The following is a 72,089-nucleotide window of genomic DNA, read 5'->3' on the forward strand; positions in this document are numbered from 1 at the left end:
GAGGGGGGGTCTGGTTGCCATCTACAAAATCACCAGGGGAATAAGCAGGGATTAAGAGATGCCCTGTTCCCCTGGGAATCACATGGGGTAACTAGGAATAACAGCCACAAGTTGATAGAGAGTAGGTTCAGGCTAGACATCGGGAGGCATTACTTTACAGTTAGGGTGGCTAGGACCTGGTACCAACTTCCAAGGGAAGTGGTGCTCATTCCTACCTTGGGAGTCTTTAAGAGGAGGCTGGATACACTCCTGACTGGGGTCATATGACCCCAGCATCCATTCCTGCCCAAGGCAGGGGGTCGGACTTGATGAACTGTTTACGTCATTCTGACACTAGTTACTATAATACCATGATACCTAAAGTCCTATACATTGGAGCTAGGAATGAACCAAAAAGACATTTGCCATTTAATGGAGGGGGCTCAGTGCTTGCCTGCACACTGGCGTTCCCACATCAGCAGCACCTAGGGGGCGAGGGGGAGAACAGAACCCCCTTCTGCAAGGGACTCCCACAACTTGCTGGTTGGGGTCTTGGGAACTGCAGCATGGGACTGCCCAGCCTGGCTTTGTGCCTCTCTGGGAATTGGGGCCAGGGGCAAGGAAGGGAAACCTCCTGCTATACAGACCCAGCCCAGCCCCTCACTCCACCCCAAGACCCCAGCCAACAAGCTCTAAGAGGGCCCTTCATAGCAGAGGGAGGTCCTTCCCCCCCATCACCCCCATCCCCAGTTCCTGGCATGACGAAAGCCAGGCCAAGCAGCTCTGCATTGCAGCCCCTGGCTGCAGCTGTCAAGAGGCTGGGGTGGGCAGGAAAGGAGACCCCTGCCATACAGACCCAGCCTATCCTCCCCAAGACCCCAATTGGGGAATTGGAGGCCTTCATATCTGGTAGGCTCCCTACCCCCCACAACTGAGCCTCCTGACAATGGCACCAAGAAGGTGCAGCACAGGGTTACCCACACTGGGAACTGCTCTGAGAACTAGGCTGGGGGTGGGAAATGGAGCCTCTCTGCTACATGGACCCAGTCCAGCTCCTGCCAAGACCTCATCCCACAAGCTTGGGTGTGGTCCACATGGCAAAGAGGCTCCATTTCCCCATCTCCCCACCTGGCTATGCAGGGAAGAAACAGAACCTTTTCTATCTCCTCTCTGTGACAGACCAGGGACAGGGCTGGGCTACTGCTTGCACAGAGCAGATAAGCACTGGCCAAGGCTAGCAAGACACCCAGCAAGGAGCCCCCAGGATGGCAGCAGAATGCGAATTGCATTGAAGCAGGATGGATGTGGTACAGACATTCAAAAAATTGCTGTAACCTAAAGTGCTCTAATTTAATACCACAACCATTGAGGGTTAACTTATAGTGGGATCTGCCATTCCTAAAGTTCTTTAAGTGCCATGAATATGTGTTCTATTATGGTTTTAAAGTGGAGATTTCTCAGGAGAGTATGACACAAGTCTTGGGTCACAGTGGATGTTATAGAAAGTGTAATACATGGCTAACTCACATTAAAGTAGTACTCAGTTCCAAAGGGGCCTAACCATCATTGACTAAAACTAATTACATCAACATACCACAGTCAGGACAAGCTGCTGCTCAAATCATGCAGTAGCCTTGCCATAGAACTTGAAATTCAGTACTTGCCTCAAAGCAAGTAAACAAAAGGTACTTTGTGACAACTGTTCCAATACTTAGAAACCAATCTATTTTGCCAGTGCTGCAACCCTGATAGGAAAGAATGGGTAAGTTTGTACTACAAATGTCACTGTAGATTCATGTTGTTATATTTAGTAGTAGTTAGACTGTCACAGAAAGAGATGGATTTTGGTTTTGAGTGCAGCAATAGTGTACAATAAATCCTATTCCCCTCTAGATACAACTCTTCTTAGTTGGAAAAATAAAATGCACACAAAAGGAATTGGAACAGCAAAACTTATGCACATTAGGTCTGTGCAAGGCTCCAGACAGAGTTTTGGATCTGGAGAAGCTTTGGACGTTTCAGCATCCGAAGAAGCATGTCCGGATCAAAACACTGGCTTTGTTAGGCTTTCCAAAGTAGTTCAGAGCTTCTGAAGAGCTTCAGAAAAGCTTCGGAGCCACTTCAGAGATCCAGCCGTAGGGTATGCAGGTATTGTAGTCTCTGCTAAAAGCATGAAGCCTGCCAAGTTTCAAGAAGATCGGTGCTGGGGTTCGGGGGGAATTGCACCCCAGATTCTTGAAAGCAAAACTGATGTCACATATATGTGTTACATCACGGGGGGGGGGGGTTGAAAACTGCTGGGGTGGTGGCTCCTGGTTAGGCTATAAAGCCTGCCAAGTTTGAAGGAGGTAGATGTAGGGGTTTGGGGGGAACTGCACGTCAAGCTGTGGACAAGCAAAACTCGTGACATGGGTGTGTGTATTAAGGCTCAGCAGTATGAAAGCTGCAGGGATGGTAGCCCCTGATGCGGCCATGAAGCCTGCCAGCTGTCAAGGAGATTGGTGCAGGGGTTCTGGTTTCTGGGGCCCTGCACCCCTAGCTGCTGACAGACAAAACTCATGACATGGGTCCTTGTGCAATTGACTACTCTCTGCCTTGGGGCATGGGAGACACTACTGCAGGCCTGGCTGCTAAGCTACTGTGTTACCAGCTACCAATCAATCATGATTCACTCAGGGAGCAGCTTGATACACAGTACCTAGCTAAGGTAGCCAGTTAATTACCAACAATTAACGCTTACAAAAGCAGAGACTAAGGAGAGGAAATAATTAACGCAGACCATAATATATTGTATATGCATGCTAGGAAGTAGCCAGCTCTGAGCTGGTGGACATTCTCCAACCAGGAGGTGGGGGGATGGGGGGACCTGGGGAGTGTGCCCTCTGCCTGCCAGTGCTATGGGGCACCGAAGACATTTTCCTGTTGTGGAAACCAGCTAGACCTCTTCAGCCTCCAATTGCTACCCAACTGCATCCCCACTCCACATGAAGATGCTGTAGCAGCAGCAGGTGGGCTGGGGGTTCAGATGCCAGCCACCAGTGCCATGCAGGCCTGGGCCAGCTATCCAGGCTGAGGTCCACGGGGTGCCAGACATGGGCTGCATGGTCTGGTGGCTCAGAACCCATTGCTCAGCCTTCCCACCATTTCTTGACAGTGGCCCAAACTAGCTGCTGATAAGCAGCAGTAGGTGGGCTAGAGGTTAGGGTGCTGACCCCACACCACATAGGCCAGTGCCTGGCTACCTGTGCTGGAGCCCATGGGGTTGGTGGAGGGGTGGATGCCAGACTGGGGCTGCATGGCCTTGGGGCTCAGAAAACATCCCCAATCCTGACACTTCTTGATAGTGGCACAAGCTGGCTGCTGCTAAGTAGCAGTGGGCAGGCAGAGGTTGGGATGGCAGCTTGAGCTGGTTACCTGGGCTGGGGTATGGGAGGTGCCAGACTGGGGGACAGACTGGGGACTCAGAATCCATCACCCAGCCTTCCTGGTGTTTTTTTGACAGCTCAGAGATGCTGTAGTGGAGGTAGGAGTGAGGATGACCAGTGATCAGGGGGGCTGGCGGGGACAGCCACTGCCTTCCAGGAGGAAAATGTCTCCAGGATCCCATGGCACTGGCAGGGAGGGGCACACTCCCCACTGCCCCCTAGATGGGGAAGGTCCTCTAGCTCAGAGAGTCAGCTGTTTCCCGGTGGGTGGAGAAGCACATGTGCTTCCAGCCTGCCCACTGATGCCACAATGTCTCTGGGCAGGGGCAGGGATGGAGCTGAGCAGCAATCAGGGGTTGGGGTCCTGGTTGGCCTCCCCCAGCAGAAAAATATACCCAGTGCCCCAGTGGCACTGGCGGGGAAGGGGGGTAAACTCCTTCATTTTCCCCCACTGCCCTCCAGATGGGGAATGTCCACTGGCTCAGACAACTGGCTGTTTTCTGGTGGCCAGAGGAACACATGCACTGAATCCCACCCTGGATAGCTACACAGGAAGGAGATTCTCTGTTTCCTCCCTGTGTCAGGCCAGGGACATTATATGTATCCCTCACAAGGAACTTTTATATAAATCTCCAAGGGTGCTCTAAAGCAGAGCACCTGAATCTGTTTGGTTCTATTTAAACAAGCTTAATAAGAAACTAACTCTTTCACTTTAATTTCTTTTTTCTTAAAAATATAATCTACTATGACACATCTTTAATCTACTTAGCTATTTAAAGTACTTTGAAAAGAAAAATAAGCAAAACAAAATAGAAGAAAACAGAATAGAATTAAAAAAGGTGTACTTTGTTTAAAGCCTGTTCTGTTTGTATACCTTCCTGCATAAATTATATTTTTGAAAATAGAGCTGTCCTTATAAGTAGGGCTTAGTTTAAATCATGGGTCTAGCTTGCAGCATGGTTGTTCCTTTATTGTTGATGTTACCCCCATGACCTACTGACCACTGATTGACTGAGGGGACCATTGGCCCCATTGCTTGCCACTCACTCCTGATGGCTGGGAGGTGAAAATCCTGGTTTTAAATGTGCTGTGGTTTTTTGCATCCCACCACTTACTGAGCAGATGGACACAAAAACCAAGACATATTTAAATTGCAGTTTTTGGCTCCTGACCATGAGGAGCAAGTATCAAGCAGCAGGGCCCCTCTGCCCATTAATGGCAGGGGGGTGCATGGGGGATCTCCAAAATTAAATGCACTATCATGCCACCAGCTGGGCCCACAATTTAAACCAGGCCCTAATTATAAGAAACTAGGCCTAAGTTATTAAAACTCCTAATTGTGGCAAAACTATGCATTGTCATGCCAAAAATTTAGCCCATGTATATCCACAGGCATAACTGAAATTCATAGACCATTTTGGGTATCTGTGCCTTGAATAAAAAATACCTAATAACATTTTGGCTATAATGGACATAAATTTACATCTCCTTGAATTGGGCATGTCTATTGACCCCACAGACAATTTACATTCTCTGAACTGTTTGTATAGGCTGAAGGATCATGTTGATCAAGCCGTACAGCATGATTTTTCTTTAACAAAGGGTGCATCTACACATGGCCATACAGCGCCTTTGTTTAGTACTTCCTTTTGGAAACATGCTGGCCACACATGGTTATTTTTAACAGCTACATCACCATAGCAGCACACTATAACAAGGGAGTGCATTACTATAGCAATGGAGCTGCAGCATCATGGTTTGTGACAGTCATTGCTACATCACCGTAGTGCATTGCTATGGCAACATAGTGTCATGTATAGACATGCCCAAGGAATCGTATTGATTTTATTTTTAAGTTATAAAAAATATTCAGAATTCAGGAAATTCTTTTCACAAAACACACCGAATCATAAAGGATCAATTAATAGTTATGATATCGTGCCTACAGCCCCAGAAACTGACATAAGAAGCAAAGGAAAGTTTCCATTTTTATATAGAAAATCAAAGGGGTTAGGGTCACAAGCCATCGGGCCAAAGGGAGGGAACAGGTAAAAGATAAAGAAACATCAACACTGTAGTAGAATACACCCAGCACCCCAAACAAACCTTTAGTCCCTACAGCTCTCAAATAACAGTCTGCAGCTGTTGGCACTTGCTTTACAAACCAGTTCTGATACCTTGATGTGGGTGAGCACAACCTTTCTGAGTGAGATTGACCACAACACCTCAATTCAATAATAGGAGAATTTTAGTGATACACAGTGGGCGCATCCACACAAGATGGTAAATGTGCAGTAGCCTAATACTACTGAGCAGTAGTGTGTCACATCAAAAACAGTGCTAATATGCTACTGCGCAATAGCATTAGGCTACTACACAGTAGCATCATCAAAAAGGTGTGCACAGGTGCTAACGCTCAGCAACTCCAGCTACTGCACATTGATTTAGTACTTGGTTATACAAGTAGTATACTCAATATGCCATAACAGCAGAGCATTAATAAGCATGTAGATGCATCCAGTGGGCATATCCACAGCAGCTCAAATAGAATTGGTGCAAATTTGAGCCGGGGCTTTTTGCCTCAGTGCACGTGCTCAGACATGCACTTTGGTGTGGAACACCCAGATATGTAGCCAGGGGGAGCTAGAGCCCAGGGCCAGCACCTGTGCTGTCCCCAGCAATATAAAAAGCTGCCCTGACCAGGCCCCATACATACAAAAAGCTGCACCGGCAAGCAGCTCAGGGCTACTTGCTGTCTGGAGCTTCTGGGGCCCAGCCAATTGATACCTTGGGACACTACCCCTTGTGCCAGCTGGACTGCTGCAGCAGCATCCCAAATCCATTTGTTTAAATATCCCAAAATCCATGTTCTTCCACATTTAAAACAAAAAACACTCTATATACACACACACACACACACACACACACACACACACACACACACACACACACACACATCTAGAGAGAGAGAGAGAGAGAGAGCGAGACAGTGATAAGTTGAATAATGCTTTATTGGTATATTTATGATGTTAAAGCAATTTGGAAGCCTACCAGTATCTCTATTATCAGGAACAAATACATTCTAAAAACCTATATGTGTTGATCTGTGCTTTTGGTTTTATTTGCACATGATGGGTGTGTGATGGGGGGATGTGGTGTTTGTTGAAAGGGAGTGATAAGGGTTGTGGGGGAAGGTGGGTAGGTGAATGTGGAGGGAAGTGGGTAGGAGTGGTCTGTGGGTAAGAGTGGGGCAATTGCTGGGGGCACTGTGGGTGTGGGGAACCTTGTGTGGGGGCTGCTTAGGAGGGGTGGGTCCCCTGACCCCCACTGGTTTCAGCCCCCCCTACACGCAACACATGGAATGCCCCTGCCCCCCCAGGGTCCCAGCTCTTCCCTGGAGGGTCACAGCCCCTATCCCCCCACAAGGTCCCAGCCCCTCTGCCCAGGGTTTCAGGCACCCTGAGGCCCCTCCACCCAGGGTCCCAGCTCCTTCCTGGAGGGCCACAGCCCCTATCCCCCACAGGGCCCCAGCCCCACTGCCCAGGGTCCATAACTAACCTTTAACAACAGCAGCGGGGGGACCATGCGCCAAGCCCAGCCTGGTTCTGCCAGCCCTGGGGCTGCTCTTGCAACCCAGCTGGGCTGTTCTTGTGGCATCAGGACCCAGTGCAGCATGCGCGGACCATGTGCCAGGCCCAGCCAGATCCTGGACCCCCTTTGCAGCCCAGCCAGGCTGGGCTCATGGTGACAGGACACAGTGTGGCATGCAGGGACCATGTGTCAGGCCCAGCCAGGTCATGGGGCCTCTCTACAGCCCAGCTGGGCTGGGCCTGGATACTTGAGGCTTGTTAGTTCGCGTTTGCACCAGAGCGGGTCGCATGGCTATGGGAGGCACATACAGGAGCCATGCCTCCAGCAACCCTGTGACCTGCTCCAGTGCAAGGCTAAATTAGCGAGCCACATGTGGCTGGGCTAGGTCCTCACCCCCCCTCCCCCCGCAGGCACAGGGGTAGAGGCAGGAGCTGGCCCTGGGGCCTGGCCCACGCTGACAGGAGCCTGGAGGTGTGTAACTTTGTCCCCATGCTGCAAGTTTGCAGCATGGGGAACATTTTTTTGTTCCCACACGTGCCTGTTGCCCCGCCTTCAAAGGTTTCAGGCAGGACAACAGGCACATGTGTGCTCGCCTGGATGCATCCAGTGATAGCGAATAAGACTTGTGCAAGCAAAGTGAACAAAGTGACTACACCGTCCTACATATTTACCAGTACTAGGGCCAATACATGAACACAACCTCATGGTTTTTGCTTGAATCAATCTCTTGGGTTTTCCAACAAGGCAGTCTTAGAGGTTGAGGCTAGTGCAAAATCATTTCCTGGCGATCCCTTCTTTTATATACTCTTTTTTCTGATGTCTTTTCATTTTCAGGAACTGTTGATTGGTTTTCCTATGGTCATCATGCTGTTCATAGTCTGCCCTGTCAGCATAATCCTGTTTTTCAAATACACCATGTGAACATGTCTTAATTTGATCATTTCCTAGTACCTTAATTTGGTCATTCCCAGGCTTCTAACTTGGTAATTTCCCCAAGACTGAGGATACCAGGGGCTTTTCTCCAGATTACACTTGGTCATTGTGACCTGATGCTGATTCTGCATGTTCCTATCTTGTTTTGTGTCTTAAGGGAATGTTGTGGTTGTTTTACTGTTGCATATTTCCAATTTCCCATGTATGTACCTATTTGTATGATAAAATGCTGAGAAAATGAATCTCTTTCCTGTTTCCCCTGACTGTTGCCACAAATTAACTTTAGAAACCAATTAGCCCTTGCCATTACACTGGACCATTGTTCTAATCGAATGCCATATTTACTCTTCCTACAAGTCAATTTCTAAAAGCAAATTTCTAAATATCATTTTCTATCCATCAACAGCTACTCCCAACTCTGAGTCCAGCTCCTTCAGTCCACAGTCTTGGCTGACCAAGCCAGTGAGATCTCCAGCTCCACTGTGCACTCCTCTGCTGACCAGGACTGACCAGGTTCCAAATGCACGCTGCTCTCTCTTCCCCTTCCTCCAGTCTCCAGCTTCCTCTTCCTTTTTCCCTTCTCCCCCCACACTCTGCCCCTGGGGTTTCTGCCATATTAACAGTCAGCACAACTCTGCAGACTGTCCCCTGCTTCTTCCTCCTGTTACACACATTACATTCACATTACAATATATTCTTGTTAGTAATAGTCCTTTCAAATCAATTAAATATAAATTCATCTGGGAAATCTCACAAGGTTTTTATTCACTAGTGGTATGAATTGTCTTCTTAGAGGGAGTTTATTTAGAGTCCCAAAAATAAAAGAATCATCCTTATGTTAACCATTAAGTGAATGTTGCCCAGAAACGGTATGCTATTTGCTTTGCTTTGAAATACACTTTTTGGCAGATATGCCAGTTAAAAATGAGACAACCTGCAAAAGTTCAAAATCTCTAGGTGATTCACTAAGCTTCTTGGAAATAATGAGCTCCATAAGAAGACTGGTTCCAAAAAGGAAATTACTTTTTGGGTCACCCAGCTCATTTACTAAAGGCTGTTGGAAAGGATGCAGTTAAAGTTGTTAGAGGTATAGTAGCATTTTTATCAAACTGGTCATCTAAAAGAGACATTGAAATATTCTAGGATTCTGAGTTTTTGAGATTGTCTTCTGGATATAGTAAAGCTTATGGTACAGTTGGGTGTAATTTGTTAGAGTAACTTCTTCACTGTGAGTGTGTGTATATGTATGTGTGTGTATGTGTATATATATATATATATATATATATAAAAAAGCATTATTTATCATAATTCGTTATTGAGTGTCCTATACATTTTTAATATGTACAGTAAATTCATGTAACAGTGCAAAATTTTATATTGTTTAGTAGTGAACTACAAGTGGTGCATTGAGAGCGTCAGATACATAAAAAGCCTGGTTTCAATACAGTTCATCATGGCCAGGGTACATAGCTGCCTGGGATTTGAGGAGGTACTGTTTATTTGCATCCACAGTATTTTAATCCTTGGCAGTGGGAGTTGTGATTTCCCAATGCAATATGTTAATGTTTTTTGCATTAGTGTTAATAGCAGGGCTGTAGATCTAAGAGCTCTCAGGTAACTATCTTACTTCACTTTCTATTGATCTGGGATTTAGGATGATGGAACTCTGTGTGCTACAAAATGATGCAGGAGAATATTACATAGACATTAACATTCAAGACAGGTTCAGATTCTAGTGTGTGTTACCAGATTTGCCCATTACTTTGGGGTGTGCTCATTTATTAGGGATAGTTTCTAGGGTCTTGGTAATTCTGTCAGTGTGCTGCTTGTGTTACTATACGGAGCTGTATCTCTCCCTTCTGCAAGCCCTCACCCCCAATGGAGCTATCTTGCAGGACTCAATCTCAATGGGACGGGGTTCCTCCAGTCACCAAATCAGTTATACACACAAACACACACAGATTAACATGACACGCCTGACCCGGCCGGGTTGACCAGCATGGACAGGCTGACACCCTCATATGCCAAGAATCAGTTCATCAGAGCAACAATAAAATTGCAGTCAGACACAAACACACAGGTGAACAGAATCCCTTTGAATCCGGCTGGGTGTCCAGCTGACACCATCATGGGCCAGCATTCAGTTCATAAGGGCACGTCTGAGTCAAACTGGGTCAATCAGCCTGTACAAGCTGATCCCCTTACGTGTTTCAAACTCAGCACGTCCCAATCTTTGGCCTCTTGATGAGCAGACCCCACAGTATTTTTGGGCTTCACAGGGATCTTTAGCTTAGGTAAAAGAAGCGTTGTTGCAGAACACAGAAGGAAAGAGAAGCAGAGAAGGAAAAATATACCCAATTACTACCAGTTTGACTTTAAAAGTTATTTATTGCTAAGCATATGAAATATATAATGGTACTAGTAGTAATAGACATGCAAAGGAAAAACAAACACAAGCAATTACAATACTACCCTGGTTTCACTAAGTATTTGGGGAAACTTAGCTCAAGCTTAACTAATACAGTTCAGGTTCAGAAATTTATGCCTAGAGTGAAAAGAGAGAGAGAACGCTGGGATCTCACCAGTCCAAGGTACTCAGGCTGCAAAGCTGACAGGCACAGTCCTTGAAGGGAGATGATCTGTTCTTCCAGCGTCCCAAGAACAACAGGGGATGGTGTCAGCACAGGAGTTTTTCTTCTTTCTTTCTTTTTCTTTCTTTCTCTCTGAAGCACCCACACTTTTTACAGATTTTTATACCCTCAGTTCAGCTGCTTCGAAGCATCCTCAATTGTGTAAATCATTGTCTTTTCTATTGACAAGGGGCTATCTGGTTTGGAACATAAACACATAATGTTAGGGAGTTACCAGATACTTGGGAGCCAGCTTGAAATTCCTATGGATAGCAGATATACTGATGGGATATCTCATGGTTTCTTCAGGAACAATAGATAGCTTGCAGCATCAGGATTTTGGATTTTTACTTGTTGTGCACAAGCCTCAGCTTAGCATGACTTTTCCAGATCTTACTATAGTCTTTTAACAGACTTACGATAATTATTGGGGTGCTCATAACCTTTTGTGGAGAGGACTTCCACCAGTTGTCTTGGGAAAGGTATGACAACACCTGTGATTAGGGCTCCAATGGGCTGGACGCTGTGATGAACCCTTAACCATTGTTCAAATGTTGCCCATACCCCCTCTGACTCAGTCTCTTGCCTCAGCATTCCCTAACCCAGCAACCGAGTTTTAGTCAATCAAGTTTAAATAGGCCTCCCATAGTGGGACCAGGGAATGTACGGCCCGAGATGCCTATTAAACTTAGAGGTGTGTGTGTGTTTGTGGGGGGGAAGTCCTTAGTAAATCCAGATTAGAACTGGTCTGATAAATGCTGAGCTGGGTGTGTGTGAACATGGGTTGATTAACATTTGGAGCACAGATTCCCCATCATGCAGTGCTCCCCTGCTTCTATGGTCCCAGAATTCACTGCAGTCTCTGCTTCAGGCTTTCTGTTCTCCGTGTCTCATGTAAATGAATGGTCATCTGGTTCCATCTCGGATGCAAATGAGACCTAGGGCAGTTGTTTCACTCTTGCCACCATTATCTTGAGGGTCTTAGGTGTGTCTCTCACTGCATCTTAATAAGTTTCATTTATGTAGAGAAGGGGAGGGGGGGGGTGACTCAGACAGACTGCATCCTGTGCCTGGGTTCCCAAGAACACACAGAGCTGAGACGTAACAAGTGCTTTCTTCACTGCAAATGAAATTCAATCCTGCCTTAAAGGGCAAGTCTGAGACCTGCTCTACCACAGTAGACTCAAGAAGAGCTTATTTAGACTAAGACATTGCATTGTGTTACAACACAAACTTAATGAGTTCATGCAACTTGCATGATGTTAACCATGCCTAGGCACCTGTAATTACATGATGACAATGGTAGAACTGGCAGGCCAAGCCTACCATGAGAGCAACATCTTGAGCTAGTTATAAATAAATATAAATTATTCTATTTCCGGGAAAATGCATTTACAATTTTGTTAATGACCAGGAATCCTCAAGGTCAAATTCTAACACAATTATAGTTCCCCAGCATAAATGAAGCATTATGGCCACATCTATACACCGTAGAACTGATCTTCATACCAGCCTACACTTGCTTTCTCATCCTGGCAAGTAACTTTCTCTCTCTGTGCCTTGGTTATGCTAGCAGTAGAAAAGACATAATGCTTCACCCACACTAACCCAAGAGGAACATAATCTTTTTAGTTTTTTTTTTTTCCTTGTCAGAGCCTGCCTGCCTGCCTGCCTGAGCTACACAGGGACCCCTGAGCTGCACTTCCCTCTTTGGCTGGGGGGGAGCTGGTGCTTCCCTCCATGGCTGTGGCATCCCCCAGAACCTGCCAGCAGGTGGGTGCCAAATGGGAGAGCACTGCCACTGCAGAGGGAAGCACCAGACCCCCCACAGTTCAGGGACCATTTGGTCTGCTGGCAGCTTGCCCCCCACCCACCACAGAAGAGTCAGGTAAGCTCTGAGGATCAGGCCCCCACCCTCGTGTATACACCACAGGGGCTTAGTTCGGTTTAGTTCTCCCTAAATTGAAACAGCGGAAACAGTGGGTTTTTAAAAACCCACAATTTCAATTTAGGGAGAACTAAATCAAATTAAACCCCCATCGCATATACAAGTACCCTTTGGGATCAGTTAATAAAGAATAGTACTAGGTAAGTATAAAACCTTTTCAGTATTATTTATCATTGGTTTGTGGCCCAAGTTCCACTTACTCTGTATATAAAATCAAAGATGTTTTAAAATGCAGATATACTAAAGCAGAAACAGGAATAAGTTTGCAGAAACAGAAATAAGTTTCTTCAATTCAGCAAATAATGCATCATATTCTGGCACCCACTGAAAAACCTCTCAACAATTTTCTGTGCCTGTTTAGAATGGTTGTGCTGTGCTGGTGGTCCCAGACATTAACCTTCTCTATATGAAAGAGAGTTTTGAAAGCAGCCAGTTCTCTACTACCTCAGTTTCCTTTGTCATATGAAATTCCTGTCTTACTGATTGTCCAATTGAGGTATGTTTTCTCTTTCTGAAATAGTTCACATTACTTTGGGTTCCATTTGAAACTGACATTTTAAAGTGGATTAGAGCCCATCTGTTAAAGGCATCATCTTTGACTCAAAAGATTTAGCTTATACCACAATACCATCCACATATAAAAGACAAGCTGAAAGAGGCATGCTATGCAGTGTCCTCTCCATAAACTTTTCAAAGGTCACTGGTATATAGTATGATACAAAAGATATTCAATTATCATGTTCATTGTTCTGCTTTAAAAGCAGTTTTCCTCCTGTCTTTTCTTTTAGATCCACATCCACATACCAATAGCTGCTTCAAGTACCAGTGAGCAACACCAGATTTGCTCAGCTATACCTTCCAGCCTATTCTCCCTTCTCTACAAAGGTAAAAATCCTTTAACACATTTAATTGGTTTTCAATAAATGATCTAGAATCTACTACAGGAATCTTTTTTCTCTTAAACAGAAATATGTAGAAAATTGATCAAAGACACAAATAGTATTTTCTGAATAATTTCTTTAATGGACTCTTATGTCTCTTTGAAACCAGTAACTTTCTGTTGTGCTTGCACTTACTAATTTATACTTAAATTATAACCACTGTACCTGAAATAGGAATTTGTACGCAGGGTACAATGAAGACACTTATTTCAAAGCAGAGAGAAGAGATCTCAGCTGGTAATAGTTAAGATAGTGTTTCATATACCTTTTCTCCAATCTGGGAGCAGTTTACTTGTGAATAAACTACTCATGAGTAAACGTTGGCACTGGTGCTGGCCTCACTGTTGCAGACCTGGAGCTGGAAATAAGGATTTCCCAGCCCCTGCTCCCTGATCACAATCTTGGAGGCGGGAGCTTGGAGCTCCCTGATGCCAGGGCAGGGGTACATAGTCCCTGCCTGGGCTTGGGTCGCAGAGCCCACCCCTGCAGCAGGAAGCTTCCAGGGGCAGGGAGCAATCTCCCTTCCCCATGTGGCTTGCTGACCAGGAACATATTTTCTTCCAGTCAGGTATCTACATGAGAGCTACTGCACAGTAAGTAATCACTAGTAAATCTGCTACTTGCGTTTGCAGGCAGCAAACTTACAATTAGTGAGGTTTACTACCCAATAACCCTGTGCATGTGTAGACATGCATGCTTATCACATGGTAAGCTATGCTCCTAAACAGTAAAATGTTTTGTGTAGACTCACCTTCAGTGTGAGAAACTACAGTAACATGCTATACATGGGCCTGGGCTCTAATTACACTTTGATGATTTAGTATTGGGAGTAGTGTACAACTGGATGATCAGATCCTATTGGATGCAAATAGTGTGGGTAGGAGTACGTGGGGTAATAGAACAGGCAGCCATTGTAGCCACTCAGCTTTTCTGGATAAGGTGTGATGTAAATGCTCATAACTATGAGATTCCTTCTTCAACTGCAATTTTTCTCCCTATTCCTACCTGGAAGGATCTTGGTGGCTGAGCTGATTGGCATCAGTATTACTAAAGGGTGGGGGGGAAGGGGAGGGACAACTGGGAATAGATTTGGGGGAGGGAGTGCAATAATAAGTCACTGCCACTGGCACCAGGAGCTTCCAATGCCCTGTGTACTGCATCTGCCCAGATTTTCCCTATTATGCTTCTGAATGACAATGCTGTCTGTGATCTAAAGGAATTTTTTTCTCTCTGTCTGACTCCTGTGTGACTTGTCTTCAACTTGTTTCATTCAAGTGTTAGAAGGTTTAAAATAAAATTAGAATAATAGAAAAAATATACCCTGAAGCTGTCTAGTTCATGCATGTCAAAAATATGTTCTGTGGGCCAGATCCAGCATATTTCATACAGCTTTTCAAACTACTGGGAGGCTACTGGCAGCTGAGGAGCATAACCAGGGAGGATCAAAGCCTGCCACAGAATCCAGAGCAACTGGGTCCTGGCCAACATGACCCTAAGTAGCAGGGGAGTGAGCACAGGCTGTTCTCTTAGAACCTTTCTTGCCATGCAACCACTTGCCCTTCTGCTGCTAGCCTTACCAGCCCTGCCAGAGCTACTGCCAACCTTGCCAGGCCTGCCAAAACCACAAACAACCTGAATAGCCTGACCAGTCCTGCTGCAGCTGCCACTGATACTGATACTGCTGGTCCTGATGCTAATCCTGCCAGTCCTGCCACAGATACTCTCTGGATTCATCCAGGGGCGCAGGGAGAGTTTGGCACTCGTAATCTAGTCAACCCCCCTGATCCAGACAGGATCAACCTTGTTTAAACTCTCCAAGAAAATGTTTGTCTAACCTGCACTTAAAAACTTAACTGATCACAACCTCTTTAGATCATTTGTTCCAAAATGTTAAAAGTCAGTGAAAATATTTCCATCAACTTCAGAGGGCATTGCACTGGATGAGGCTACATGTGCAATTAATGCAATGTGATAAATTCTGGAGCAGTTTGAGCTAGATAAAACAGCTCCTAGGCACAGAGTCTGCCTGTGTGCCTGGGACAGCAGCACTTTGGGTAAAGCAGGGTAAAGCAGCCTCAGGCTGGAAGAGTCCACAGGGTGTTTGCCCTGGGCTCCAGGTGGTGGCTTCAGGTGATGGAGGTGCTGGCTGGGGCATGAGGTTGCCAATATTATGGAGCTGTGTGGGTAGGTGGCAGGCACCATTTGTACTCTAGCACCCTTGTGCCCCCTCTAGTCTCTGTCACTGTCTGCGTGTGCTTTTCAGCACACATAATGACTCCATCATAAGATAGTATATGGCAGAGTGAATTAATTTACTATACCCTAATACCAGCGCATGTGCAGATGATGACACTTTCCTGCAGAGCTTATTAGTCAAATCCTCAGTAAAGCACATGTGTAAATGCACCCACTGAGTCATATTCCATCAATCTGTCACTCATTTATATCATAGAATCATATGACTGGAAGGGACCCCAAAGGATCATCGGGTCCAGCCCCCTGCATCAGCAGCAAAGACATCTGGGGTCAGATGACCCCAGCCAGGTGACCATCCAGTCTTCTCTTGAAGGCCTCTAGGGTAGATGATTGCTTCACGTCTGGGGGGAGTTTGCTCCATAGTCTGGACACCCTATTTGTAAAGAAGTTTTCCCTAATGTTCAGCCTCAAACTATCTTCCAGGAGTTTGTTGCCATTGTTTCTCATTTTCCTCCAAGGTGCCCTGGTGAACAGTAGTTCACCGAGTCCCTGATGTATGCCTCTGATATAGTGGTAAGCTGCAATCAGTTCCCTTCTTGGCCTTCTTTGCTTTAGGCTGAAGAGTCCAAGATCCCTCAGCCTCTCCTCATATGTAAGTCCCTGATCAAGTGGGTGGCCCTTCTCTGGACAATCTTGAACTTTAGCATGTCCTTGTTGAAGTGTGGTGCCCAGAACTGGATGCAGCACTCCAGCTGTGGCTGCACCAATGTTGAGTAAAGCAGGAGAATCACTTCTTTGGATTTATTGGAGATGCATCGATTGATGCATGCCAGAGTTTTATTGGCCCTAGCGGCTACTGCATTTAATTGCCAGCTTATATTCATGCTGGGGTCTATTGTTACCCCCAGATTCCTTTCATTTGTAGTGCTGGTCAGGTTAGTGATGCCCAGCCTGTAGGTGTGCTGGGGGTCCTTCCTTCCCAGATTCAGCACTTTGTATTTCTCTATGTTGAACCTCATCTGGTTCCGTTCTGCCCAACATGCCAGCCTGTCTAGGTCTGCTTATATCTGCAGCCTATTTGCAGGTGTGTCCACACAACCCCATATCTTGGTGTCATCCACGAACGTTGTCAATGAGCTTTTCACCCCCTCATCCAGGTCGTTGATGAAGATATTGAACAGCACTGGGCCAAGTACTGACCCTGGGGTATGCTGCTGCCCACATCTCACCAGAACAACACCAATCCATTCATTTGGACGCTCTGTGTCCTACCCCACAGCCAGTTTCGCACCCACTGACGGTCCTGCAGTTGAGCCCAATGTCTTCCAGTTTTCTGATCAGTGGGATACCAGGTCAAAGGCTTTCTGGCAGTTGAGGTATATAATGTCTACCACTTTTCTCTCATTCAAGTGACAGGTCACCTGAACATAGAAAGAAATGAGGTTGGTCAGACAAGACCTGCCTATGATGAAAAGCCATGCTGGTTGTCGTTCAGTATTGTGCCTTCTGTAAGTTTGTCGCATATAGCCTCTGATGAATGTTTCTAGGATTTTCCCTGCAATAGAAGTTAAGCTAATTGGCCTGTAGTTTTCTGGGTTTTCATGCCTCCTTTTCTTGAAGGTGGGCACAATATTGGCTCTCTTCCAGTCTTTTGGATTTCTCCAGAGACCCATGATTTTTGAAAGACCTTTGCCAGGGGCTCTGCAATTACTTTGGCCAACTCTTGCAGCACTTTTGGGTGGAGTTCATCTGGTCCTGCTGATTTATATATGTCTAATTTCTTTAATTGGTTGTACACCAGTTATATGGCAATGGCAGGAATGGTGCTAATCCTACCCTGCTCATTCTGTGCCCTACCTGGCATGTTGTTCCCCTTGGTCTTGTAAATACCAAGGCAAAATAGTCATTTAGGAGTTCTGTTTTTTCCTGAGTGGTAGTAAGCAGGTATCCTGAGGCACTGAGCAGGAGCCGTCACTCCCTCCAGTTTTCCTTTTACTCTCCATGTAGCTAAAGAAGGACATTTTATTGTTCTTGATTCCTGTAGCTAGTTTTGGTTCAGTTTCTGCCTTAGCTTGCCTAATCTGTCTTCTACAATTGCGGGCCATTGTCAGGAAGTTTTCCTTAGAGGCTGTCCCAAGCTTCCATTGTCTCTTGCTTTTTTCTATAGGAGGGCTGCAACTTCCTTGCTTAGCCAAGAGGGTTTTTTGATCCTCCTGCTACTTTTTCTCCATAAGGGAATGGATTTTCTCTGAGCCTTAAGGATTATATCATTAAGGAATGACCATTCTTCTCGTGCTCCCTTTACCTGTGGTCCTTGGTCTTTCAGGGGATTCTCTACTACTGACCTGAGCTTATTAAAATGTGTGTTTTTGAAGTCTAAGACTTTGAGCTTGGTATCTGTTTTGTCAGTCTTGTGATGGACTGTGAATGTAATGATTTCATGGTCACCATCACCTAGGCTGCCCTCTATGTTTAAGTTGGTCACCAGATCATCCCCTTTGGCCAGGACCAGGTCAAGAACTGCATTGCCTCTAGTTGGCCTGTGCACCTCCTGAGTCAAAAAAAGCTCTTTGATGCTGCTCAGGAAGGACCATGATCGATCCAAGCTGGCTGAGCACTTGTCCCAGAAGATGTCTGGGTAGTTGGTTGTCATGGGTGACTTCATGTCCTGTGCATGTGCAGCCTCCATTAGTTCACGGACAAACACTAGATCAAGTTCCTCCCCTTGGTTAGGCAGCCTGTAGTATACACCTACAGTTAGGTCTCTCTCACCATGCCTCCCCCAGAGCTTGACCCAGAGGGTTTCAAGGTGTTCTTCTCCAACATTGGCCTGTAGGGAGGTGTACTGCTCCTTCACAGAGAGGGCAACACCCTCCCACCTCTGTTCCCTACCCTATCCTTTCTGTGAAGGACATAGCCCATTATGGCTGCGCTACAGTCATGACAGGAGTCCCACCAGGTCTCCAGGATCCGTACTAGATCATAGTGCGCAGTGGAAAGCAGAAGGACTAGTTCCTCCTGCTTGTTCCCCATGCTTCTGGCATTGGTTTACAGGCACCTAAGTTCTTCTACTGAGGTCACTGGCTGCCTGTTCCATTGAAGGGGAGCTGTTTTCTCCCTAACAGTGGCTTCCTTGGTTTCATCATCGATGGAGCTTTCTTGTATATTGGTCCCTGGTTAGACTGAAGTGGGGACCTCCACACACGCAAGCACGTGCACTTATAGCAGGTCAAATAGAAGCAGTGCAAATTTGAGCCGGGGCTTTTTGCCTCAGTGCACATGCTCGGACATGCACTTTGGTGTGGAACAAATTGTGCCACTAGAGGCAAAATAACCCTGCCTGGCTCCTCCCAGATCTGTAGTCAGGGGGAGCTAGAGCCTGGGACCAGCACCTGTGCTGTCCCCAGCACTATAAAAAGCTGCCCTGTCCTGGCCCCAGCAGTATAAAAAGCCACCCTGGCAAGTAGCTCAGGGCTACTAGCTCTCAGGAGCTTCTGGGGCCCAGCCAATTGGTACCTGGGGACACTACCCCTTGTGCCAGCTGGACTGCTGAAGCAGCCCTGAGAGTTCCCTGCACCCCTTACCCACTGCAGCAGTCTGGCAGTGGGGGGCTGCTGCCTGGCTGTGACCTGCTGTGGACCTGTCAGGCTCAGGTGGGGACTGCAGAGCCAGTAGAGACATTTGCCCCTCTGGGACAGCTGCCAGTGGACTGAGGTTGCAGGCTTGGCCTTTGTGTGACACTACTACCATTTGTGCCTCCTGCCCGGCCATCTGGGCAGCTATCACCTGGAAGATGTTCCGGGTGTGGTGGTCTGCTTTGAACTGTCAAAGCACGTTCTCCTAGCCCCATTTAGCCAGGAGGTCAGCCACAGCCACATAGGTCCAAGTTGCCAGCACTGAGCAGGTAGGGTTCTGCCACTGGCCTCCCTAGCAGGAATTCTGGTGTTCCCTATTGGAAAACTGAAAAATCCTTGATTAAAAAAAATCCCAAAATCACTCTCTAAAATACCCCCAAATCCCTGTTCCTCCACAAGTAAAACAACAGACCACTAACGAGAGAGAGAGAGAGAGACAGAGACAGCGATCAGTTGGACACTGTTTTATTGATATATCTGCAGTGTTAAAGCAAGTATCTTATCATAATAATAAAGTGAACTCTAAATACAGGTTTCATGAATTCTGGAATACATATTTTGCTGCCCTCCCACAGGGTGATGGCCCCCACACAAGGGCTACGGCCCCCAAGCATGGGGTTCAGCCCCCACACAAGGGTTACACCCCCCAACAGGGGGTTCATCCCCCACACAAAGTGTTCAGCCCCCCAAAAGGGGTTCAGCCCCCCAAAAGGGGGATCGGCATGCTCACAAGGGGTATGGCCCCCCAACAGGGATTTATCCCCCACACAAGGGGTATGTGCCCCCAACAGGGGCCAAAAGGCCACTGCAGGGGCAATTACCCCCTTGCAAGGCCCACATGCCTAACCCAGCTTCCCAATTGTTGCCCCACATGGCCCCTTCCCCCAACAGCTGCTGCAGTCCCCCAAGAGCTGCCACACCCAGACCCACACCCCCACTCTGCCAGACCCCCCCAATGGCTTCCCCACCCAACCCCACCCCACAACATGCATCTTCAGGCCCCCAAGGCTACCCCCACAACCCCAGGCACCATAACTTAAAATCACTGATTTGGGGCCCTGGCATTGCTGGGAGTGAGAGCAGCAGTGGAGGGTGCAGCAACAGAGGCTACACCCAGAACTACCATTAGGAAGGTTGCAAGGCAACAGAGCAACCAGAGGACAAGATGTTGGGTAATTGTAGTAGGTGACTCCCTGCTGAGAGGAATGGAGGGACATATCTGCCACCCAGATCCCACAGCATGGGAGGTCTGCTGTCTCCCTGGGGCACGAATCCATGATGTCACAGAGAGGATCCCCAGGCTTCTCCAGCACACAGATTACTACCCCATGCTCCTTATCCATATGGGACCAAATGACATGGCCAGGAGCAATCCAGACTGAATCATGAGTAACTACAAGGCTCTGAGAGCTAGACTTAAAGGATCGGGGGCTCAGGTACTTTTTCCACTGTGCTTCTTATAGATTCATAGATGTTAGGGTCGGAAGGGACCTCAATAGATCATCGAGTCTGACCCCCTGCATAGGCAGGAAAGAGTGCTGGGTCTAGATGACCCCAGCTAGATGCTTATCTAACCTCCTCTTGAAGACCCCCAGGGTAGGGGACAGCACCAACTCCCTTGGGAGCCCATTCCAGACCTTGGCCACTCTAACTAATGTCCAATCTAAATTTGCTCTCTGCTAGCTTGTGGCCATTATTTCTTGTAACCCCCGGGGGCGCCTTGGTGAATAAAACCTCACCAATTCCCTTCTGTGCCCCCGTGGTGAACTTATAGGCAGCCACAAGGTCGCCTCAACCTTCTCTTGCGGAGACTGAAAAGGTCCAGGTTCTCTAGTCTCTCCTCGTAGGGCTTGGTCTGCAAGCCCTTAACCATACGAGTGGCCCTTCTCTGGACTCTCTCCAGGTTATCCACATCCCTCTTGAAGTGCGGCACCCAGAATTGCACGCAACACTCCAACTGTGGTCTGACCAGTGCCCGATAGAGGGGAAGTATCACTTCCTTGGATCTATTCGTCATGCATCTGCTGATGCACGATAAAGTGCCATTGGCTTTTCTGATGGCTTCGTCACACTGCCAACTCATGTTCATCTTGGAGTCCACTAGGATTCCAAGATCCCTTTCCACTTCCGTGCCACCCAGCAGGTCATTTCCTAGGCTGTAGGTGTGCTGGACATTTTTCCTCCCTAGGTGCAACACTTTGCATTTCTCCTTGTTGAACTGCATTCTGTTGTTTTCTGCCCACTTGTCCAACCTGTCCAGGTCTGCTTGCAGCTGTTCCCTGCACTCCGGTGTGACTACTTGTCCCCATAGCCTTGTGTCATCCGCAAACTTGGACAGAGTACATTTCACTCCCTCGTCCAAGTCGCTGATGAAGACATTAAAGAGTATCGGTCCAAGGACCGAGCCCTGCGGGACTCCACTGCCCACACCCTTCCAGGTCGAAACCGACCCATCCACCATGACTCTCTGGGTGCGATCCTTTAGCCAATTCGTCACCCACCGGACTGTGTAGTCATCCAAGTCACAGCCTCTTAACTTGTTCACCAGTATGGGGTGGAATACCGTATCAAAGGCCTTCCTGAAGTCTAAGTATATGACATCCACCCCTCCTCCTGTGTCCAGGCATTTCATAACCTGGTCATAAAAAGAGACTAGATTAGTCAGGCATGATCTGCCTGCTACGAACCCGTGCTGGTTTCCCCTCAGCATAATTTGTCCTGCCAGGCTCTCGCAAATGTGAGCCTTGATAATTTTTTCAAAGATTTTGCCAAGGATGGAGGTGAGACTGACTGGCCTATAGTTGCCCGGGTCCTCCTTCCTCCCATTCTTGAAAATGGGGACCACATTGGCCCTTTTCCAGTTCTCCGGGACATGACCCGTGCGCCACAAGCATTCAAATATTCCAGCCAGTGGCTCTGCAACGATGTTGGCCAGTGCCTTCAGCACCCTCGGATGGAGTTCATCCGGGCCTGCCGACTTAAAGGCATCTAGTTCTTCCAAGTGACTCTGCACCATCTCAGGGTCTATGCATGGTAGTCTGGCACCTTGCTGCTGCCTCTCTACAACCCCAGTGAGAGACTTGTTGCACCCCACGCTTAGGAACACTGAGGCAAAGAACTCATTGAGGAGTTCAGCCTTGTCCCCCTTGTCCGTCACCAATTGCTTCTGCCCATTTATCAGGGGTCCTATTCCTTCCTGGGCCTTCCTTTTACTCCCTATATATCTAAAAAACAATTTCTTGTTGTCCTTTACTTGGGATGCCATCCTCACCTCCATGGTAGCTTTGGCCCGTCTAACTGCCTCCCTACAAGCACGAGCAGAGGAGGTATATTCGTCTTTGGTGATCTCTCCCTGTTTCCACTTTTTATGTGCTCCCCTTTTGGCCCTTAGGCTGCCCTGGATTTCTCTGGTCAGCCAAGGAAGCCTCCTGGCCCCTTTCCCTCTTTTTCCTCGCATTGGTATCGTCTCCCTTTGTTCCCGTAGGATCATTTCCTTAAGGCACAGCCACCCTTCTTTGGCTCCCATCACTTCAAAACTCCTACTCTGCAGTGCGTCCTTGACTAATCGTCTGAGTTCATTGAAATCAGCTTTCCTAAAGTCTAGCACTTTACTAGCACCCTACTAGTTACCTTACCCACTCAACGTCTTATGAAGAATTCTATTATTAGGTGATCACTGTCTCCCAGATGGCTACAGAACTGTAGGTCCCCTACCATGTCATCCCCCGTTGCCAATACCAGATCCAGTAAAGTATTCCCCCTAGTTGGACCGTGTGCCTCCTGTGTCAGGTGGAGGTCCTGTACACAGGTTAGAAACCTGCGTGAACGGTGGGACTTTGCCGTCTGTGTCTCCCAGCAGATGTCTGGGTAGTTTAGATCCCCCATGACTACCGCCTCTTTAGCTTTTATGGTCTCTGAGAGCTGCCTCAGGAGCCCCTAATCTATTTCTTCCCCTTGGTGTGGGGGTCTGTGGCAGACCCCTACCACCAAATCCCTTTCTCTTTGCCCCCCATGTAGCCTAACCCACAATCCTTCTACTTCCTCATCCTTTGATTCCGTCTTGATGAGGGTTGATGTATATTGCTCATTGACATAGAGCGCAACTCCTCCCCCTTTTTTCCCCACCCTGTCCTTTCTGTACAATCTATAACCCTCAATATGTACCGCCCAGTCGTGGGACAAATCCCACCAGGTTCCGTGGCCTTGTTGTAGGCCATGTTCCAAGGAAGCAAGAATGCATAGATGAGGTGAACCAGAGTCTCCAATGGTGGTGCCACCAAGAAGCCTTCGGCTTCTATGACCATGGCACCCACTTGAAGAGCAGAGGACTCCTGGGGAGAGATGACATCCACTTCATGCAGAAAGGTAAGTCCCTTTTCTCAGCCAAGATGGCCAATCTCTTAGATAGGACTTTAAACTAAGATCTCAGGGGATGGGGAAACATTAACTGGGCACGTCCACATGAGCGCACACGTGCCTCTTGCCCCACCTCAAACCCCTTTGAGGCAGGGCAACAGGCACGTGCGGGAACAAAAAAAAATTTTTCCCTGCACTGCAAACTTGCAGTGAGGGGAGAAAATTAGACCTGTGGATATCCAGGGGTCTAAAAAAAGTGAAGTATAAAAAAGTGGGGCAACCGGAAGTTGGGGCCTCCAGAGATGTGCTCTGGCAGAGCGTCTCTATGGTTGCTCCTACCCTGGTGCTGAAACGTATGGCCGGCCAGGCCTCATGCTTCAGCACCAGGGCTCTGGTGCAGGTGAGTAAGAGTTTGAGGGGACTGGAGGAGGGGGGAAGGGACTGTGGGGGGGACCCCCAACAGTCCTGCCCACTCCCCAGACCCCCGACGCCCACCAGACCCCCTGACCCCTGGCAGGGATGGCTCCTCCTGCTGCCACGATTGGCCCCTCCCGCTGCCAGCCCCCCCTCTCCCCTCTCCCCCTGCTGGGGCTGGCCCCTCCCCCCACCAGTCCCCGCAAGGCCCTGGCCCCTGCCCTGTCTAGCCCCATCCCTGCCCCCCACACCCCATACTTAAAAAACAAAAAACAAACCAAAAAAAACCTGGCACTTACCAGCAGTTAGAGGTGCCCTCTGGAGGCCTGGGGCCCCGCCTGCACAGTGTTGGGTAGGCTGACAGCCCCAGTGGCCCCAGCCTAAGCCCTCCTGCCCCTGCACTGTCCTGTGCTGCTCCGGGGGCTCTGACAGGAGCCCCCAGAGCCCCACCACCCCTGCTCCTCAGGTAAGCAGAGGCTTTTGTTTTCCATTTTTTCTTTTTTTGGGGGGGGTTAAGTGATGGTGCCTGGGATTGTGGGGGTAGCCTTGGGGGCCTGGGGATGCATGTTGGGGGGTGGGGCTGGGTGGGGAAGACATTGGGGGGGTCTAAGGGAGTGGGGCTGGGTGTGGCAGCCCTTGGTGGGGCTGCAGCAGCTGGTGGGGGAAGGGGCCATGTGAGGCAGCAATTGGGAGGCTGGGGTGGGGCATGTAACATTGTTCCCCAGCTGCACTGGAGGAGTTGTTCTAGCCATGCAGGGTCTAATTCTGTGTCATCTAGAACTAGAGGTGACTGTCTTCCATCTGCTCATGTTGCCATTCCACCATTTGTGTGATCCTACAAAGAGTGAAAGTATCCGTCAATCTCATCCTGAATGGCTCTGATCTCACGCAGCCTGCTAACCTCTGCCTGGAGTTCCCTCATCTACCCCTCCAGGGCCTCAATCTGGGCACATGTGGGACAGCTGAGGGGACTCCCAGCCATCCTGCTGCCCCTGGGTCCCTGGGCACCCACTAAGCACCCCCTGCAGGCACGGGGCCCAGATAGCACCAGCCCACACAAAGACTCCATCTGGGTGCAGGCCTCAGAGAAGCCCTGGGTGGGAGGCAGCATCAGGACATAGTAGAGTCACCATCCCCATTAACACTCCGTCCTGTGCACTCACCTAAAGACTCTGGAGACTCTGTCTGAAGCCACCAACTCCAACGCCTGAAGTCTCAGGCCTCTCCTGCTTTCCCCGCTGCGCAAGCTCCTATGCAAACTCTGGCATGTCCTTAATGAGCGTTCCTGTTTATGGGGCCTGTTCACACACCTTCTGCCCAGCATGGCTAGATAGGGGTGGGAGGGGAGGAAAACCCCTTCCTGATTCCCTACAACTGGCCAGGCTGGCCCAGCTCCTCCTCCCTCTTTTGCCCTGCCTTTTCGAGTTTACCTTGATTCAGCTGTTGGCTCCTTGCTTGCTGCTGCACTTGGTGTGGTCAGGGGTAGCCAAGGACTCACACACGTGACTTCTTTGGCGTCCAAGCCCGACTGGTGGGGATAAGACAATTAAAATATTCTTCAACTGTGAAAAAATGAATGTGAAGCTTTTTTTTCATATTCAGCTCTTCACTCCTAAAGATTATTTTAATTGTTCTGCAGCCAGATAGATTATACTTATAGTTGTATACAAGTACAGTGTCAAGTGGTTCTAGTCTTAGCAAATAGCTGAGGAGCCTGTTTCCCACCCAGCTCCATGCTCACAGAGCTGAGCAGGAAATTAGCTTCCCAGTCTCTTCCCCACCCTGCTCCACAACCATAGAGCTGAGCAGGGAACAGGCTCTTCAGTTCTTGCCTTGAGATTGTATAGCGGGGGCTGGGAACTGCCCCAGTCACGGGCAGATCCCAACTCCATACCCCAATCAGGCAATCGAGTTTCAGGGCTTGGAAAGAGCTGGAGGGGGGCGGGGGTCTAAGCTCCCTGCCCTGATCCACCAGTGGAACAGCTGGTAGTGAGCCCATGACTGAGGGGGGAAACCCTGCCCCCACTGTCCCCTGCAGCTCTTTCCAAGTTCCCTTCCCCTGATCAGGGAGCTGAGGCTGGGATCTCCCTGCTGCCAGGGCAGGGGGACATTGTTCTCACCTTGACAGTAGGCATCCCTAGGGTGCAGGGAGCTGGTCCCTGCCCTGGTCAGGAGACAGCTGTTTCCTGGACTGGTGCTCCCTGCCAACCCCTGCCAACCTAGAGATCTCCCTGATGGTGGCAGGGGCCCATTGCAGGGCCCCAGGAAGAAAGAACTGTTTGCTGCCATTAGCAGCAAATTAGGTCCCACTTCCCTACATCTGTAGACCCCTGCCCAGGTGCATTTACTCGAGTAGTTTATCCATGACTAAACTGCTCCCAGATCTAATGCACTTATAGGTACACTGGGGTATCTATACTGGGGTATTATTAACAATATTCTAAAACACTGGATATGCATGTGACAATAACATGAATGTTGATGAGTTCCTGATCTTTGTTGCTTTATGAATTCTATTTCAACCTCTGTCCAAAGTTTAAACTTCTGAAAATCTTTCTGTACTCCTTCATTTGTATTAAGTTTAATCTAATAGTTAATTAGCAGTAGCATAAGTGGGGGTAAACAAGAAGGGCACAAGCCCTCGATGCCAATTTACAAGGTGTACCAGAATCATTTTCAACCCACATGGAGTCTGTGCTCCAGTAAGAGTAGCCCCAAAGCATCAGAGGCATAACAAGTAAAGTTTGATCCCTGGGCAAACCCTGCAAGATGGCTTTTGGACCAGTTCCAGGAGTTGAGGGGAGGCACACATGAGTTCTGGGAGATGGGAGAAGGGAGACAGGACTCTTACCTATGCAGGGAACTCCAAAAGAGTCTCTGGCTGTGCTGCCGCTACCATTGGTGCATGATCTCCTGCACTGGCTCTTGCTGTTAAAGCTCCAGTAATAGGGTATACATGAACCAGCTGCTGCTGTTGCAAGAGTGATGCTGTTGCTGCTGGGGTGTTGACTCCACAGAGATGGGGCATGTCACCTAAGTTAGCAACCAGGACTGGCATCCCTCTCATCCACTCCTAGTTATACTACTGCATGGCATTGCTCTTGAGTAACAGCCGCTTGTGAATGGATATGCTCCTACTGCTGATTTCAGACCAAAAGGCAGGGTGGGCAGAGAATGTGGTAGTGGCAGCAGCAGAAGCACTGAAACTGGGGACTGATTTGGAGTTCCAGCCTTGAGTAAGACTTCTGCACCCTGTCCTCCCTGCTCTCCCCCATTCCCCACACTCTTCTGCATGGTTTGCCCACTATACAAACCTGGCTTGTTACACCTCTGTGTCCTCATCTACATGAGTGGTGAGCTACACAGTTGTTACTACATAGTCATTTAGTACTTAGTAGATTTAGTAGCATCCCCACACAGTTTTCTTCTGATGCTACTGCGCAGTAGTGTGTCACATCACGGTTAGTGCCCCCCAATGCTACTGCAGAGTAGCAATGACCTACTTGTGCAGTAGCGTGTTGCTACCACACAGTAGTGTCTCCTGTAGATGTGGCCTGTGAGAGTTAGTTCTGCCTGTTTATCTTTGAGTACTGAGATTATACAGGCTCAGCACTCAAAAGGTACAAAAAATGACTTCAGAAACTTTCCCTGAGATCTTATCATTAAAAGTGATTTTATTTGAGTAGATCACTTAGTGTTATCAAAATTCTGCTAACCCATATCTGGGATAACTTTTTTTTTTTAATTCTGATATTTTTGGATTGATACAACCAAATCACCACCCTTCCATAAATAGTGATATGGGAGGAAGACTCCACAATTCACCACTTGTCAGTTTCTTGAGTTAATATTTTGGCATACAACATTGCCTATATGGGTACATTATTCTATTATGTGCCACAGTTTTTTGTTGAGCCCACTCCATTATCTCATCTTGTACTTTCTTCTGTTGTGGTTTAATCTAGACTATACAGTCTTTAAGGCAAATGAATTATTTTAAAAGACATAAAAAAAAATGTACATCTAGACTGATTCAGATAGTTTTCCTGATTATTATATGCTCCTGGGCTTTCCTGGTTCCCACATGGGGTCAGAAAGGACCTTTTTCTCCTCTTGCTGTGATATATGTCAAGGTTTTGAGGAGGCATTTTTTGTATTTCTGAGAAGCTTTAGGTGTTGTCTGAAGCCAAGGCTGAAGATTTTGACTTGGGTATGCCAATACTTCAGCTGGGACTAAACCCAAGAGGTTCCTGGTTAATGCATCTTACTTCTGCACTCACAGTCAGACTGATTGCCATATTTAGGATCATGAAGGAATTAAGCAATCTCCACAGTCAGATTGGCATGGATTATGAGGGCTTTTGCCTTCCTCTGTAGCAGGGAGCATGGCCCTCTCCCTTCCATCTCCCTTTCATAGAATCATAAAATCTTATGATTCAAAGAGACCTCAGGAGGTCATCTAGTCCAACCCCCAACTCAAAGCAGGACCATCCCCAACTAGATCATCCCAGCCAGGACTTTGTTGAGCTGGACCTTGCAAGATCATCAGGTTCAGCTGCCTTGCACCAGGTAGGAAAGACAACTAGGGTCACATGATCCCAGCAAGGTGACCATCCAGTCTGCTCTTGAAGATTTCCAGGGTAGGTGATTGCACCGCCTCTGGAGGGAGTTTATTCCACAGTCTGGACACCCTAACAGTGAATAAGTTTTTCCTAGTGTTAAACCTGAAAGGGTCTTCCAGGAGTTTGTGGCCATTACTCCTGGTTTTCCCAAAGAGTGCCCTGGTGAACAGTTGTTTGCTGAACCCTTGATGTATTCCCCTGATGTAGCAGTAACCTGCTACCAAGTCCCCTCTCAGCCTTCTCTTTTTTAGGCTGAGGTATAGCAAAACCGCCAGTTTTTCTTTTTTTTATTTATTTAAAAATGCATTCCCTCCCCTTCCCCAACCATTTCTGACTTTTTCTCTCCCTCTCTAGTTCCTATAGATAAGTATAAGTGAGATCAGACTTAGAATAAGCTTTACCATTTTTATTTTGGTAGCAAGTTTTTGGTTTTGGATATACAATATAAAACAGTGGATTATTATTAGGTTTGTATTGATTCTTACTCTTGTATAGTGTATTATTATCATTTTCATTTTTTTTGTATTGTTTCATATGGATATTGTATGGTTTAGGCCTGTGTTTGTAAGTGAACCAAAGTCATGTCAAGTTTCCATTTTATATGTCAAGCCTCCATCTTGTGTCCTCTGCCTGGGCATCCCATGTTGTAACTATATGAGTCACGTACCCCTCCCATGTAAATTGGTTCCTGGATGAATGAGAATGATTGGGAATGATTGAAATACAATGGTAGCAGGCCTCTACTGAATGGCCTGTAATGACTGGGCCATCACCTCACACTGATTTATCCAGGAACCACAGACCTCACCCAGGAACAGTGACAAGAACCTAGCATTTGAAAGACAAAAGACCCTGCAGAACCAGCAACTCTACCTTTGTACCCCACCATTACAGACACCTGAAACTGCACATCCCTGCATGGAGCACACATGCTCTGTACACCAGGGGCTGACCCTTGCCTGGGCATGCCTCCTGTCACTAGGGTCACACAAGGTCTGCCCCTATAAAAAGGGACAGTGAAGACAGACCCAGTGGGATGCCCTATCCATCTGGACCAGAACCATGCCACACCACCTATCCACCCAGAGGCCCTGCCAGCGACCCCCCTCTGGACAACACCTACTGGACAAAGACCCCTTTCCAGCCTGGATAGGTAGATATTATCTACACACCTCCTCCTACAATTTGGACTTGCTCTCTCTCTCTCTCTCTCTCTCTCTCCTCCTGGACTTCAATGGACTTCAGCCCCTGCACCAAGTCTCTCTAACCCCTGCTGCCATTGTGTGTGGAGGTGTGGGTGGGTGGGTGTGTGTGGGTGCAAGGGAACCAATAAGACATTGTGTCATCAGCTCCCCTTTTCAGTAAAACCACTGTCATTTGCAACCCTGAATTGGCTCATGTTTTACTGAATCCCAATCCCTTCCTTATCTTAAATTCCAGCCTCATTCTCTCTCTCTCTCTCTCAGCTGCAGCCACCACCTCTCTCCACTAGTTTCCCATTCTCCTCTCAATTCCTACTGCCTTTTCACTGGGACTTTCTGCTGCCTTTCTCTGCTTTCCTGCTACCCCTGCCACCTTTCAGTCTCTCCTGCTGCTTTTCCTGTGATTTTCTGCTGTATCCCTGCTCCCCATGCTCCTTACTGCCTTTTCCCTGTGACTTTGTTGCCTTCCTCTGCTTTTTCCACTGCCTTTCAGTCTCTCCTGCAGCTTTTCCTGTGATTTTCTGCTGTCCATCTCTTTTTTCAAGCTTCTCCCACACCTTCTGTAGCCTCCCCCCACTACCCCTGTAGCTTCCCAGCTCCTCGTAGCTGTCCTGCAGTTGTCTCCAGCAGCTGGAGCCTGTCTCCAGCTCCCAGCACCTATTGCTGCTCCCTGCAAGTTGTCTAGCTGCCCTGGAGCCATCCTCTGGCTCCCCACACCCAGAGCTCCTCTTCAAGTCCCACACTTTCCCTTATTCTCATTTTCCCTCTCCTCACCTACCTTTTTCAGCTCCCCTGTAGCTCTGGCTCCAGTCCCAGCCTCTGTGCTGGCATCACTCCCCTGTTCTGTAGGCTTTGGGCATTGTCTTTTAATCAATTAAGATCAATTAACCTAAAGTTACCCCTGAGTTCTTCAGCTCAGGCCCCTCTAGTCTACCGGTTCAAATCCCGGTCCCAGTGATTTTTCATTCCAGCAACTTTCATTCCCTACACTCCTACTTTCTTACCTTAACATTACCCCAGGTACCCCAAACACACACATACACACTGTACCATCCAAGTTGGGAACTTACCTGTATGTATGTGTAGGTGGGTTGTAAGTGTGTGTGTGTGTGTGTATATTGCATTGTGTGCATGATATACGAATTAGTGATCTTTGTCTAACTTTTGGGGTATATAGTGTATGTGCTTGAATTGGTGATAAGTATGCATATTCCTAGGCTGGTTTGGATGTGTATGTGCCTGAGCTGGTAGTGTGCATGTGTATGAACCTAATTGATTATGTGTTTGTATATGTGCAATTGTGTCACACCCTCCAGTCTAACAGTGCAATATTGAGATCCTGAGAGTTGGCCTGACCCCACAGGGCAACAGAGGAGGCCCAAGTCCCTCAGCCTTTCCTTGTATGGCTTGCCTTGCAAATCTCTGATCATATGGGTGGCTCTTCACTGGACTCTCTCAAGCTTTTCCAAATCCTTGTTGAAGTGTGGCACCCAAAACTGGATGCAGTACTCTACCTACAGTCTCACCAATGCTGAATAAAGTGGAAGAATCACTTCCTTGGTTTTGCTTGAGATGCATTGGTGGATGCATGCCAGAGTATCATTTGCCCTGATGGCTACAGCATTGCACTGATGGATCATGTTCTTACTATGGTCTATTGTTACCCCTAGGTCCTTTTCAGTTGTGGTTTTAGTCAGTTTGGCACCACTGAGCCAAACTCTTGTTGATCCCCACATGGAGTACTTCACACTTCTCAATGTTGAACTCCATCTGGTTCCTATCTGCCCAACTTGCCAGCCTGTTTAGGTCTGCCTGTATCTGTAGCCTATATTCAAGCATGACCACACTGCCCAAAAACTTGAAGTCATCTGTAAACTTGGACATTGATAAAAATATTAACAAGCACTGGACCATGCACAGACCCCTGAGGGACACCACTGTCCACTTCTCACCAGGATGTCACAGATCCATTTATTAGAACTCTTTGGGTCCTACCCTGCAGCCAACTTCCTACCCACCTGAGTGTCAAGCAGTTAAGCCCTCAATCTTCCAATTTTCCCATGAGAATAGCATGGGATACCATACCAAAGGCCTTTTGGAAGGCTAGGTATACAATGTTGACCTCCTCTCTCTTATGAAGGAGGCAAGTTACCTGGTCATAAAAACAGAGCAGATTGGTAAGACAAGACCTGACCATGATGAAGCCATGATGGCTGTCATTCAGAATCCCACCTTCTGCAAGTATATCACACATAGACTCCTTGATTATTTTTTTCGGGATTTTCCCTGGGATATGTTAGGTTAATTGGCCTATAGTTGCCCAGGTCCTCATTCCTCCCCTTCTTGAATATAGGCACAACACAGGCCCTCTTCCAGTCTTCAACGACCTCCCCAGAGCCCCACAAGTTTTGGAAGAGTTTCACAAGAGGTCCCGCAATGATTTCTGCCAGCTCCTTCAGCACTCTTGGGTGAAATTCATCCAGTCCTGCTGACTTATAAGTGTCTAACTTTCCTATGTGATCATGCACCAGCTCAATGTCAACAGTAGGATGGCAGTCATGCCCATTCTGAACCTTATCTAGTATGATTTTCCCCTTAATCCAGTGATATACTTAAGCAAAGTAGTCATTCACGAGTTCAGTTTTGTCCTGCGTGTCAGTAACCAGCTGTCCTGAGTTGTTAAGCAATGGCCCCATGCTTCCATTTGTTTTCCTCCTGTTCCCTACATAGCTAAAGAAGGACTTCTTATTGTCCTTGATTTCTGTAAGTAGTTTAAATCCAGTTTTCACCATAGCCTTTCTAATCTGCTCCCTACAAGTGTGGGCCATTGTTGTATAGTCCTCCTCAGGGACTGTCCAAAACTTCCATTGTTTGCGTGCCTCTTTCTTCTTTTTTAAGAGGACCGTGATATCCCTATTAAGGCAAGAGGGCTTACCAGCCCTTCTGCTACCTTTCCTCTGCATGGTAATAGACTTCTTTTGGGCTTTGGGGATCTTGTCCTTGAGGAATGACCACTCTTTATACACTCCTTTCACCTGCGGTCCCTGGTCCCTCAGTGCTTCCTCCACTATTGCCCTGAGTTCCTTCAGCCTCTCCTCATAAGATATGTGCCTTATCCCCCTAAACATTTTCATGGTTCTCTGCTGGACTGTCTCCAACTTGTCCAAATCCTTTCTATAGTGGGGGGCCCAAAACACAGTACTCCAGATGTGGCAACACTAGTGCATAATTGCTTCCCTCAATCTGCTGGCAATGCTCCTACTAATGCAGCCCAGTATTCTGTTAGCATTTGTGGCAACAAGAGCATCATTTGCCATGCATCTTTGGTTGAAAGTTTACCCTGCCCAAATTCCAGGAAATTATTTTTCATATTAACAGTTAGCTTCTTTTTATTAAGAGAATCACATATATATCATTACTGTATTTTTATATTAAATCTCTTATGGTTAAAAATTATTTCTCAAGGGGGTTCACTTTAGGTACTACTTTTCTCACATATGGTGCCACTGGAATGTATCTATCACTATGATTTAGTAGTCCATCGGTATGTAGATAACACAGATTTAACCAGTACTTCCATCCACTTATAATAGAGCTGTCTCAGTCTTGACTGATTGTTTTGATGATATTAATGTCTGAATATTGAAATTTTTTTATGAAGATAAATCCCAATAAGATTGACATGCTATTAACTAGTCCTAGAAGCTTGTTAGGTATTGTTCCTTCTCTGGTAATTAACTTTGATAAATAATATAATAGTACTCTCCCTGAATGTAAACACCTTGGACATTATGGTACATTATTTTTGAATTATTGTTTGATAAGCATTTGCACCTGTCAACAGGATTTCTTTATATTATCCTCCTAATATCACTAGGCTGAGTTCACTGATCAATAGGAGGATGTAGAAGTATTTAAAAAGTGTTTATTATTTTAGGAATTAACTAGAATAATTCAATATTTCTCAGCTTATGCTATTATGAAATTATAGCCAATACTAAGTTTTACTATCACTTTTTTGGGTAGATACAAGTAATTTCATGATCTCATTCCAAGACTGAGCATTGATTACCAGTGAAATTTCATTGAGATTTTGAAGTCTATTTTGCTTACCTATAAACTTGTTAAAAGTGCTGCCTCAGATTGTCTTTTTAGTTTGCTTTTATGTATCCATCTTGTTGCCACAAGAGTTGCCACCTTACACAATTCCTGCAGTGACATTCTTCAGCAGAGGCTCTGGCACTCAGATTTCTATTCAAGAAATTTGTATTTGTGTTTTTACAATACTGGCCAGATGTGACCATTCAGATAGTTAAAGAATGTGATGGCAATGCAGTGAATTTTGCCTTTGTATTTCATACAGGCATCACATATCTGTCTAGGTGGAATCCCCTTTGATACACTGATGTGACAACTGTCGATCCTCCTGGATCACAGTGTATACATGAGGGCCACACAGACCTTCAATGCATATGCCTGGGCAGAAATTTTTGGAGGAGTGGAGGCTTGTTACACTGATAATCCAGTGTATTTTACTCCAGATTTACATGAACTCAGACCATAGTTTGGCCTTCTATCTTGCATCTTCTAGGAATGACAAAAGTTAAATTTGACTCTGAGGTAAAATGATTTCATGATCATGATCACCTAGGCTGCATTCTATGTTTAAGTTGGTCACTGGGTCATACCCTTTGGCTAGGACCAAAAGGGAATTTGGTGCATTGGAGCAGACTCAATTTGAAATTTGGCGCATCACAGCAGACTCAATTAATTGAGTCTGCTGGACTGTGGCAATTACTGTGCTCCATCAGTCTCCCACATCTCATGTATCAGAGTCCCCATACTTAAACATGGTGGCAGGGGCACTTGAACTAAAGCTTATCAAAAGAAATTTAATTCAAGCACCCTGCTTCCATTTTTAAGTGTGGAGATACTGATACACAAGACACTGTGGCACTTTAACTAGAGCAGCTGTTGAAGCTAGGTCCAAAGCCCCATGCCCAGGCAGCTGCTGCAACGGAGTGGAGCCTGGCTCCCCTCCACAACCCACCGCCTCTGCTGCTTGCTGCCTGCCTGCTTCAGGCTTGACCGGGGGGAAGGGATTGCTCCCTGCCATGGCACACACCCCTGGGGAGCAGGGGGACCCATGCCCCCCACATCTGTGCTCCAGGTGCAGGATGCACACTGCGTGCTGTGGGATCCTACCCTGCTGCCTTCCCCCGGTGCCTCTGCAGTCTGGTGTGTGCAACCCAGTTCTGGAAAGAATAGCAGATACATGCAGGAAGGTGCCTGCCACTGCGAGCTGAGCACTGCCTTGGTGAGGCATCCCTTGGCTCTGTGGCTGCAGCATGGCAGGAGTGTGGGGTTCCATGCACAGGTTGTGGGCAGTGCAGAGCTTGCAGTGGAAAGCAACTTCCTGTGTGACGTGACTTTGCAGTTTCCTGCAGTGCCCGGTCACACATGCTGGGTTGAGGAGACACCAGGGGAAGACAGTATGGTGGGGAGCATGAGTCTGAAGTGGGCAATGAGCAGCCCCTGCCCCATGCACGGATTTGGGGGGTGATACCCTCCTCTTTGGGAGTGCACACAGCATCAGGGAGCCACCCCCTGCACCAGATGAGCCACCCACACCCCCATCCTACTTCCTGCTGGGGCCCTGCAGCCATGCATTGCAGCCCTGGGCCCCAAGCCCCAGGAATGCCTGGTTGGGCAGCAGCCCCAGCCCCAGGCCTGTTCAATTCCCTCCCTCCCCAGGGGTGCATCAATTACCCCTACTTGCTTGTGGGAGCTGCTCTCCAGGCTGCCTGGCAGCCATGTGCATATACATGCATGTGGCACCCCCTGCCTGGCTGCCCTGCTTCCACTCCCTCCATGCCCCCTGCAGGCTGGAACTCTGTCAGCCTGCCAGGTGCTCATTACAAAACTGCTAAATCTACAGGTTTCTCTAGTAAAAAGATAAATACATGTTTGCCTCTGGTAAAAAGTAAAATCCATGGTTTCCTTTTTTTCTTTTTTTTTTTAACGTGAGAAACAGAAAACCTGCATCCCTGCTGATCAGTGTCAATGTTAGCTCAATTCTCGAGCAGTCACACTTCTGGCCAGTAGGGACCTGGAAGACTGAAAGGTAAGAATCCCTCCACCCTTAGTTCCAGGCTTCCTCCCTGACCCTTATCTCCCCCAGTCTTCCCTGCCCCTCGGGGTTCCACCCTGTCTCCTGCCTCCCCCTGGGGCATTACTTACTTGAGGCTGCCTGTACCAGGTGATCCAGGAAGCAGGCAGGGAAGAAGTAAACTTCCAGACTGGCTACTACTGTTTCTGGGCTGCTCCTCTTCTGGCCCAGAGAGCTGCAGCAGTGGTAGTGGTCACCAGGTAGGCAGTTTAGCCCTTCCCTACCTGTTCCCCTGGGACAGACAGTACAGGTAACTACAAGTAAGCAAGGAAGGGGGACAGTAAACAGGGATATGGGGTGCTGGGGAGGGTAGGGGGCAGTGGGACTGATCCAGCCAATGGGAGAGGGGCTGGCTGATGTGTTTTCATTAAGCTGTAGCTACATTAGTGTAACATGACCTGAGTAGACAGATCAGAGATATTCCTGCCCTAAATTAGCATAACTTTGAGCCACATAAGGAGTGCTTAAAACCAATTTCAGGTGTTAATGGATAGAACTACCCTTTAAAAGCAAAGTTATTTTAATTCCAAACTTTGCAGTCTCTGCCAATGAAATACTTACATCAGACAGTTTAAAAAGTCATGCACCACATTTTTTTTTTTGCATAAGTAACATTGCATCTGATTTATCATTCATTATACAATGCAATATACAATGTGCTTTCTCAAGGAATGAGAAGGCATGTTACACTATGAAAATATAGTAACTGAAAGCTGAAAATTGAGAGACTTTTATCAACATGGTGTTTTCACTACATTTCTTACATCACATATTGTACAAGGTGTTATTATTTTAATGTCTTGCAGAGACAGACAGCAGTAATAAGTAATATTTCTATTTACTACAAGTTATATGGTAAACTGAGTTGGGAAATGCCAAATAAAATTGTTGTACTATATAAGGAAAAAACCTAAGTGAACAGAGCATTTCTTGACATTATTCATTTTATGACCTGAAGTATTATCACTTTTAATATCTTAGAGACAAGAAGAGAAACATAGTAGGGTTTTAAGAGCTTGGTACCATGTTTCATAGCTGTAGTCATTGTTCTCCCACTCATAAGCTTAACATTTTACCAATTATGAGATAATCATGCTTATTCAAAATCATGCCTCCTGGCTCAGGGGGGTGGGCACCAGCAGCTGACTGCTGACAGGGGAGGGGGGTCCCTCCAGTGGCCAATCACCTACCCTGGCAGTGCTGGCAGCAAACCAGAAGTGCCACTGGCACTTCTCAGGTGGGTGGGGGGGGGCAGCGGCCATCACTTCCCACTCCCCAGCTAGCGAGACCCCCTATACCTCCCTTACAAAATTTCCTATGTTCAAAATGGTTTAACTGGAATTTTTTGTTCCACTGGTAATGCCATTGTGTGTGCCTGAACACATATAATGACTATAAAATCAATAGTCCTGTAAATGAGAGGTTTAAATAAACTTGCAATTTCAATATGTAAGAATTTGTAGAATTTAATCAGACTTTTCTCTCATCTTAAAATATGCAGAAATGTTTATGGAAGAATACAGGGCATAGTCCAAGATCTGTGGTTTAGTAAGTGAGGCAAGATGCTGATTAAGTAAGTCCTGTGTCTTTAATGAAAATGTGCAAATGAAAGAAGAAAAGAGTTGCTTTCCATTTCTTTGAATCTATTCCATGATGTACACAAATATGATTTTTTCCCACTTTTTGTTATGTTTATTTCAGTTCCAGACTGGGGAAAACAAACAACACACAAAATTTTACAGTAAAAGATCTTCCAGTTTGTACTATGAAATAGTGAGAATTTTTTTCCTCTCTCATGCATTTCTGTAGAGCCCTGCCTTCATTAATTATGTAAGGATGGACAACTGAGTCAATCTGATACCTGTTCAATATTTATTGTTATTACCCCACCCCCTGGCCTGGAGAGGAATTATTTATTTATTTATTCATTCATTCATTTATTTCAGTATAGATACTTCAATGTCATTCATAATCATAGTACTGAATACTTTACAGATATCATACCTCCATTTTACTGAGAAGATAACTAAAGTACAAAAACATAATTTGTTTGGGTCAGCTAGTGATAAATGATGAAGTGAGAAATAGGACACAAACCTGTTCTTTAAATAATAGGCATTTTTTGCCGCATGGGCATAAATAAATAAATAAAAGTTCAACTATTTGCTTGAGAATCTCTTATTTGTAAATATGCAAGAAATTTCTGTTTCTGATAGTGCAAAGAGGTCAGTAACTCAGTGAGTGGAAATAAACCACATTTCTGCAGAATTTGAAATACACAGGGGGAAACCTCAACATTAAAATCTATTTCATTATCTACTAAGCTGCCTATAGTCAATTTGAAAGTTTGAAATTCCGGCATGATTAATGATCACACAAGCCATGACTGTCAAAGATAAATTATGGACATAAATGAGCAGATGTAAATTAAAATTGATTCAATGAAATACAATGTGGGCTGACATAAACGTGTGCTGGCAAAGGCCACAGTTTAGGTAAATTAAGAATGCCAAGGCAAAAGTGAAGTCGTGTAGAAGAAAAAGCTGAAATATTGAATAAAAATATATTTGCCAAGTATAATTTGATGTATGCCTGTTGATTATGCAGTACCACATCTCCCCTCTCCTGGGATCTGTCAAAAGGAAGACACTTTCAGAGGCTCATTTTATGGAGATTTGACTAATTAATCTATCCAAACTGGGATCTGTATTTCCCTGTCAGGTTGTTAGAATTTGCAGATTCCCTGAGATCTGGAAGAGCTTGCTACCATGATTAGTGCTATGCACATGGAAATCCTATGGCCAATTCCTATTCTGCCTGGTAGATAGATGACTATGTGACAATTTAGTCAAAAACATATCTGATCTGGGAGATCAATCCTGTTGTGCCCAGTGAGGCATATAGCTTTGCCATTCTCTCAATCAGCAGCTTTATATGCTTCAAGAGCACGTAATCAGGGAGCAGGTAGCCTCCTATAGGAAGCAAAAAGGAAATGCTTGGCACTGGGTTTCATATGAATTCCCATAATTCCCAACTTCTTTTCTACCCTGGATAACACATAACATCAACAGAGTCTCCCTATGCCTGAAGAAGGGAGTTTGTGCCCAAAAGCTTACAAAGAACATTTTTTCCAACGATTTAGTTGGTCTAATAATAGATATTGTATTTACCCAAAGAACCTTGCCTTCCCATCCTTCAGGCATCCCAACCCTCAGGCACCTGAGGGCTTCAAATTGGCCTCACATTTAACATCTATGTCATTTTGGGATCTTATTTTATGGGAGAGGACCTATCCACTTCTTGCCCATTTTCTAATTATTCCAGCACTTGCCTAGGAAGTTGAAAACCTATTGTCTAAGTCCCACTCAACCAGAAGTTATTTGAACACAAATCTCCTGCTTCTCCAGAAATAGCCTTAACTAACAGGCTAAAGAGTAGGCAGAACTACAGCCATCCCTTATCCCTCCAGGGTGACCTGGGCAACTAGGTGCAGAGAAGTCATCAGTTACAAGAGCCTTGGAGCCAGAAAGAGAGCAAGCAAAATACAGCCTTACTGTAGCTAGGTCAATGGATAGAAAGGAATTCAAGCAGCATTGCCAGCATCTAGCCTGCTGGCTAGAGAACTTTTCTAGGAAGTGGGAATTTGGATAAAATATTTGCTAGCTATGTGGGACCTAGATCTCACATCTCTGACTTCCTGGTCTAATTCCTTGGCCACTACTTTATAGGTAAAATGTGGATCGGTCCTCTTCCTTCTTCTACCCATTGTGAAAATAAGATTATGAGACAGTGGAAATGTAGAGTATGAAACCTGAGTCACCCCCACCCCATTCTTAGGGGGTTTTTTTTCCCCTATTCATTTGTAGGACCCTTGACACACATTACATTTATTGTGCAATCAACTGGTTAATTGCACAGTAAATTTAGAAATGCTACCCATGCAAAGTAATTATCACACAATGAAAATACCCAACCAGAACAAAAGTAACCATCATCCACAAAGAATATTTCTTGAAAAATGTAGAACATTTTTGTAGCTGGTTTCTATCGTGCTTTAATTTGAAGGTATGGCATGTCACACAGGATGCTAGTGTTCGGCCAGGCCTCCAGTATCGCTAAATTAGACTTTGTTCTTTCCCTCACCTACCTGCAAGGGGGATCTCTGTGGCTCATTCTGAAATCTGCTGTCCCAGGATGCCTCAGCAAGAGATGTTATGACTCACTATTCCTCCCCGCTTCCCAGGCAGCCTCCAAAGATGCTTCTTTAAAGATCAGTTAGCACCTTTTTTCTGTAAAAGGCAAGGTGTAAGCAGAAAGTCAACATGACATACTTTCCTTACACATATTGGTAATTAGAAAGTGAGGGGTGGGGGGGAGGGGGGGCGGATTTTTTTGGAAAGCTCCTGGTGGCAATAGGGGGAAAGAAGAAAAGCACATACACAAAAGCATGACATAAGTTATTTGAGGAAAAATCAAGTCCTTTCCCCTACCCCAACTTCTTTCCCCTACCCCTCTCCCTTTTCACAGATCTTCCCTCCTCTGTGCAAAGGTTAGGGAAGCAGCAGCTTCATTTCCTGTCCAAAGACAGAGACCTCGTAGTGGTCAAGAGGCTTATGTGTCCCAGTGTTTCTCAGAGCTGTGTCACCCAGACTCTCACACTCCTGGCAGGGTCACCCATGGCAAGCAGGACTGAGGGGCGGTTCCAGACAAACTACAGGCCAAACCTCAAGTTCTCAGTGGTGGATCAGATGGAAAATGATGACAGGATCTCAATGGCTATAAAGATGGAAGAAGGCTGTGGCAAGATGGAGGTCTTCTGTCATTTAGGGTTCTCCATCGCCACTGGGATTATATCTCCACCTTGTCAAGACCTGTTGCTGAATACCAGCTTCCTGACATTAAAGTCATGTAGAAGCCTTTACCAGAGAAAATGACACACTCTTCTGTTTCAACCTCCAAAAGCCCTGTGGCAATGGATGAGTGGTAACAGAAGCAGGTTTAGTGAGTCCAGGAGTCTCTAGCCATGAATCTGCATGCAGGTGGTGGTAGCCTGATGATTGTCTTCACCCAGGGGGAATTCAAAGCTCACTTCTCATTAACAATACAGTGGAAGGTATGGGTGGGGGCAGTGACATCTCCTGCCATGCTTGAGAGCTCTGTCAAATCAAGTTTGCAGGGCATTTTTTACCCCATGCATTGTTTGTCCTGTGAACATGAAGCAGGTTACATGGTGTGCCAATTTTCTTCTCAAGCATTACAATGAAAATGACATCTGTCAGGGGCCCAGGTGACTCTTTGCGTGTTCCAGAGATTTACTAGCTGCATGTTGAGGAGAGTTATATACCTGCCTTTGTAAAAGAGGATCATTCTTCCAAGGCAAGACTCATATTTTTTTTACCTGAGTGGCTGCATAGGCAATGCTACCTAGCCTTGTTATCTGTGTCATGCCATATTGTATTTAGTATGTGTTTGCTATGTGTATATGTCAACTGTAAGAGTCCATATATGAACTTTCAGGAATCTAATGATTAAAATGTGTTGATTGAATAGCACCCATAACTAAGTTACTGAAATGAGCTAAAGACAGTCTGCACAACTGCAAAATAGGAGCTTCCTTACCAGGAGCAGCAAACAGACAGCAACATTTCAGAACAAAGGGTAGCTTGATTGGTGGAACATCAAGACCATTGAAAAGGGGAAAGTATCATTAATCTGGTGGAATGAAGACTTTAGAATGGATCGTGTAGATTATAATGAGCTGTGAAGTAAATTGACTCCCTCAGCACTGCCCAAGTAGAAATCTTGCTGTCATTGCCACCGCCACACAGTTGATTTTAAACTTTGGGTGGACCAGGAATAAAAAAGGTGTTCAAGTGCACCAGTGCACTCCCCACCCCAACACTTTCGGCTTCAGGAAACATCCCTCAACTGCTCCAGCTTTTAAAAGCATACCCTAGACTGCAGCAGACTATCTGCCCAGTGATTCCAAAGTTTATTCCTCACCCCTTCACAGTTCCTTAATTACTTGCTTACATAAAATTCCAGCATTGACTCCTTGTTTAATTTGAACTTTGGCTTCAATTTTCAGCTTACCTTGAACTGTATGCATGACTGTGGGCTTCGTGACTCTCGGTTTACCATAAACCCTGGTTTTGACTCCTGGTTCCCTGTGAACCCAGCTTCTGAACTTCACCCAGAGTACTGGGAATGGTGCCCCTGAGTACCCAGAGTGCCAGAAGACCCACCACTCAATTTCAAGAGCATGTGCTGGGAGCATTTTAAATCTGTTTGAAATGTTTAAAATGTTATGTCTGCCTGCACCCTAATGGAATAGAGAATCAAACTCATTACTTCTAAGGTCATAATTATAAGCTAATCACACCTATCTGCAAACTTGTTAAACCATCTCCTTTGTGATTTTTGTCAAGGCTTACACTGTGTTCTACGGAAACTGTTTTCTGCTCAAGCAGAAGCAAATTTGAACCATCATTTGAAATATGACTGCACCAGAGATTTCACAATCTTGTTAGATTTACATTTATGCTTTGATATTTTGCAAATGCAAAATTAATAATTGGATTCTTAAATATCTATTCCTTTCATTAGGGAAGTGGGATTTACATCCCAATGAATCCTAATGTAACACATTATACTATACTGAACACTCAAATCTTTTAATCTTTTTTTGTTGTTGTTCTGGTGAAAATATAAAAAAATATTTTTATTTTTTTTAACACTTCTATAATTTGAATGGGGAAAGCTACACATTCCCAAAGTAACAATGTTCTGAATTATACATTCTTCATTTATATCCAGTCATTATTGTTTGATGACTGCTTAGTGCCTTATGTTAAATTGGTTGGATGGTTATAATCTGATTCCTGATGGAGCTGGGTCTATAATAAAAACCAAACAAATAAAAAAAGGAAACAAGAAAGTATCCTTGTGTTTAATGCTATTTTATATTGGTTATAGTTTCAACAGAGAGGCTGAGGGTTGAACATGCATTTTAAGGTGTTCTCTCCAGGTCAGGATTGATGCATAATGGAGATGTGTTTTGTGGGATGCTTGCACAGATACTGTTCCTAATGTATTTGCTATGTGTACGAATAGAGATCTTCAATCTACCCTGCTGTCAGTCTCTTCCAACCTTAATAGATTATACTTCAGAGCAATTGAAATGGGAACACCTCAAAATCCCAAAGCAACATTGTTCCAAATTGAATGGTCTGCATTGCTAGCAAAGTATCCAAAAGGTTTCATCTCAAACTGTAAATTTAGAAGGGAGTTAGAAGAATACAGAAAGTCATACTTTCAGAGAACAAATCCATCCCAGTTTTTTAATAGCCAACACTTTTCATGCATCCTATTTAAAAAGATATATTTTATTAAAATTTTGAGAGACCCACAGTGTCTTTACACTGGTCAGAATTATCAGTGAATAATGCATCATCATTGTGCCATTGCCCAGATCCTAAAATATATCACCAAAGTGCTATTGCTCCAATGATGAATTATTGTAATACATCATCAAAATTTCATTACTGCTGATGATATATTAATCTGTAATATGATATCAATTAGCATAAACAGGTTCTGGGGATTCAAGTTTAAATAGATATAAATTATGGAATAGCACAAATAAGTTTTAAAAGAATTAAATGCCTTTTTTCATTAAAATCAATTAGTATTAATTTATCACAAGTGGAATAATAAGTGGAAAAAAACAGGCAGTATAGTAAAAATACTTAATTGCAGAATGTTAACAGGTAGGGCTGTGCAGAACAGCATCGTTTCATTTGAACATCCATTTCACTATTTCGAAGGTACGGTATTTTGTTTCATCATTTCACTTTGATTTGAAACACTGTCCCATTTTGTTTCATCAAAACTGTTTCGCTATTTCAACAGTTTTTGACATTTCACACATAGGCTATAATGGGGAATTATGAAAATGCCTAGAACATAGTCACTTCTTGCCTGATATGAATGAAAGTTGCAGGGAGGATAGCCCTTTCTGAGAGAATGAAGCCTGCCAAGTTTCAAGGAGATAGGTGCAGAGATCTCTGGGAAGCTGCACCTGAAACTCTTCAAAACAGAAATCCTGATACTTGCCGGCAGCAGCAGTCTCCTCTCATCTGGCGCACAGATCCAGGGGCCCACACCCCCAGGAGGAGTCTGGCACAGCCCAGCATGCCTCCAGGGGGTGCAAGCCCCTGGATCCGTGCGCTGTCGCCTGGGACCAGCATTGGGCACAGGCTGCGCTCAGTATCAGAGAAAATTGCTGCTGCCACCTGCCCCAGGCAGCAGCAGCAGCCTCCCCTCATCCAGCACAGAGATCCGGGGGCTCGTACCCCTAGGAGAAGTATGGCACAGCCTGGTGCTGAAGCCAAGTAAGTCTGGCTTCAAAACTTGAAATGTTTTGGAATATTCCAAGTGCCCTCATTTCATTTCAAAGCTGTTTCAAAGCTTTTTGTTTCATTTTGATTTTGCTGTTTCGAGGTCAAAATAAGTTGAAACAGATTTTAAATGAAACACCCAGTGAAATTTCACACAGCCCTATTAACCGCCATATAGAAATATATGTTTATATTTATGAAACACCTGGGCTGTTGCATGGGGAAATAAAAACATGAAGATGAAAGATATGACCGCTTGAATCTGACAATCTCATGATCTATTTGAGTACTGCTAGGATTATATACAAATAGTAAATGTTGAGGGGTTACATATAGTGAGAGCCCTCGCATGTGTACGGGCATGCACACATGCATGTTCTGAAACTGGAATGAACATGTGTATCTATATGTAGTTCATAGCAGTACCTATACTTAATCCTACAAAAATTATGACAGCCTGAACTGGGACAATGCAATGCTAGTATTCATGGTCCTTCAGGGACTACAGGGATTATCACCTCCAGTCACCATCCTTGGAGGTGTTCAAGTTGAGACTGGACAAGCACTTTGTTGAGCTTGTCTGAGCCCAATAACTTCCCATCCATGGCAGAGGACCAGACATGATGATCTTGCAGGTCCCTTCCAGTCCTATGAGTCTATGAATCTATGATTACTACTGGGACCGCACTACTACTGATTATGGAGCCCATACAAACTAGAAGAAGCATAGATTTAATACGTCATAGATTTTTAGGATCAGAAGGGACCTTAGTAGATCATCAAGTCCAATCCCCTACCCTGGGCAGGAAAGAGAACTGGGGTCAGATGACCCCACCTAGGTGCTCGTGTCATCTCCTCTTAAAGACCTCCAAGGTCGGGGAGACCACCACCTTCCTCGGAAGCCCATTCCAGATTTTGACAAGCCTCACCATAAAGAATTATTGCCTAATGTCTAATCTATCTCTGTTCTCCTTTACTTTATGGTCATTGTTCCACATAACCCCAAGGGGTGCCCTGGTAAACTGAGTGTCCCCTATACCTTGCTGCCATCCCTGATGAATTTGTAGATGACCAGAAGATCTCCTCTCAGCCTCCTTTTGCTGAAGCTGAAGAGTTTCAGGTCCCTTAATCCCACCTCATAGGATCTTACCTACAGGTCCTTAAACATATGAGTAGCCCTCCTCTGGACCCTCTCAAGGTTATCCACATCCCTCTTGAAGTGCAGTGCCCAGAACTGGACACAATACTCCAGATGCAGTCTTACCAATGCCATATAGAGGGGAAGTATCACCTCCTTAGGCTTGTTCATGATGCACCATCTAATGCATGAAAGAGTACGGTTGGCTTTACTTATCGCTTTGTTACATTGATGACTCATGTTCATTTTGGAGTTGACTATGACTCGAAGATCCTTTTCTCCTGCTGTGCTGCTTAGAAAGTCACCTCCCAGTCTATAGATGTGTTGGTGATTCTTTCTCCCTAGATGCAGTGCTTTGCACTTATCTTTGTTAAACAGCATCCTATTCTGAATCTGCCCCCTGCCCAAAGTGTGTTTACTTTAACCATAATTTGGTGTTGTCTGCATATTTGGACCACGCCCTCACCCAAGTCACTGATGTAGATACTGAACAGCACTGTTCCAAGAACTGAACCTTGGGGAACTCCACCTGTTAGTCTGGCAAGATCTACCTTCTGGCCATGTTGGTTGTCCTTCAGCATTATTTTTACTACTGGACTCCCACAGATGTGATTCTTAATATTTTTTTCAAAGGTTTTCCCAAGGATCGAGGTAAGGCTAACTGGCCTACAGTTACCCGGATCATACTTTCTCCCCTTCTTGAAAATATAGACCACCATGGCCCTTTTCCAGTCCTCTGGGACCTGTCCTGAACACCATGAGTGCTCAAACAACTATGGCAGTGGCTCTGCTATGACACTGGCCACTTCCTTTAGCACCATTGGATGAAGATCATCAGGGCCTTCTGGCTTAAACACATCCAGCCCCTTCAAATGCCCCTTCACTAAGTCAGCACTAACTGTTGGTGGATTGGAGTCCCTTTTGTGCCTGTCTTTGGTCCCTTTGGGAGATATGTCTTTATCCATGCTCAGGAATAGAGCATGGTTGGCTTAGTATAACTGTTCAGGACCCAGCCCAAAACATAAGTAGTCTGTAGTCATTTTAGTACTGCACATGTAGCAATAGAATCTACTTGTCAAGAGAGTTTATTGGCTCATGGTCAGTGCCTTGCTAAACTGGTTATTCTCCATCTCATTTAGGAAATGATGAACTTGGAGGAGTTGTAGCCATTCTTACTACAGTGCTGCCAGGTAGTAGCACTACATGCAAAGATCATAGAGTTATAGGCCACGTCTACCCAAGATGTTGACTGCGCAGTTGTTCCTATGCAGTCATTTAGCGCTTGTATAAACAAGTGCTAAATAACTGCTCAGTAACCAGAGTTACTGCACTATCATGCCAAAGAATGGCTTTTTCATAATACGGTGCAGTAGCCCAAGACTACAGAGCAGTAGTGTCACATCACGCTTCCTGCCATGTGACACTACTGCGCAGTAGTCATGGGCTAGTGTACAGTCAGAGTTGCATGTACATATGGCCATAGGCTTGAGAGAACCTCAAGAGTCATATAGACAGGTATGTGCTTCTTTCCCAGACCTGAGGAAGGGTGCTTTGTTGTTCAATTTTTTTTTTTAACATCTAGACAACTATACAGTTATATCACTAAGAAAACCCTTACTTCTGTGAATGTAGCAAATTATTTTGGATAGTTGCTGCATTTCTTAGGCTGAGTGAGAAAAGCCAGATAGACAATTAATTTACTTCCTATTAGTGACATTTTTAAAAACATGTTTGATACAGGATGTAGTGACAGTGAATGGTACTAAAAATTTTGATGATTCCTGACTTATTTGGGTATAATTTGGCAGGAACAGGATCTACTCAGCCAAAACCTGCTGCCAATTTGATGGTAGCAGCTATGAGAGGGTTAAAACTTCAGCTTTAAATGAGAGAATGAATGATACTAAGGAGTGGGTTCCACTCTTCCTGCAAGACAAGCATAGAGCCAGTCCATAACAACCATTCCAGCAATCCCATCTTCTTTTGGTGGGGAAATCAGCATTTTCTCTTAAAATTCACATACCACAATATCGTAGAGCTAATGGGGGGGGGGGGGGGGGAGAGAGGCAGGTTTCTGAAGTATACAATAAGGGTGGTATACTGAAATAATAAGCATAAGAACGAAATAAAATGTATGTCTTCATAATTAATGCAAGGTGTTATGTATTTCATTTAGGATGACGTGTGGCAGATGAAATGTAATGCTGATACTTATAAAGATGCATGGATCATAAGAACACACACCACAAGTCTAGTGTTATAACAGTGGGAGCAATACATCACACAGCAATGATGGATAAACATTGCATGTAACTTAGTTTAAATGATAAACACTAGTTATACACTTTAATGATCAATAAGATAATAAAAAGCAAATTTGTGGTGTTAAAGAATATAAGCTGCATGCTGCAGAGAACACTTCTATGCAAAGGATATGGCGAAGTGTCCCAAGACAGGTGCATTGTAGAAGGAAAAGTGGTTAGGGCTTGAACAAAACTGACTGCACCATTGGCTCATAGGCCTTGATTGGAACTGTAGTGAGAATTTCAGCTAGATCATATAGATCTACACATGGTTCTGCTACTTGTCCATATTTTGTTCACTTTGAGTTGTTAGGAGGTTTCTTGAAAACAGTAGGACGGGGGGAAGAAGTCAGTATGACACTTACTATATTTCCTCTTCCTTTTGCCTTTTCTTTTTGTCCCAGAAACAATTTTTTGTGTGCGTATGTAAAAGGAAGAAGTGGAATAGGGAATATCTTTGATAACTATTTTCTTCCTCTAAAAAGGTTCAGTACAGATTTCTCAGTTGATTTGTTTCCTCTCTATTACATACTGTGATTAGAAGCACATGGACCATAAAGCCAGGTGTTGATTCAAGCACCTCAATCACAAATTTCATGTTATTAACTTATTTCACCTAACTTTCTATAGGAATAAGTGTTTTATAGCCCATTTATTATCTCAAATAATTATGAATGCCAAAATGAGTTGTAGGCCTTGCTGGGATATTGATTAAGGTAAGCATTGATCAGTGCATACACAACTCATATAAAGGCTTTGCTGGAGCAATGACCAAAGCAGGCCTCACTGAAGGCAAATTTATCTACCCACCACAGCTTTGGACTGTAAGGTGTTTGTGAGATTAGGCTTTACAGAATGTCAATGCTGCCTGATAAAGTTGACTTTTAAAGATAATTGTTAAGGTTGATGTCAGAGAATCTAAAACATACATGGTAATGTTAGGAGGTCTGAGGGTCAAAGTATTTCAGTATAGAAGTGGATGTTTGCTAGGTAAATGTCTAAGGTAGAGTTGTTTTGATCCATGTATAAGAGAAAGACTGGAAACGTTTGGAATTTTGAACCAGGTCTAGGGAACACCATATGTGAGTTGTGCCCATGTCTTACCAGAAGTGTTCAGAGCTAACATTTTGAAACCTTTTGGATAAGCATGTAAGTGAACTGTTGCTTTGTAAGTAATAAACATGGCCAAGCCTTTGCCACCAAGCTGAGTCTATAGTAATTTTTGTATAATATTGGGGTCTCCCAGGGAACACACACTGCCTACAGCAGCATGGACAGAGCCTTTATACACAGAGAACACACTGACCAAGAGAACAGATAACAATATGAGGGAGAAATGTAATTATTTTAGCCCCCCAAATTCATTCTCTGAAGAATGTAATCTGGGAAATTTTGAAAGAAAGTTTAATATCCTAACCTATGAACATGAAGATCTTTTATATATTCCGTTTCCTACAGCCATAATTATATGGGACCCAAGAGAAATGCTTCTGCCAAAATTTTTGTTATCTAAAAGAAGTTAATGTAAATTAACAGCCTTTGCTTTGTCATCCCCAGTGGAAAATTAAAGTAAGAAAAGTTACCATGGTTATGATTAAATAAAATGGGCCTTTTAGATAAAGGTCTAGGGCTACAGTGAATAAATGTTTTAAGCACTTCCACATTAGCTGGAATTCCTTACTCTTAGGTGGCTGGTCCCCAAAGGGGAATCCGAAATCTAGCATTAGGGCCTTTTTACACATTAATTTTAGGTGTTTCCTGTAGCTTTTAACCACTGGATTTATCATACATTAACACCTCAAACCACACTTTAGTTGGCTTAAAATTATACTATTCCAGGGCAAATTTATCTCTCATCCATGTTATTCAGGTTGTGTTCCATTAATGTTGGCCACTTCCCAAAGATGAGCTACCCAAGTTACAGTTGTCCAGTATCCCAGGATGCAGTATCCTCTCCCACATCCTCCTCTTCTGTGTGAAATAATCTTTCCCTCCTCTGATCTGTGCTGCTGAAGGAACAGTTCTCTGACCAAGCAAACTCCCCCTCCTTGCCCAGGGGTGCGACCTTCCCAGCCCCAGGGGTGCCCCATGCAAACAGGCTGCAGGGCACATGCAACTAGCCAGGTCACAGGACATGAATGGGTCCAAGAGTGGGTTCTAGAGCAGGGGCAGTAGCTCAACCAAAAACACATTTTGTCACTGCTCCTTCTTCTCAGTCACCCTGGGAAGCATGACCAGAACCCCCCCCCCCCCAACAACACACACACACACACACACACACACACACACACACACACACACACACACACAAATCCCATTATTTTAGAACATAAGACCTCTTTCCTCTTTATTTCTTTTTAAATTATGTTTTTACTTCTTTCTATTTTATCCTTCAATGCCTGATTTCCTTCATTTTACATTCCTTCTCTGATTTCCATCCCCCATTTCACCATCCTTCCTCCATTTCCTTTTCAACTCCCATTTCATTACCCACCCATATCCCATCAACTCTCTGCCTCCTAGCTTCATATTCATAGTCCCCACAACCCAACTCTCCCCGCTTCCCCACCATGTAGAGCAGGTATGGAACCCTGTCCTGGCTAACCAGCTCTATCATGGCAACTTAAAGCTGTAGCTCCTAGTTAGATCCCTGATCACCAGCCCTCTGATCACAAGTCACATCTGTGTACATGGGGGACAACCAAAGAAAGTTCTTAGCCTTAAACTATGGATGATCCAAATCTGAGCTAGCACTAACACAGATTAACATTTGAGCATCTAAAAGTGCAACATGTAACAAGGCCCTTAGATACCTATGCTCTCTGTATAGTGCATTGAAAGGGTTAGTAGGTAGGGTCAGGAGGCACCTGATCAGACCATCTAGCCTGACCCATGCCACAGGCAGGAATGAATGCTAGATTCACGAGACCCCAGGCAGGTGATTGTCCAACCTTCTCTTGAATTTGCCCAAGGTAGGGGCAAGGACCACTTCCCTGGCAAGCTGGTTCCAGATTTTGGCCACCCTAAGTGTAAAATATTGCCTTCTGATCTCTAACCTAAACCTATTCTCTATCAGCTTATTACCATTGTTTCCCATCACCCCAGGTGGTGCTGGGGAGAAAAGGACTCTACCTATTTGCTGTTGATCTCCCCTGATGAGTTTGTAGGCAGCCATCAGGTCCCCCCTCAGCCTTCTCTTGCTGAGGCTGAACAGGTTCAGGTCCCTCAGTCTCTCCTCATAGGGCCTGGCCTGCTGCCCTCTCACCAAGTGGCTGGCCCTCCTCTGAACCCTCTCCAGGCTGGCCACATCCCTTTTGAAATGCGGTGCCCAGTACTGGACTCAGTACTCTAACTGCGGCCTGAACAAAGTCACATAGAGGGGGAGTATCACCTCTCTGGACTGGCTTGAGATGCATGACAAGGTATGGCTGGCCTTGCTGGCTGTGGTCTGGCATTGGCAACTCATGTTCATCTTGGAGTCAATAATGACTCCAAGATCCTGTTCCACCTCTGTGCTTTCAAGAAGGGAATTCCCTAGCCTGTATGTATACTGTGGATTCCTTCTCCCAAGGTGCAGCACCCACCGTGCATTTATCTACGTTGAACCCCATTCTATTCTCATCTGTTCACTTTTGTAGTCTGTCTAAATCTATTTGCAGCCTCTCTCTCCCTTCAAGTATGTCCACCTTGCCCCACATCTTAGTTTCATCATCAAACTTGGTCAGCGTGCTTTCCACCCCCTCGTCCAAGTCACTGATGAAGATGTTAAACTGTGCAGGCCTGAGGATTCAGCCCTGGGGTACCCCACTGCTCACATCTCACTATGTTGAGTACAACCCATCCACCACTACTCTCTGGGTGCGCCCCATCAGCCAATTTTTGACCCATCCAACTGTGTCAGCATCAATGCCACAGTTGCTTAGGTGGTTAGGTGTGTCAGAAGGACTCCCATCCCTGTTGAAGGATTTTATATAAATCAGTCATTGGATAAAAAACAAACAAACCAGAAATAACTTTCAGAGCAGCTCCATGCCTCCTTAACCACAAGGTTACAGACTCATGTTATTCCTTCTGTTTTCTTTTCTGGCTTATAAATCTTTCATTGTTTTTTGCATTGGTACAGAGCTTCAGCATTACCACCCCACATCTCCATCTAGTTTGCCAGTACCTGAGTAATTAGAGTCCTCTCCTGGAAACTGGAACATGTGAGTCTGACCCCTCCCTTTGGGTGAGCCAAATATTGAAGCTAGGTACCCCACATGATAAGTAATTATTTTGAACAGCAAGCTGATGATGGGTGGTAGCTGCTCTTCTATCTCTGTGTTGCCCTGTGGGGTCAGGCCAACTCTCAGGATCTCAATATTGCACTGTTAGACAGGAGGGTGTGAACACAATTGCACATATACAAACACACAAATCAATTGGGTGCATACAGTCACACACGCACTACCAAGTCAGGCACATACACATCCAAACCAGCCTAGGCACATGCATACCTATCACCAATTCAAGCACATACACTATACACCCCAAAAGTTAGACAAAAATCAATTGTCCATACCCACAAACTGAGTACACATAAACAGATCACTAATTCGTATATCATGCACACAATGACATATATATATATATATGTGTATATGTGTGTGCATATATATATTTACACACACACACACAAACTTACCAGTTCACACACATACAACCCACCTACACATACACACAGGCAAGTTCCTATTTTGGGTGGTACGGTATTTATGTGTGTGCTTGTGGTGCCTGGGATACTTGGGGGAAGGTTAAGGTGAGAGACAGAGAGTTAAAATGTAGGGAGTGAATGTTGCCAGAACTGGGATTAGAACCCGTGGACTAAATAGAAGCTAACTGAAGAACTGAGGCTTGGGGTTACTTAAGGTCAAGTGGCCCCAGGGTTACTCAAGGCCATGGGTGCAAGGGGAAAAGCCTGGCGGCATGGAGGCGGCAGCCAGGAAAGAGAGAGAGAGAGAGAGAGAGAAACCTGGGAGCTTGGGACTGGAAACTGAGATATTTGGGGGGGGCAGATAAGTGGTGGCAAGGAGGAAACATTCCAGAAACAGACACAAAATCTAACTCAGGGTTTCAAAATAACAGGTTTATTAAACAAACAACACACTACACAGCCCCATAAAGATATTGGTTCACACATGCACACACATGCAAATGGCAGCAGGAAAAAAAAAATCTCAGTGGAAGGGTTGGAGTCCAGATAGGGAAGAGAAACAGAGTCCAAGTCCTTGGTTGAAGAGAGGGTAGAGGGTGATAGCTACACTACCTATCCAGGCTGGAAAGGGGTCTTTGTCCAGTAAGTGTTGTCCAGAGGGGGGTCGCCAGCAGGGCCTCTGGGTGAATAGGTGGTCTGGCTTGGTGCTGGTCCAGATGGAGAGGACATCCACCAAGGAGTCAGTCTTCACTACCCCTTTTTATGGGGCACACTACTTCTGATTTCCTATGGGAGAACCTATCCAGGCAAGGTCAGTACTGTTCTAGAGGGCTCCAGGTGTTCTTACTGAGCATGTGCAGCTTGGCACAATGGTGGCTTGCCTCACCTTTTGTTTCTTGAATGCTGAGGGTTCCAAGGGCTGGGTCGTTGGTCCAGGTATTGGTGTTGATGGTTCGATCATTCAGAAGGAGCTATTTTTAGACCTACTGCCATTTTCTCTCAAGCACCCTCATTCATCACCATTCATTCAGGAACCAAGTTACATAGGAGGAGTAGGTGTGAGTCATAGGTTATACAACCAGGTATGGGGATAAGATGGAGGCTTGACATTACAAGATGGAAACTTGACATGACTTATGCTAACTTACGTATATAGGCCTAAAACAGTAATGACACAATATAAAAACAGTAAAAAATCAATACAAACATAATAATTATCACTTATAAAACAGTGGATATCTATATCAAGGTAGCAGGGCACTTATTTGCAAAGAGGGGAGAGAAATAAAACGTACTACCTAAAATAAAATGTTAAAGCTTATCCTACATCTTAGCTTACTTATACTTATCTATAGGGAATAGAGAGGGAGAGACAAAGTCAGAAATGTTTGGGGAAGGGGAGAGAATGCATTTTAAAATAAATTAAAAAAAGAAAAACTGGGGGTTTTGTTAGATCTGTTTTAAAAATAAAGCAATTTTTTTTCTCATCTGAATTGTGGCAGGGTTGTATAGGCATATTTAGACCATGCCTATTGGATCAAAAACCTCAGAGAACTTAGGTGCAGTTCGTTTGGTACTGTATTTTGATCAGGCTTAGGTGGGAATGAGGCTCCTACCCACTCAGGCTGGGGCACAATCTATGAATACATAGAAGCAGGAGTCAAGGCACCTAGGGAACTTTCAAGTAGAACATAGTAGGTGCTTCTAGGATTAAATACAACTTCCTAGACAGGGGCTGCATCCACACAAGGAGCGTGATACAATGCTACTGTGCAGTAGTCATGGGATACTGTCCAGTCAGCATCACAAAAAGGTTGTTTAGCAATGCTACCGCACAGCAATGCAGGTTACTGTACAGTTATTTAGTACTTGTTTATACAAGTACTAAATGACTGTGCATTAATGACAGATGTGGCCTGGAAGGTGTTGGATCAGTTTTGGAGTAGGCAGGCACCTAAAGTCCACCTAACTACTGTTTTAAGTGCCTACGTCCTTTTTTAAATCTGCCCCTTCCATCTGTGACTAATCTTAATGTCTAAATCACATCATAGCTGTAACTCTGATCTTAGAAAATTAGATATAGAGCAGATTTAAAGAACCATATTAAATTAAATGTGTAAAAATGGAGGAATAAGATTTCTAGTAGGGAAGACTGAAGCCAGGTAGATTCAAACATTTTAAAGGCCAGTGTACAGAGGATGAATTAATTTATAATTAATTACAGCGGTGACCTGATTGAATTGCTCTTCCATTATAATATAACATCATTATAATGATGTCCTTGCAAATATCTGTGACCAAATTTTGATTTACAATGATTCACAAATCCTTGTGACTATGGAATAAGATTGGTACCATGACTGTAGTAGTTTATCTGCTTTTGTTAAAGCAAAGGTGGGAAAAAGACTTAAATAGTTAGACCCCATTTTCACACAAAATTTATGCAAATACACAGCTTTTAGCATGCAAGTGTTCTCACTGAAGTCAAGGTCAGTACTTCCACATTTAAAGTTAAGCACAGGCTTAAGTGATTTGCTGGATCAAGGGTCTATGGCAATCTTCTGAATTTCATCTTTTCATCATTTTTACATTCAAAAGAGAGCTGGACTCAGATCAGACATATGAGACTTTTCCACCATTAGCTGTAAGAGTATGAGTATGAACAAATATCCATTTTCAGTGCACAGGGAGTGGTTATAGGGAGAATAGCTACTCAGGAGCACACAGCAGCTATTACAATCTCATGATCCTGGGACAATACATATTAGCTAAATGATCTTTGCTCCTGGGTTGAGCAGGGTTAAAGTTATAGGAACATTCTCCTATTTCACTCACACAGACATATAAGACTGAATCCTAGTTTTCTATATGTGACTAAGTGCACATGTGCAAGAACTTAATTCATTTTGGGACATGTATGCACTGGGAATGGAGGCTTCTTCTGCTGAATGACTTAGCGATTAGGGCATTTGCTTAGTGACCAGAAGACCCAACTTGTAGGTTCTGAAGGGGTTTTTCTTCTAAGCAAAATACCCAAAGGAAAAGAACAAGTCCAAGTGTGTGTGGTTCAGTGGGACGGATGATGACTCTAGCCTTGGCCCGTATTCCAAAAGAGAAGAATCTTTCTCAGCACAGGTTTTTTTTTAATCCAATGGATAGTGACTACAAGGGTGCAATGGCTCAGTTTCAAGGGCAAAGCTAGAGAGTGGCCTAGACTATTTCTATGCTGTGGCCTTGTGCTCAAAGCACATTGGTGGGAAACTAGAGATACATATTTAAACTGTTATGACAAGGGGACTATAATTAGAACATAGGTATCTTGCTCCCTGAACATGTTCTGCTACCATTAGGCCATTGGGCTAAATGGAGGAGAACTCTCTTTATCTGTTATCTTATTTCTAGCTAGTATGAACATAGGGTGATTCTTTTTCACCACAGGGCAAAACAGAATCCCAAATTTATCCACAAGTGCCAAAAAATTTCAGTTATATGACTGAGTACATGCCACCTTGGCCTGTAAGTTAAAATAGGATTTAGCCCTCAAGTCTCCCGTTATTTCAATGAACAAATGCACTTCCATCCTGTCGGTATCCCATTCAGTGCAGACACATACCTCCAGGAGTCAGCGCATTCAATTGACAAGCAGTAGACTGTAAAATCCAGTAAAGAGAAGAAAGCCCCAGCCATATTTTTCAACACTGTAGTGGTTAAGGGAATTGCCCAGGACATTGAAGACTCACTCAGAGGGGTCTGAATCCACTGGTTCCACTTTCATAGAAAATACATCAGGCTTTGAGCTAGGCAAGAGGTCTCCCTCCTTCCTAATGAAACAGATTCACTGTACAGAAAGACATACAAAAGTCAGAGGGTGAGGAGGGGAACACGCAAGACTCTGCGGCTCAGTGAGGAAGCCTCTCCCTGGGTAGGAAGGAACTCTAGGTTTTGTCTCTAATGTTGTTTATGGCTTTTAAATTAAAAAGTCATTGGATAAAATGTATAAGGAATATTGGAAGCAGAACCTGGGGCTCCTTTTTCCCAAGGGAGTGCCTTCCACACTAAGCTGCAGTGTCAGATGCTCCTTTTCATAGTCTTCTATTGGCTATATAACTCTTAGATACCTTTCTGCCCAGTGAACCAACTTCAGCAGAATGGCTGGAAGATGTCCTCAGCCCTTCCAAGTGCATAGTTTGGTGGCTAAGTCACATTTTTTCCTAGAAAATGAGATGTAGGTTGAACAACCTCGCTCCAATAACCCCCTTTTTGCTACGGCAACTGCTCTATGCCCCTGATTATTTTGGTTGCCCTTCTCTGTACCTCAGTGAAACTGACTAGTAAAACAATATGTACAGCCGTGACACTGGTATATCATGTATTGGTGTGGTACGATGAAGTAAAAGTCTCCGTAATAAACATGTCATATGTCTATCCCCTTAGATACTAACACTGGAGAAATAGGATGTGTACCCTAATGTACAACTTTTTTATAAAAGACTTAACTGATGTCAAAAACTAATGGAGCATTATTTCTTAACCTCCCAAAATATTCTAACTAGATATAATCCAGCAGAACAATCTTGCTACTGTCAGATTGAAGAACTGAACAAAAAAACCCCTGAAAAATTAGAACACTTTCCATTGAGAAATTCAGTTTTATCACAATCAAAATGTGTTCCAAGGCCTTCCAACATTTGCAAAATTATTCATGGGGAAAAGTCAAAACACAGTGAATTGACATTCTTATCTCATTCTAAAACTGATGACAATTTTATTTTTGCTTATTACTTTGATGAATGTCATTTAGACTGATATTGTGCTAAATACAATATAAAATATTTTATATAAAATCAAAACAGTATATGCATATTATATATGGTATTTTAACAAAATATGCAAGTAAAAGCAAATGTATTGAAACAAAAAACCAAAGTGACATTTTTCAACATTTTGAGAATGGTATGTGTCAAGAGTTCTGAAATATTTTTTCAGAATGTTTATTTCATGAGAAATTCAAAATATCAATTGTATATCTTGCAAATTAGATATTTCTATTAATGAGCAACTCTAATGCAGAACATATTTCATGATACTCTTCAAATTCATTCCCATGGTAACACTTTCCATCTGATTATGAGGATGATACATTTCCAGAGAAATAATGAAGGAACAGAAAAGATTCCACTATGGTGCAAAACTCTGCTGTATTCTACAAGTAATATATAAAGTGTAAAGTGAAAAATAACATTTTTAAAAAGTGAAAGATAAGATTTACAGGCCATGAATCTTAGTACCATATTCTGAATAGTGTCTTTGTCTGTTGATATGGTTACGGCTGTGAGCACAGTACCCTGAAATTCTTCCCTGCTGTCATCAAATATCTTGTGTTTTTCAGTGAATACCCACTGTTCTGTAATCTATAAACAACAAACACAATCTTTCCATCTCACTAAGGGATTTGAAATGTGAAATCAATCAAAGAACTTCATTCTTTCCTTTGTTATTCAAAGTATACGTGCAGCCTCTTGGCAAGTTACTTGAGAGACAGAGTAGACCAAGAATACACTAATTAAGAATAATTTTATCTATCTGTCTGTCTGTCTATCTATCTTCCTGCCTGCCTGCAATTCAATCTTGGCCTTAAAGAAGTGCTTCTGTATCAAAACAAAAGTCTTGCTGGCAGTTAAATATCACTGTACTGAAGAATCTCTGTTTTTCTTCCTTTCTGTATGAATAGGATTCGTTCAAAGAGAATACGACTATGACTTTGCTTAGCCATGCTGTTCCCACTGAAATTCAGGCAGCAGTTGTGATACAGATTTTTCAATACTGAAACATGTATAAACTGTTGTAGTTTGTTGTGAATGCAGCCTACTTAGGTCTCAGAGCAGCAATACATGCTATTATGTATAATAAGGTCTGATTATTTCATCAATGCTTTTGCCTTTATTTAAGATCTCATTCATACCTGTTCAACTTCTAGGCTGAGCTGTAGTCTCTCAAAAGTTATTTCAATGCTCATGAATATGTAAAGCCAGATCTCAGCTTAATGGGCACTGATTTGAGCATTGAAATAACTTTTGAGAGCCAGATCCTCAGCTCAAAATCCTTATTTACCTCAAAATAATTGTGCCTACTTAAAATCCTTGTTTGACATCTTTAAAAAGGTGCTTAGATTTTAATAAAAATGAGGTTACAGTAACACAAAGGTAGTACAACATCTGTTTGACTTAACTGGATAAGCATGGTATTCACCAGTGCCCAAATATTCCATCTGAGAAAGGAACATGACCAGAAAGCCTGAGAGATTCACTGATTACTGCTTCAGTGGCTACAGCTGGCACTGCTGCGGCCAATGTGGTTAAACCAATAGAGTCAAAACCGGGGCTTCAGAAAAAGTTTGTAGATAGAAATAATTAAGATAACTCACAATAAGAATTTCAGACATATCACTCTCTCTTCATACTTATTATTTACAGTATTTTCAAAGCTTAGTGCATTTTTAAATAGATTTTTTTTCTTTCTTTTCGTGTATACAATATCTCTCATTGGAACGTGATTTCATTACATGGAAAATTACAGAATCATACTATATCTGCTATAACAGAAATATTTTCTATTCTAAAAATCTAAACTTTACTATACCATAAATCAGATTGAATTGATATCAGGAAATTTGTACATATATACTTGTTTTATTTTTTCCATCTTTTAAAATGTACACATTTTAAATCATATTTATATAATTCCAGAATGTAATTTCCCTAATAAGCATAAATATTAAATTATTGGGTAACTTGTAAAAAATGTCTGGGTGTCATATTTTTAAAGGTATCTGTGCACCTATCTCTTAATTCATTTCAATGGATGTTAGGTGCCTAAATACTCATATAGCAATCCTTTAAGCATTTAGTTATTTTTATGCCAAAATACTCATATAGGGGCTAGTGGGATTTCTCAGAAGTACCAAACAGATTAAGCACTTAATTTGATCAGGAGATTTAGTCACTCATAGCTAGGTGTCTAAACTGCTTAGATAATTTTGAAAATGATACTACCTGCCTATCTGCAGGTAGTATCTGGCCCTTGGGAAACTAAATCACACTGAAAGAAAATGGGACTTTGCCTTATATTCTACACTATTCTTTTCCTATTCTCAGCATACTGAGAATGCCTAGTAGCCATGTAAGAGTGGTTCATAAGTGCCAAAAATGACAGTTATGAGTTTGGAAAGCTGTCCTTTAGGCATGTGAAGTGAAATAGGATTCTGTCCAAAAGTCCCGCCTACAAGTTACAGGTATCTCACAATTAACTAGTTAAAAGTGCAATTACCTGAGACCAGCTGCCTGTTCAAAGTAGCTATCACTCTACAAAAAGCTCCTACCAGCTATGCAAGTTAGACATCGAACAGCAGTATTAACTTTTTAACTGGTTGCTATCAAGCTTAAATTTGCATATGTAGCAGGGTTTTCCCTGCAGCCAGGAGTCCCATCAGCTGACAGAGCTCCCAGGCACAGGGATGCGCCATGCACAGCAGGGTCAGTGAGTCCCCCAACTTGGGACTCTGGGAGCTGCTGACTCGGGGTCCTAGCAGTACCATGTAGCTACTGGGACCTGCAGTTAAAGATGCTGGGTCTCAGCAACGTGCCTCCCAGTGCCATGACCCAGCCATGAAGCACAGCTACAATCTCCCAGCCACAGGGGTGTACAAAACCCATAGGACTAAGAGATCATATCTCTCTCAGTCTTCCAGAGAGTTGCATGAAGCCCTGGGACTGGGAGATCACATCTGCAATGATCTCTCAGTCTTGGGGGTATGTGAAGCCTAAGGGATGTGTGGGGCACCCATCTCAGCTGAGGGGGCTCCCTGCCACAGGAGCTTGGTACTTGCTGGTGCAAGGGGAGCCTGGTGTCGTGCTCCCCCTTGACTGGCAAAAAGGCATAATATGATCTAATGCATGACCTCATAATCATGCTTCCTGCCATGCACGTGTGGCATGGTTGGAGGTGTAATTGTTCAGATTGCATATTAGATTTCATTATGCCTTTACCTGCATGTGTAGCGGGGCCCCAAGGGTCCATGTAGGGTTTTGAGAAGGAGTATTTAATGAGCCATGATATGAATTTATAGTAGATTACTTATTGGTTGTTTCCATACAGACAAGCTTCTTGATATATTTAAAAAAAGAAGCTATATGAGAAATAGCAACTCATAGTCCATCTGATAGGCCACTTGATCTTAGGCATCTCATCTGACAGTGTAGGGTTGCACAAAGTCTATCCTGGACAAAATATTCAAGTGATTGTCTACATTCATTCTGTAAGCTAAGTACAGATGATACAACAGCTTGAGCCAAGGCTAGTCCATCCACTCTGTGAATGGGGATTTGCAGGGGAGCTGCAAAGCATCCTGGGATGCTGGTGTATTGTGAGTTAACTTGACTCTGAAGGGGATCTGGAACAGAAGTTCAGTAAACTGATTTAACCCAAATCAGATAAGACTGATACTACATCCATCCAGGTTTATCTTAAACTAGTTTTGGCCATTTTGAAAATGGTTTACGTGCATTGAACTTCTGCTGCGTTACAGAGTTGAACCAGTTTCTGATGACTTATAGCAGTTTATATGTAATTTTTGTCCCTAGCTGTATTAAGAATCTTGAACTAGACGGCACATTTTATAGCATGTTCTGGATTTCTTATGTAGTTACTGTCATCAGAGTCAATGTCTTGATTTCCATCTTTTCTGTTGATGACTCTCAAGATGATCTTGTTCTTAGAAGCATGTGATTAGAAAAAAACATTCTAACAGCTCGTAACACAACTAGCTTCCTACTGAAACAGCAATTAAGGCATTTTTACACGTGCTCCCAATGCAGCACCGGGCACTCTTAACTAGTGAGCCGCACAAATTAAAAGTGCTTGTGTGTCATGTGTATCAGCACTGAAGCACATCCCTGTGCTGAGAAAATAGTGGCAGTACAGTTTGAACTAAGGCAGGTCGAACATGTTTAGTTCAAAGCGCCACCATTTTCTCAGCTTGGAGGTATACTGCACTGCTGATACACATGATGCACAAGGCTGCCAGAACATGTCAATCTATATGTTCCAGCAGACCCGATTAATCAGATTCAGGGTCGGATTTTCAGCATGTCAGAGCAGGCTCCCTGCATGTGCGTAAGTGCCCCAAGTAGCTGCCTGCACACAATTACCAATGGCTAACATTCACCTCACTTTCTTTTTCAGTTCCCCAGACCTTTCGCACCTACATATGCACATACATATACAATCTCATTATTCCCTGTTCTTCTCACATGAGCTCAGTCTGAGTTCCTTTGACTGCCACGCTCCTTTTTTTCTAGAATCAACAAGGAATAAAACCTACTTCCCATATCATTATATTAATTACTTTATTTATTTTTATCAGAGTATTGACAGACCAAAAGGTGATTCCTACTATATATACACTATGAAAGGGTTATTGTTTATGTAATTCATCCTATGATAGTCCATAAAGCTGAAATATGGTCATTCTGTACGATGCTTTCCAAACCTGTTAGAAGACAATCTCTACCTCATAAGGCAAACAACAAGTGAGAATGAAATTGAAAGCACATGAGCAAATTAGACAGGGTAAGACACCACCAAATACAATTCTTTAGTTCTGTGTTTGAGCTTTTTTTTCTTCTTTTCTTCTTTTTTTTCCTTTGTATGCATTTAACTTACATTAAATCAGTTTTAGGATTTTTGGAGTGCCAGGGGACTAAAGTTGAGAAGAGGCTGTTAGAGATTAAGAAGAACTTCTTGACTATAAGGGTGGTCAAGCACTGGAACATACTACTAAAAGAAGTTGTTCAAATACCTGAAAGGTGGCTATGAAGAGGATGGATATATTATTATTATAGGCTATTCTTTGTGGCTGCAGAGGATAAAGCAAAAAGTAATGGTTTCAAACTGCAGAAGGATATTTTTAGGTTGGATATTAGGAAAAATTTTCTCCACTCTGAGGATCGTTAACCAGTTGAACAGGCTTTGAAAGCATGTTTGAAACAGGCAAATAGTGGAACAGGCTACTCAAAGGTTATGGAATCTCCATCCTTGAAAATTTTTAAGAGCACATAAGACAAACATTTTACTTTTCTCTGAAAAGGGAGATCAACTAGATGACCTCTGGAGGCCTTTTCCATGCCTGTTTTCCTATGATCCTAAGAGACTGCAAAAAAATAAGCTAATTTAATGATCAAATCAAGCATAATTGAATCAACCATACTTATAAATAAACCTAGAAAAATGTACACAAACCTATTATACCATTAGTGGTGCTGGAGTGGCTAGCAGGTGGGCAGGTGGGGAGGAGCAGTGAGGCAGCAAGAAGGGGTGGGTGGGCAGCAGGAGCACGGGGCCCAAGGCCAGGACTGGCAGGAGTGCAGGGCCTGGGCCAGTGCAAGCCGAGCCCACAGAGCTCCCCTGCCCCCATCCCCTGCAGTGATCTGTGCTGGGTGCCCTGGAAGGAGTTCCCACTGGGCAAAGAGGGGCATGGGTGGGTTGGTGGCCCCAATCCTTATGCCATGCCAGAGCCCTGATGCCTTCTCACCATAAATCCCTGAGCAGGCAGATCCCCCAGACCCAACAGGAGTACAGGGCCTGGGCTGGCAGGGCCCAGGTTGGGGCTACCACAGGGTCTGGTGCAAAACCAATTATCTTGATTTACATTAAATCCAATGGGGAAATGGGTTTCGCTTTTAACACATTTTTGCTTAGTGCTTGGTTTTTCCAGAACGAACTGAGCACACTAAGCGGGGGTTGCCTGTATTTATAATAAATATTCATCTGAGTAGGGACTGGAAACCAGGTCTCCTGAAAAATGTCTTAGCCTCTAGAATTTAGAGTCATGTTCATGCTCTCCCTCTTAACTTCAATCAGAGAGACTGAGGACACCCTACACAGAGAATGCACATGGAACTCAATAGATGAACATCCAAATCATCTTAGATAGAAAGGAGAACTGAATCCTTTCCTCTCATATTATCTGGGACTGCTTGAAAGGGGGTGGTAACATAATTTCCTCAAGTTGCATTTAGTTGGGCCCTGACAATACCAATGGGGTTAAACTCTACAAGTGAAATAGAAATATGTATTTCTTTATTTAAATTTTCAGCGTATATGCTCCCCTTCCTAAACAAGGCTCAGGGTGCTTTAAAATAAGAACCCACCCCCCTAAAACCTTTTCAGAGGTTTAGTACTTCCTTTTGGAACACTAAAAGGAAGTACCAAAAGGAAGTACTAAATGATGGCGCAGTAACAGCCTCTACCATGCCATGTGCACCACACATGGTTATTTTTAGCTGCTACATCACTGTAGCAACACACTATAACAAGGGAGTATGTTGCTATGGTGACATAGCTGTGGTGTCATGTGTAGGCATGCCCACTGTTGCCCAGGATATAAACACTAATTCTGTAGACACATATCTGGAAGTCTTCTTCCTAAATGTGTAACTTTGTAAGGGGCTATTTAAAAGCATTGAATAAGCCCACCTAACCAAATGGTGTTGATCATCTGTATGAAACTTCTGCCCATTATTATGTTCCATACTACTGATCTTTGTTTCATTTCCCCTCGTTATCAGCAGTTATTTCTATTCGTCTCCAAATCTTTGATATTGGTCTCATCTTTATCCATGCAGAACCGTGATAGAAATCATCCCCACCAATGAAGATTCTCCACACCAGTATGGCTTTGAGTACTAAATCATGTACCTTAAAAATGTAAATTATACTACCCTTTTTTGATCCCTTTTGTTGTTTGTTTCTATTAGGAAAAAAATGGATCCTCTGAATTCCTAGAAGGCACTTAATTTTCATTCATTTTTTTTCTATTTTTTACATTACCAACTTTATCAATTTTTTCCCTCAACTATTGAAAATTATCTCTTTTGAAGCAGCAAATATATACTTTCCTGTGTTACCCAATACAGAATGTATCCAGGTCATCATATGATCTCTGGTCCCTTGGCAACCACTACATTCTAGTTAGTGATTACATCATCCTTATCCATCATACTGAAGTCTGCACTAGTTAGTGTGAGCACAATATCTTTTTGTTTTAGAAAATCATCTATACATTTTAGCATATGATATTTTATTAGCAGCCACAGGAGACCTCCATCATTTGGGTCCCAAAATGAGTGCCCTGTAACACTACAATGTTCCCCCTCTACATTACAGACAGGTGCTTCAAGGGGTAACTGACCCTGTTCTCCCTTTTGCTTGAAGTAGCTTATCACAGAATTCCACCTGCATCCCTTTGTGGACTCCCTTAGCTACTGCACTGATCCATTTGCATTCAAAATCTTGTGATTCAGAGTTATCACTAACTGAAACATTAACATTTTCTAAAACAGAATGATGCCTTTAATGTAGTTGCTTCCCTGCTGACATATATATACAACTCCTTCCTAAACAAGCTAGGGACTGCTTTTTTAACTTTCCGATTCCATTTAATTTATGATTTTAATGTTCCAGGCAAGGGAATCATCCCATCTGGCTTACATATTAATATTAAGTATATCATATTTTTCTTATCAATAAGAATTTCCAGTTCCTTGGGCTTATTACCTGTAGTCCTACTGCTAGTGCAGAATAAATTTTTCTTTTTGTATTTTTGGCAGTTTTGTTCAATGTGTTCAGGACAGGATGATTTTTTTTTTAGTTTGTTACATTGTCTTCCTTATGCTTTCTCTCATGGGTTGTCATTTTGACACCCTCTTGGGCATCCCAGCTATCATTCCTACATTACCACTATTATCTGGAAAATGCACGCTGTCTCATTTTTACAAATGGAATGTGGTCCAGTATTCCACAACTCCAACTTCAGCCAAATGTCAGTCACAAAGACAGCAGTTTATCAGAGATATTTATTGCCTCTTGACTTCCTTTGCTAGTGCAACTGGCAGAATATCCAAGTAGATAATGTGAACTTCTTCAGCTTAATTCCAATGATCTAACCAGGGGGGAAAAATGAATAGAACTAGTCAAAAATCAGATTTTCTACTTTGCATTAAATTTCCCACTTCAACTCTTTTGTTGTGAATGAGAACATTTTTTTTAAATTTCCATGAAACAGGAATTCCAAGATGCCAATTATTATATTATTTTCACACTTCAAAAAGTATTTTAATTTATTTTTTTTCATTTTATACTATTTTATTCTTTTATATTCTATCATGACATGTCAACAGTAATGATGTACAATACTAATATTACTGACATATATGAAATAATACCATTAGATTATTGTTAGATTTTATTTAAAAAATATAATATTTTATTAATATCAAAATCATCTGCTGTATAGTATTAATAGAAGCATCTTTCTTTGTTTTTAAATGAAAAGTGGTTGACAAAATTGAAATGTCTGATTCCTTCATTATAAGACAAACAAAAGACAGTTATCTAGAAATCAGATTTATTATTCTACAATAAATAAGTAGCAGCTGCGTTTAATTTTATTTCAAAATAAAAAAAATAAAATATTTTAAGTATTATATAATTATATATGGGGAAGAAAAGACTAAGGAGGGACTTGGTGGCCATCTGTAAGTATGTAAGGGGTGAATACCGGGAGCTGGGAGAAAAACTTCACTGGGATGCTGCAGGGGTGGACAAGGAGCAATGGCCATAAACTGTTAGAGGATGTTTTCAGGTTGGATGTAAGAAAGAACTTTACGGCAAGGGTGACCAGAATCTGGAATAGAGTTCCCAAGGAGGTGGTGCAGTCCCCAGCCTTGGAAGATCTTCAAGAGCAGACTAGACAGACACCTTGCTGGGATCATTTGATCTCACAAGTACTCCTGCCCAGAGCAGGTAGGTTGGACTTGATCTTTTTAGTTCCCTTCCAGTCCTTAATTTCTATGACTCTATTATATTATCAGTAGTGTAAGTGATTATGGTGCTTAAATGTGATATAAAATAATAAAAATGAAAATATATATAATTCTGAGCAAAATTGGAAATTTTCTCAAAAGCAAAATTCCATTAACTTTTTTCTTTCATTTTTTCATGCTGAAAAATAAAATGTCATTAAACCTGTCAACTTCTTAAACAATATTATTATTGTTGTTGCTGTTGTTGTTGTTAATTATTAATTTTAAATGAAGACCTGTTTTGGCCAGCTCTGGCCAGCTCCCTTCCATCTCTTTTATCATCAGATCAAAGCTGAGTACCTTTCCTTATGATATAGAAATCATTCACAAGATATTTGTCTCTATGTAGGTTTGCAAAGGCAACATGAAATAGTCTAAAATATACTAAGGATCAGGCTGGATGATTTAATGGTCACCTCTAACTTTAAACACCACAGATTTATTAAAGCTTACACAAGCTGTGTTTCCCACTACTACAAATGAACTGTGTTTCATGGCCAGAGGTTCCCCCACAAATAACCATATCTTTGTAGTTACACTGCTGCAATTTTTCTTAATGTAGCTGGGTTTTGTCCATCAGGTTCTTCTTATAGGTTTATATTTTCCAGCCACGAGGCCCCAATTTTCTAAGTGTTAATGAGTTCCAAATATTTCTAACTACTCATGGCAGTCAGGTTAAACGTGTAACTATGTACAGATTGTTGCTGATGGCTCTATATCTCATATTAAGTAAAGAAATCCATACCTTTGATTTAGTTACATTTTCCCAAAATTGCTTCCATGAACCTTTCTTGATAAGGGTGCATTCTGGTACATTAAGAATAAAGAATTCAAGTTCCATGGCATTGTTTATACCTGCTTATTTTCTTTTTTTTTTTTTTTTCCTGGTAGTAAAGATATGTGTTACATGGCTCTTCCACAAGTCTTTCCAGATGTACTAGCATTTTGAAATAAACATGGAAATACATAAAAATACAGGATTTCCATGTGTAATATCCTTAGGGACTACTCAACTGCAATTAATTTAACTAGACACTGGATGTCAGTGTTGCTATTTTGTAAAAAAAGAAAATAAAAAGTGTAACTAGCAGTGGGAAATAGGAAAACTCTAATCAAATCATTCAAAACAGCTTAAGAAGCTAATTAGAATTCTATATCTTCATGTTATGAGGAACATGTTGGCTTTAAAGAAGCAGATTTCCATAAAGGGTTTGATTTCTATTAAAACAAACAAACATATGAACAAACACTTAAACTAAGTGGACATTTCAGAAATCTGTCACAGAGCTTTTACATAGTAATTACTATTCAACATCTCATTTAAACAGAGAGATGAACAGTACACAGCAGGAGTGATGGTACTTGCTCCATGGTTAATTTTATACCTGGGTTTCCAATAAAAAGCAGTATTCTGCCTACTTCTGAAATCAACCAAATACATCAAATAAGCCTTAAAGCTGGGGATTTACTTCTGGAACCAGGAGAAACAGGACAGACTTTTGGTAATTATAGAAGTCTAGGAACATCCAACATAATGGATCTTAAAGGAGTAAGTAAAGTATTTTACTTGCAGCCAAATGTAAGAGATCACATTCTGAATAAATATTAGGAGAAACGCTTTGGTTGTGTCAGAGGAGGAAATACTCAACAGCCAAGTTAGAGGGCAAAGCTTACATAAACAAGCACAATGCCAGTGTCTTAGGCAGAATTGTGTTCATTTGTAGTGGTGGGAAATGCTCCCCAGATTTCTATGCTGCTACTGAAATACACACATAACACAAATGAATCAAGCCTCTTTAGAGTTCACACTGAGCATCCAAAAACTCTAAAAACTACTAGTAACTTCTGAAAAAATATTTGCTTTGACTTCTTTAGGGATAAACAAAATAGGGCTTTCTATACAAGCCAAGACAGGTTGGATTCTAAGAAGTGACAAATTGGCACTGATCTCCCAATCAAAATTATTTTTTGATCCCTTTCACCAATATACAAGACATCACATGGATGGGGGAAGGAGAACTCAAGAGATATGACATTTTATAGATCCTCTAGGTTGATAACCTTTGATGGATGAAGCCAAGTACACAGTGCCAGAGTTCGGCACAAGCTAAGAAAGCTTCAGCTGAGGGCCTCACATTATGAGGGGCCTCTAGGCCTCAGCTGCCAGACCAAAAGTGGCCACAGACCGGCAAACTATGGCCCTGTAGAACCTGGCACAGAGGCCTCAACTCTTCCCGCAGGGCCTGCAGTTGAGGTTTGGGTCCCCCCTTCTCTGCCCCCACTCAGGAGGTGGGGGCATCTTTATCTGTATTCCCGCTGGAAATTCTAGCTGCGGGGCTCTGCACGGTGGTCGGCAGTTGACCAGGCCACAGCATAGAAAGGTTGGGAACCCCTAGTTTAGGGCCCCACCCTGTTATAATCCGGCCCTGGAAGTACATATGAATGTCAAAGAGCTATTAGACCTCTCTAAAATGTTCCTCCATTGAATTTGTGTTGCTGACATTTTATAATTGTGAAGTTCTGAGTTCTTTCTTCATCCCTTACTTGTATAGGTAGACAGTTTACTTCTTATTCTTGTTTGTTTTTTTTTTTTATATAAATAATCCTAGAAAAAGACAAATCTTTATAGGTTACTGTTTCTTGGGATGCAAGTTATCTATTTATAAAGAGAGTTTATAATTACGATATTTTGCTATGCTTGATTGATCACCCTACTTGCATGATGTATTACATTTGCTGATTTTCTTCCACACAGGGCGTAGAAGAGTTTTGAATGTTTTGCATGCTTTTTAAAGTTTATTTTTCTAATATGACCTGTGTTGCCTTTATGCCCTGTGTTGCTTTATATATAAACACATCAAGCTATGTTTAGCCTTATTACACTTATGTTTATATACGTTGTTGGATTTGATATAAAATGTATTTCTTATATCGGGTGGAAAATTATTATGGCTGTAGGGTCACTTAATAAGTGTTGGTGAGTTGTCAAGGACCACACAAATAAAATCTTTCAGAAGATATCATTTAACAAATTATAGATTAAAACCAAATTATATACTAAAAATCAAACATCTACAATAACACATATGCATTTTATTTAAAAAAATATTTTTGTCTTGATTTGTTTTTTTTGAGTAGTGTGTATAGAGGCAATTGAATAATAGCTCAAAATGAAGTCTTATTCTTTTATATTGTGTGGGAGAAGCTGGGGACTGGGTGTGGCGGGTTGGTGTGAGATGTGTCTAGGCGAGGCATGTGTGTGAGAGGGTGGAGGAATCTGGTGGGTTGTGGGGAGATGCCTGTGCACTAGGTTTCAGGAGCTGGCTGGGGTGGGGGGAGATAGGGCAGGGGTTACATACAGCAGATCTCACCCAGGAAGTGCAGTGCATGTGCAGTGTGCCACCCCCACCTGGCCCATGGTTGCTCCGGTGCTGCTCCATATGGGGCTGAACCATACCTGTTCCTGCCTGGGGTAGCCTATGTCATGCTCTTGTCTACACCTACCCCATGCCTGCCCAACTGCACTGCCCCCACCCCAGCCCCTGCCCCTGCCTGTGTGTGCAGCTTCCTGGTGCGGCTGCTACTGCAGCTACCCTGGTACTACTCAGCTGCAGTGGCTCCTTCTCCTCCTCCTTCTGCTCCTATTGCACTGCTCCAGGAAGCAGGTAATGCAGGGAAACCATGGGGATGTATGCGGGGCTAGCAGCTGCCCATGAAGTTGGGGGGGAAAGCTGAAGCCAGGCAGTTCCTGCCTCACTGCATGGGGCTTCAGTTCCAGCTATTGGCTGCCTTCCACCCACTCCACCTGCCTGATGCAATGAGCAACAACCTGTGAACAGGCAAGTGGATGGAAGGTGGCCAGGAGCTGAAGTTGGAGCTGGAGCCTTGCAAGCTGAGGCAGAAGCCACCCAGCTTCAGATTTCCCTCCTCCCTTCCCGCCCCCCAACCCCTGCTGGGTGTGTAATGCCTGACACACATCCCCATGGTGACCACCCTTCTCCATGCTACCTGCTGCCTGGAACAATGCATCAGGGGCAGGAGAAGGAAGTGCTGAAAGTTGCGGGAAGCTGAGCAGTAACCAGGCAGCTGCAAGAGCACAGAGAGTAGCTCCATGGGGAAGCTTTGTGCAGGTGGAAACATAGAGTGGGCTGCCCTGGATGGGAGAGGGCCATGCAGAGCACCATGGGGGCAGCCACAAGCTGCATCCAGTCAATTGGTATGTGCCCACTTGGAGGCCGGATCCAGTCAGTTTGTGGGCTAGATTCAGCCTGCAGGCCATGTTCAGCCTGTGAGCCATATTTTGCCCACCCCATCTTGATTTCTTACATTTGTTCTTATTTTTATAAAAACATATTTTAATTATCCGTTTATAAACCACTTGCTGGTAATACTAATGATTCCACAGTATTTGACCATACAGGCTCACTTTTTTACAGAAAGGGGAATCCATCTTTTCTGAATGCATGATCAAATAAGGATATGATCCTTCTAGTTGGTATAATCCTCTCTGCTAAGGGCTGGCAAAGCTTGAGTGAGACAGGTAGGGCCAAAGCATCACAAGTCAAGGAAGTGGCCTGTGGCACGTCCAGTTCTCAGTGGTCAAGAAGGAGACAGCAAAGAGAAATTTGGGGATGAGGTACACCTTAAAGTTGTGAAAGCCCTCTAGAGCATGTCTCAAAGGCACACCCAGGCTGCATCCAGAATTAGGTGTTTTACATGTATTCAATGGAACAAAAACTAACCATTTTGAAGCTGTTTAGAGTGAAAGAGGGAAAGATACACAAATACCCCAGGATATAGAAAACACAGGTTCAAACCCTTGTGCTGCCCAGTTTGAAGGACTGGAAAGAATGTGTGCCTTTCCCATCCTGATTGAGTCTCCCTATCATGGGGAAAGTCTCTTTCATTTTAACCAGACATTCTGTTCATGATGTGAGAAACCTTCAAAATAAATTTTATAGCAATATCCACACATTCCCATGAAAAGTTCCAGTTTCAACGATTCAGCATCTTCAAACAAAAGTTAAAGCAAATTCCCCAAAAAGCTCTAATTATGCACTTTTTAAAGGTTAAGTTTATTATTTCTTCTTTTTGATCACTAAGACCTACTGATAATTTATTTTTATATTTATTTTTCATTATACTTCATTAATAGACGCTTTAATCGTATCTCCTATATAAATGTGTGTTTTGGGACAGGGTTTCCTTGCGTGATGATCCCATGATAAGAAAGATGATGATTGACTTTTATTTTGTTATTTTCATTTTACTTAAGCCTAGACTTATGAAAAGGCCAATAATAATCCTATATGCTTTCCAAAACTAAGATGATAAAGTCAGTGTCAGTTTACTCTGACACTCATATTTTTACAAGAAATAATAAAGCTCTGAAATTTGTTATCTGTGCGTGTGAGAGAAAGAATATGGGTATACACACACAGAGACGCACATGCACGCGCACACACACACACACACACACACACACATGCACACACACATATACCTATATACTTAATTTCCTTTTATTTGCTTTCTGAGTTGGCACTGCCACAACCTTTTATTAACCTAACTGTTAATATAAGCAATGCTATCAAAA

At 43.8% G+C, this 72,089-nt stretch overlaps 1 long non-coding RNA gene across 2 annotated transcripts; it reads left to right on the forward strand.

Annotated features, from left to right (window-relative positions):
• Positions 1-10,797: 10,797 nt before the first annotated feature.
• LOC109283420 (uncharacterized) lies at positions 10,798-43,028 on the forward strand. 2 transcript variants are annotated; one of them, XR_002090577.2, is made up of 4 exons: positions 10,798-13,391; positions 35,907-35,996; positions 37,543-37,614; positions 42,130-43,028. It is a non-coding gene; the product is annotated as an uncharacterized LOC109283420 (long non-coding RNA). The 2 variants fall into 2 exon arrangements; XR_009463142.1 differs by lacking the exon at positions 37,543-37,614 and having other exon boundaries at positions 42,130-43,025.
• Positions 43,029-72,089: the final 29,061 nt, after the last annotated feature.

The sequence above is a fragment of the Alligator mississippiensis genome, chromosome 1, assembly GCF_030867095.1.
Source record: "Alligator mississippiensis isolate rAllMis1 chromosome 1, rAllMis1, whole genome shotgun sequence".
NCBI lineage: Eukaryota > Metazoa > Chordata > Crocodylia > Alligatoridae > Alligator > Alligator mississippiensis.